The sequence below is a fragment of the Juglans regia genome, chromosome 11 (genome assembly GCF_001411555.2).
Source record: "Juglans regia cultivar Chandler chromosome 11, Walnut 2.0, whole genome shotgun sequence".
Classification (NCBI taxonomy): Eukaryota; Viridiplantae; Streptophyta; class Magnoliopsida; order Fagales; family Juglandaceae; genus Juglans; species Juglans regia.
The window spans coordinates 3,507,869-3,560,954 of NC_049911.1; the positions used below are offsets into that span (position 1 = coordinate 3,507,869).

The window sequence follows — 53,086 nt, forward strand, 5'->3', positions numbered from 1 at the left end:
TGAATTGTTACTCCAAGCTGAAAAATAGTGGCAACACTATCAATATATTCGCTAGCATTTCTAATGTGGAACTGTGTAGAAGTTATGCAGGAGGGAAAGTTGTAATGGGAGCTGACTTTCAACTGGAACATTCGAAGCCGAGTGGTAGGGAAAATGAACAGAGGGCCAAGAAAAACTCTGCCAACCCAATAAATTTCACCAGCCCATCACAAATTGGCCCTAACATGAAACCCATTTCGAGCCCTCCACCGCAGTTAACCCGAGAGATCTTCTATAAAGAGCAACAGACCACTTCAATAACTAACCCCCCTTACAGGTCGTTTCCCTCAACAAAGAAAGCCCACCAAAGCCTGCTAAAATCAAACAAAGCTGAGCCCATCCCATCCTCCATTCATAAGCCCAATACGCATCCCATCTCGAGCCCATCAATTTATCACCAAATTCTCAAAAATTTCAACTTCCTTATAGGTTCGACTTTCGGTGTTCAACCAATCCCAACTCAGAGGCTTACTAATGAGTTAGCAGTAATAAAACAAGGGCCTGTCCTAATTGAAACACCGAGCCCAAAAACACTCACAGACTCTTCCCCTATGACGCATCCCATAGATCCCCTTCTGCAGGCCAACTCCACCGACCAAATTCTTCAGACTCCTCCCACAGACCCACTGATTCAGACCAATTGTACTGATCCAATCCTCCAGACACAACCCATGGACCCACTCCCTCAAACCCATACCACCGATTCACTCCCTCAGAACATCTCACCACCTTTAACCTCGATCCCGATAGTAGCAAATATGGCCAAATCAAAGCCTCCCTCTGAAAATACCCTCAACCCAAATGCCCTGAAAAACCTAGTGGCAAATCAAGCTAGAGCTACTAAAAGAGGCCTGGAACACTCTAATGTGGAGATCCTCCCGAAGAAAAGAGCAATGGTGCTGCGTATTGTCATTTCTTGCCCTCATTCCCAATTGGAGATTTGAGACATTGAAGATGTAAACCAAACCTTGGCAGCAAAGTGGAGGGGACTTGAAAGGTCAGTCAAAGTGGAGAAGCTTACACAGAGCTCAACAATGGATGGTAGCGAAGCAGTGGCTAGTCACGAATTTCTCTACCCTATTCAGAAAGAAGTTTCTGTTACTAAAGTGGCTGAGGTGGCGGGCCCTAATCTGCCACCACCCAGAAATGAGATTATTATCTTGGAATTGTAAAGGTATAGTCTGAATTCTAGCAATTCGTAGTATGAGGGCACAAATCAGGAATCATCATCCTAATTTAATTTTCTTTTTAGAAACTCTGATATGTGATGATAATATTGTTAGTATTGTAAATAGATTAGGGTTCTTTATGTATTTGCATGTCCCTCCCCTGAAGAAATGGGAATGTTTGTTATGTATGTGACGTCCGAGTATGGATGTTGAACTTGTTCATGTTGGTAGTAATGTAATGGCTCTATTAGTGTACTCAGATCTTGTCCATGTGCCATGCCTACTGTTGTTGGTTTATTGTCCTGCACAACCACATGAGAAACAAGCTTTTTGGACACTGGTCAACTCAATTGCAGCAATCTTTCCAAGTCCAATCTTAGGTCTAGGGGACTTTAATACCGTGCTTAGTCAAACAGAGAAGATAGGAGGAAAACCCTTTGCATCTTCCTCTGGCCCCATTGGTCTTAGCCTTTTTATGAATCAGCATGGGTTAGGGGATCTAGGGTATGATAGTTCGAAGTTCATACGGACTAATAATAGATTTGGGTAAAGTCATATCCATGAGAGACTTGATGGAGGAATAGCTAACTCTAACTGGACTTTACTCTTTCCTGATACTAAGTTTCTACATTTGTCTATTATTTATCAGATCTTGCACCGCTCCTTCTGAATACTTCAGCTTCAAAAAAAACCCGTAACTCTTTCAATTTTAGGAGTTTTGGGCTTATGACCCTGGTTGTCACTCGGTCATTAAAAGCAATTGGGAGAGATCATTTATAGAATCACCTTCTTATATTCTTTCTCAAAAATTAAAAGTTGTAAGTAAAGTCCTTAGTACGTGTGGAGAAAATTCATGAAATCCGTATAATTATCAAAAAAGAAAAGAACAATTGCTAATAATAATAATTTAATAAAAGTAGCATTGCACTAATTAATTTCAGATCTTTTCCCCTACAATATTATTTCTCGAGAACATAGAAATAATGTAAACAAAAATAACCAAGAAAACACACCAAACCCCAAATTTCAAACGAAAAAAATATAAAAATCCCAGTAAATAAAACCACAAAATCTGTAGAGACCATGCATCTATAAATTAAAGCCCTAGAGCAACTTCAAAAGCTTCTCTGCAACCATATATGTAGCATAGGCATCATGAATGACATACTCGACCTGTTCCTTCGAAAAAACCGTACTAGTATTCCAGTAGGAGAGAGTTCCATTTGTTTGTTTCATATAACGCATCCCAACTGCAGCCGCTAACTCAGCCAAACCAAGCCATTCAAGGTCGGGGTTCTTAAGAACTCTAGCAGCCAAATGACCCAGTTCTACAGCTCTCGAGTAAAAATGATTACATTCAATTGGCCATTGCAGTATTTGACCCATTTTATCATCCATTAATCCCACCATACAAACATTATCCAAAAAGCTCTTGAGAAACTGAGGAACTGGCTTCATGCAGTGCCAGTGAACAAGCAGGATGCGAGTTCGGATGCAAAGAATTAACAACGGTGACTGCAGCTTGCTACAACTGTGGACCTTGAGATCAAATGCCAGAAGAGGGGTAGCAGAAGACTTTTCAAGGGAAGAACTTACCTCAGCGATAAATAAATCTAACACATCAGAATTGTCTACTACGCTTACCTTTACTTTAACTCCTTCTACTTCTATGTCATAGTTACCCATTTTGGATAGAAGTGAAATTGGAATATTATTCATGGTGGCCTGTTAATTTTCTGGCTTCCAACGCCTGATGATCAGCTATATGCGGTTCTGCAGGAAATGAAACAAACAAGACCTGCATCGAGCCTTTTATAATAGTATATATGATCATGAGTTTGGCTGGCAGCCGCTGCATGTACTTCAATTAATCATTATTAAGGACATCGATATTTGCGTGCGCTTGATTTTAAGATTCGATGTTTAAATATACATGAGCTAGTTGCTTCTGCATATGCGTGCGTGCATACGTGCACGTATCCAAAAAACCCATAACAAAAGAAGTGCATGAATTTGTACGTACGTAGAGAATTTGTCGCTTCAGAATTCGATAATTAGAATTATATGCCATCCAGATTCAACAGATGATCTTTTGTTCCCATTTAATATATAGAAACCATTGGAATCATGCTCACTACTTAAATTATGTATATCATTCATGATCATGAATTGGCAGTTGGCATGGTATATCCTGATCAAGGGATTGCCGATAATAACGTAGAAAATATATAGTTCTAGAACTAATTAAGTCAAAGATTACCAATTAGAAAACAGTACCAGACTAGCCCCGAATTCCAAACGACATGAAAAACATAGAAAAGTGCCCTTAAATAAATTAAAAACCACAGAAATTTGTAAAGACATCTATGAATTAAAGCCCTAGATCGAGTAACTTCAAGAGATTGTTTTTTTATACCAGGTAAGTAGCATACTGATGGGATCTAAATATAAGGCCGGCCGAGTACTGATGAATGATAATTAGGAGTAATTATACATCGATTTGGTAGTATTTATGATAAATAAAGCAAGATTGCGATAGTCTAGGCATAATTATATATAGGTTTGATAGGATTACCATCGGGAAGGACAGCAGGTTTACTGTCAAAGGGTAGAGAATGGGCTTTAATCCTTAATTTGTACGTCGGTCATGTGTTTCTACCCCAAGTGGAACAAAGTCTGCAACAAACTTTCTAATTTCTTTTCCTTGATCTTACAATTTGCATAGACTAGGGGCCATCACATAAGCAGCAGCATCATCATGATAATTAATGGCATACAACATCTGCTCCTTTGTAAAAGTCCTAGCAAACCAGGTGATCTAGATCACACTTGACCTGCACTTTTTGGTTCCTCCTATGTGACTATTAGGGCAGGTTTGGAAAATGGGATGAGACACAAAATTCTCATCTCATCCCATCTTATTATTACTAGGACTGTTCATCCGGGCCGGGTTTTTTCCCGGCCCGGTCCGGAACCCGGAAAACCGGATTTCGGTTCCGGGTTTCGGCCCGGATCAAATCCGGGCCGAAACCCAGTTTTGAAAACCCGGATCAACCCGGTCCGGGTACGGGTTTGAAACCCGGGTACTGGATTTAAACCCGGTACCCGGATCTTTATTTTTTTAATAAAAACCGATATCACTGGGAAGCTAGTATATGAGATGCATTGGTACGCGTTTACGGATGGGAAGGCATGGGAATCTGGGAACCCGAATCAAGTGTGAGGGAGCGTGGTGAAGAACATGATGAGATTATCGGGGTTCTTGTTGGAGCAGGGCTGGCCATTGTTCGTGAGTGAGTTTGGGATAGACATGAGAGGAACAGATGTGAACGACAACAGGTACTTCAATTGCTTCATGGCCATGGCTGCAGAACATGACCTGGATTGGGCACTCTGGACGCTTGCTGGGAGTTATTATTTGAGAGAGGGAGTCATTGGGTCGAGTGATGAATATTGATTTTTTTATTCTTACATGTATTTAGTTAAAAAGTTTAATTAATTATTTATAGGCTCATGAAATATTATAGGATTATGTTGTATTGAGAATATGATTTAAAATTTTAAGTGAAGACAAAATATCAAAATATTTGAAGTCTAATTAATAATAAAAAAAGCTTTTTGTGTAAACAAAAAAAAAAAAAAAAAATCCGGGTTCAACCCGGAATCCGGAATCCGGGTTTCAAAAAACCCGGATTTACCCGGGTTCCGGCCCGGGTCTGACCCGGATCAACCCGGTCCGGGTTCCAGCCCGGGTTTGAGACCCGGGTCCCGGGCCGGGTATACCCGGGTTCCCGGGTTGGAACCCGGATGAACACCCTTAATCATTACATATTTTTTAAATTTCATACAAAATATAATAAACAATTCAACTTTTTCAAATCTCAATATAATAATAATACTAAAACATAATATTTTAAACACTAAAATAAAACACAAAATTTTTATCTCACTCTCCAAACATGCCCTAGACATATTAATTTGGTTAAATCTTCATTCTCCTGATCATTATATATCAAAACATCGTACTAAAACCCATTAATTCCAAGATACTTGCTATTCGTGTAAAAAAGTTTTATTTCTCTCTCCATATGTTTTTTTCTCTCTACCCAAGATGTTTTGATCTGCTGCTTACCAACCTTCTACGATCGCCACGCACCCCACCATCAGACTCCCCAACTGCAAATCTGTCAGACGGAATGAGAAAATTGTTCAAACGAGTGGCGCGTGTGTCTCACGTGCGACTTATAGTGCGCGTGAAACCCACGCGCCGCTAGGCTAAGTTGAGTCTTCTGATGTCACGCACATTACCATCGAAGGCAGCGATTTCAGATCTCTTAGATCCGAGTACTACCTTCTTCCCTAAAGTGGTGCATGAGCCGCATGTGCCACCACCCCCAGTACTGACGGTCCTACACCGGCGTATCGGCTCATCTTCATATTGATATTTTCCTATGTTTCTGCTTTTCCTAACCAAAAATTAAGATAAAGTGATCGTGAAAGTCTCATTCAGTCGGACCAGACTAGCAAAATATAGCACACAACTCTCAACTGCTACTTTTAGTCGTAATTTTATAGTATGTTTATCAGACAATATTAAATGACTTATCCTTAATGAGAAATGGGTGGGAATATAGCTGCACGCATGTATGGATCGTAGATTCGTAGCATTAAATATTGGATGCATGAATTCACGTATACCCAAAACAAGAAAACAGAAACAAGAAACAAAAAGATTACATGATTAATTAATTTGCAAAGAATATGTCGCTTCAAAATTGGCATATATTGATAATGAATGCCATCGGCCAGATTAAACGCATGATCTTCGATCTCTGTTCCAAGTTGTTAATATATATATTGAAACCGTTAGAATATTGCAGCTCATTTAATGTCGTTCATGAACACTAGCTCATTAAACAGGCAGATCATGGGGATGTTGAGACTCGATCAGATCGGTGCCCATTAACATGGTAATTAAAGATGAAATCAAACTAATTAATTGAAGGTATTCTCAAATTAATTATGGGTTCTAATTAAAGCACACAAATATTGATCATTAATATTTTAATTTTGCATTTTTGTTTCTTATATTCCCATTGTAAATGATTAATGTTAATTTATCCTCTTAATTTGTTTGTAAATTTCGGGATTTCCAAAAATTGCATGCATTATTTTATTGCCTAGCTACTTAGATAGTTATAATTACATGATAAACAAGGAAAAAAAATTATAAAAATAATATTTTCTAAATATTTTAAACCCCAAATTTCAAACGAAAAATACATTAAAAAAAAAACTAGTCCACTGATAAAAGTCTCACGGCAATTCTCACGGCAATTCTGTAGAGACGGCCACCTGACAATCATGAGGGGTATAGTATAGTACTACTTATACTATATTTGAAATTTTTTATTTTTTATCATTTTTTAAGTATTTTTTTAACATCATTGATCATTAAGAAAAAATTTAAAAAATATATAATTTTACTAATAGTCACTTTCTTAACTATTAAGTAAAATTAAAAATTAAAAAAATTAAATATAAAAATAGTAGTAAATGAATAGTAGAATGATAGTAATCATATTATTTTCCATTTGAGAATATCCTCATGATCAAGTACTTTCACCTTTTTCCATAAAGATGAAAGTTAAGGTTTGGATACTGACTACTGAGTTGAGATAAGATGAGTTGAGATAAATTTTTAATATTATTATTGTTTGGAGATTTAAAAAAGTTAAATTATTTATTATATTTTATGTAAAAATTTAAAAAAAATTATAATAGTTTGATTAGATGAGTTGAGATCAACTCTAAATTCAAATGGATACTCAAGATTAGATGGTGATAGGGTTATTATATATTCTCTTACTACCCATTTATTATTTATTGTGTATTTGAAGTTTTTTTATTTTTTTAAGTATTTTTTTAACATCTGTAACCATTAAGAAAAAATTAAAAAAATATATAATTTTACTAATAGTCACTAATTCCTTAATCATTAAGTAAAATAAAAAATTAAATACAAAAAGAATAGTAAATAAATATATAATAAGAGAATAGTAACCCTATCATTCTCCTCTCAAATTAACGGGGTGTGTTATTATAAATTAAGTTGTGTCTAGATGAATAATAAAAAGTTCAAGAAAAGTTAAGAGTTACTACCCTGATCATCTTGGCCGTCTGCTTTATAACTTGCATAATTTATACGTAAATTCAATCACAGCTAGCTCTTGATTATAGCACACAAATCATCGTTAGTACGATCTTTACTTGCATTTTTCTTCTTTTCTTCCCTATCTAGCTTGCAAATTATTTTTTTAATGATCTTCTTCTATGCGTCGTTACATTCGAGTTTTCCAAAAACTGCCTGCAATTTTTACTCTCGTTAAGGGCATTAATATTAGTCTATGCATATGTATATGCAAAGTCATATTTACATAATATGATTGTAAAATTTTTCACATTGACTTATGCATATCTAAATATTTAACTACCTATAAACAGTGCTTATCCAAATTTAGATAACTAATATTCACCGTACAAATCATATTTTAATCATTATTTCTCTCTCCTCCCACTCTCTCTCACAATCTTTTCATTTTCTCACTCCTTCAACAACACAACAAATATTCATTTGTACATTCATTTTCTTATTATAATATATTTTTTTTATTATATTTTTAATATAATATATAAAAAAAATTATATTTTTTATTATTGCATTTGTATTATTAATGTCAAATGTATGTAATGGATGCTAATTGCAAAACACATATAAAGAAATTGATTTTAGCAAAAAATTAATAATAATAAAATAATAATATTTTATTTTTATTTTATCTCAAATATGCATAAGTCAATATGAGAATTTTGCTTAAATGGTAAAGAGGATATGCAAAAGAGGTGATTTTACATATACATATGCATAGACCAATGTTAATGCTCTAAAACACAACATTTGGGTTATTTATAATTAAGTACTCTTTTAAAATTATATTTTCTTAATATTTTTAAGTAGTTCTAGCCTCAAAGAAAATATAAAAGTATTTTTTATAATATATAAAAATTATGTCATATTATCTCAATATTCATCATTTGTTGAAAAGTCCATTTGTTATAATTTGCATCTACAACTATTTTATTTACCCGACGAAAGAGAAATGCTTCTTTCACAAAAAAAATTTATAAAAAATAAATTTATAATTTGATATAACTTGATTTGATATGTCAAATTGTAAAGGTTTTTCTAATACTATAAAATAAATCTGGTGTATCATAGTAAATCATATCAATTTATAAATTCACTTTTATAACATCTCTTTATTAATATATCAATTCTCCGCATGAAATATGAATAACTTAATTTTGAAAAGAGTACTAAGATTTTAAAGATATTTTTCCTTAAGATTAATTTAAAGGGTATAAGTGCTAGCCGCGTAGCTTTAACTGTTGGACGTGTCTACTAGTATAAATTTTATTTTTTATTTTTTTCTTCTTTTTTTTTATTTTTTTAACATATTTAAATATTTTTTTAAAAAAAATATATCAATATATTAATAATCACTTCTTTAATCAATAAGTAAAAAAAATTAAATACATAAACGGTCAAAATAAAAAGATAAAATAAGACGAATTAGTAGCATTATTCTAATTTAAATGATATAACAAAGAGTTAAAAGGAAGTCGATTGCATGACAGGAAGCGGATCATTTTGGAAGACAAAATTTCAGCAAAAATAAATAAACCGAAGTTAAATTAATATATCATTAAAATTAATTATATAAGAATTCAGTTCTAATTTGAAATAAAACAAGCATATAGCTTACTTAATTAAATTAGTGATTACCAATTCTCAGACACGGCACAATATTTTAGCAAAGAATCTTTCAAAAAAAAAAATAGCAAAGAAGTATCATTGGTTTGGCCAAAACCTTTCTCATTTGGTTTGGCTCTGTTTGCAGAATGATCTCTCTGTTTCTTTCTCTAGCATTTCTTCCTGACAACAATCGGTACGTTCTCTGATACTCATATGACTCTTATGGGATACTTCTATGTTCCCTTATTGTTTGGCTGCCGAGAAAACTGAAGAAACTATAACCAAATGAAATTAAAGTTTTCTGAAATTTTTATCTTACGATTTTTTTTTTTTTTTTTGCCTCACTTCGAAATGAGGAAAAGCCCATATTAGCAATGTCAATTCAATTTTTTGTGTTTCAGTAAGTTTGGCTTTTTGTTTCCTCGCAGAATAACAGAAAATTTGTTTCTACAATACCTAACTAATTTCTTTAGTTTTCTCTGCGGCCGAACGTAGGATTTGGGTTTTTGGTGAAGGGATTCCTTTGCAGTTTTTAATAAAACTTTCGTTTAATAATTTCTACGTTGTTCAGGGTATAACTCTGTTTTCCTTTTTAGATTATTGCTTTCGTGTGGAAGCGCAGGAAGCAGAAATGGGAATGAGAAACATCACTTTTTGAGATTGTTATGCCCTTTCCAATATTTGAGATTGGTTGGGATAATGCAAAAGTAGATAATATTTTAGTTTTCGTTGTTGTTCGAAATTTATGCAAATTAAAAACTGATGGTTCTTTGTGTGATTTTGGTGGTTGCATGATCATATGATCCATTGAATTATGAGCTTTCAGTGGATTATGGTATTCAGTTATCTCAAAAGGTTTTGTGGGTTTTCCTATCCTGTTGTGAAAGTTTGAGTTTTTTATATTAGAGTGTCTAATTTTGTGTAAACATTTTGGTTTATCGGTATTGGACGGTTGGAGGGCGAGTTAAAGAGACTATTCATGTAATGGATCATAGTTATTCCGAGGAAAGTGATTCAATTGTTGATTTGGAAAGTGGCGAGACCACAAGCGAAGAAGATGGAATTGAAGACTTGGATGTGGGTGGTAAGCATGCAAAGAAAATGTTGAGTAGGCTGAGGAGTGGATGTATTAGTTTTGATGGATCAGTGGGGGATATTGATGGATTAGATCCAACGAAGACTGTATTACAGCCTGATGAGAATTTGGAGATATTGGAAGGTGAGGTGGAAGGAAAGGCAGCGGGTATGGTGAAGATGAAAATGGCAAGTGAGAAAAGGAAAAAGGCGAGCTCTAAGAAGCCTCCCAAGCCACCCCGTCCTCCTACTGGTCCGTTATTGGATGCAGCAGATATGAAGTTGGTCAGAGAAATTTCTGAGCTTGCAAGATTGAGGCGTGCAAGGATTGAACGAAGGAAGGAAGTGAAGAAAATGAGAGCAGATAAAGCATCATCTTCAAATGGTAACCTTGTTGCATTGATCATCACCATGCTCTTCTTCTTTGTGATAATCTTCCAGGGTAATTTTGTCCTAATCCTGTTTACTACTATGGAGATTGCATTATGTTGTCACTGATTGATAATTTATTTTTTCTTTTTGGTTGTTTGTTATTCATCTCATCACCTTAAAAGGTCTTCACTGAAGATAAAGGCTTTTGAAAAAAAAATTAAAAATTTATTCTTCTACTCAAGAGTGATGACACTGAAAAGATAATAAGATAATAGTCCTCTCAAAATTATATAATGTGTATAAACAAATAAATTTTGGTAGTGCATAGTAGCTGAGGAATATGAGAATATGGTATATACTGGTGCCAATTTAATCCTTGTGTGTGTGTGCGTGCACATTTCATATATTTTTGTTTGTACATTTCCCAGCTTATAGTTGTCCTTCATTCAATAATTATTTTTTTTCTACTTTCAGGTATATTGGGCTTTCGAATGTGATGCCTCAAGATGTGGTCGTCTTCAGATTTCACCAAGTAGATTCCTGTACATCTGCTTCTTGTCCTTTTTCTCCCCTTATCATTGTTTCGGTTTGGCTTTGCAATTTATGTTATAATTATATTCCATGTTTGATAATATATCAGATTACTTACTTGATCTGATGTGATAAATAGCAATGCTACTTTGTTTCCAGTTTTCATATTTTGCTAAGACGTGCAAATATTTGTAATTATTTGTTAGTTAGCTGCAAAAGTAGCATGCTTATTATACAGGGGTTACCAAACTAGGAGAAATATAAGAACAATGCTCTCTCTCTCTCTGACTGTTTATCTATCTGTCTCTCTTTGAATTATCAAATTCTATATGCAAGTTAATTTTGTAATTTGAGTTATAAAATGCAGGAGTTTGCTTTAGAAGTGTTCAAGTATTAGTCTCCACATATCCAGAATCCGCAATGATAGTAGTTGGTGGTGAGATTCAAGTTGAATAGTTTAACACCCTTCTGCTAGGGGGGGGACCAATGGACCTGATTCTTGGATCCCCAAGTATGTTACTCTCTCTCCATTTCAATTTTTAACGTAGAAAAGCATCTCTGCAATTACTAACTCCATTTTGGGGCTTCTTGTTGACATCATAGTAGTGTTTATTGTTGAAGAATGAGAACTTTGCATAGCTGCAGAAAATCTAAACTTTGTTGTCTTTAGGTCTTGCTAAATCTTTTGTTCCATGAGGTATACTTTTGGTAGATGCTGGAGTCTCTTACAGGTGTGGATAATTAATAGATCTTTTGGGCAGGATCTGATGAAACTCAGGATCTTGATTTGTCCATGTGTGGCAAAGTTATCAATCTTTGGTTTCACGGAATATAGCCAGTTTGGTCACAGTTAATGTTATCATTCCCATGGGGCACAAAGCACATAGAGCTGGATTCACAAGGACTCTGGTGCAGGCTCGCGGCTTCATTTTATGGTGAATATGGCTGTTCAAAGTTCTATTGTCCTGTGGCCAGACATGGAGGAAAGAGGAACTTTTTCCCCCATTGTCCCCTCTGATAAGAGAATGTAATATCAGCAGAAACTATTATGATGACATTTCTTTTACATACAAAAAATATCATCAAAAACTATATCATGTATAGATGATATGAATTTTGTTGTGAACTTCAATTTATTTTTCTTCCATTGTCCACAATGATAAGAGAATGTAATAGCATCATTATATGATTTATGCATAAAGCATGTGGCATGTGGCTTTTCTATTGAACTCTCTCTCACTTTTTATACCACCTTGCAACTGCTAAGGATTTTGAAAAGATTGTGCCACTGATCTTAAATTGCAGTACTAAGAAGATGCACTCCGACCAGACAAGACAAGGAATCTTAAAAAGAAAAGTAAAAGGAGGAAAAAGATAAGTTTGCAAAAGTGAGAAAGTAAACATGTCAATAAAAGGAGGGACAGAGTCCTGACTGACCCAATTAATCGAAGAACTTTTCCAATTGCCACCATCCATGCAACCAAAGTGCCTCCCCCACTTGAAAAGTTAAAGGAAAGAACATCGATTCAACATAATAAGAAAAAAAAAGATTACCTGTATTCTATAGCTTGCAGTTAATGGTTGATGCCAAAATTACCATTTTTCTAAACAATTTGCACCATTCATCCTCGTTAAAATATGTAGTAACTGTTTATTGGACATATCTGGGAAAGCCAAAAATAATTCAATAATTGTCTGCAATAAAATGAGCTTAGTACATAAAGGTGGAATCCATATCCATAACAAGGACGACTCCTCTTATGGTAGAATAACTTGTATGATTGATGCTGCAGTTACCAGGCTGTTTAACCCCAGTTCATGCAGAAATACTTCGAATTAAGCTCCTAAATTGTGTCCATAAAATTGCTCAAAAGGATCACGAACACTAAGATGCTAAAACTCTGGAGAAAATAAAACAGTTTCATGTGGAGATGTCCAGCTATCACGTTCTCTAGCAGACAACCATCTTGATCTTAATCCTCAGTAGGATCAGCTATTAAGAAACTAACTAAGATTTCACAGGCTGAACACGAGGCCTCCAGAGTCCCAGCCTATACTTGTGGGCATATTTCAATATCAGCTTCCTCTGCAAGACAAAAAACGGGTGTCAGAATTTATGCAAGATTTTTTTTCTTTTTTTTTGGACGGGAGGGGGTGTTAGTAGAATTTAAGAAAGCCAACTAGGAGTTATCATGTCTAATATCACAGAATCATGGCCCCAGTTTTAACAAGTAGTAAGCATAGAATGGCAGCCTCATTTACAAGTTATTAACAGCATAAAAGAGATGCGCGCAAGACCTGATTCATACCATTTTCCCCCCTCCATACCTCATAAATAAATGTAATTCATTCATGTTAAGGCCAATGTATTTTCTGTGTGTGTATCTATTTATATATATGTCCGTGTGCGTGTGTATAAAGATATAGATGAACCCAACTATATTCATCCACAAAGTCGCAAAATGGCATCTGGCAATACAGCCACGGTCAAAGGTCTAACCACTCGTATTCACGTAATATTTTGTACAGCCTGCCATCCTCGAACTAGTTCACAATACCAATAGGTTTTGAATGAGACCCGGGTAAAACAGAATGTAGTGATTGCTACTAACTTAATTTTTTGATAAGTAATACCTCACACTACTATAATAGGCCAAAATTTTATCGGTAGCCAATAAGAGAACCAACCATTAGCACATAATATGATGAGACAATAGAGAACCATTAACACTAAAGTTATTACATCTTCAAAGTCGTCATATAGCAATCCTATTATGTCTTGGAAGTCAAGCAAGGTCTAACATTTCCATCGATCAATGCCAATCAAATCCTCAGGGTTGAGGCATAGAAAAATGTAACAACCTATCAAGATCAATATGACATGATAACTTGTTATATTTCATACCATGTGACAAATGTCAAGCTGAGATATCATTCGACAGCCATATTCATACCAAAACCAGATCACAGAGCTAACATGATTGTAAACTTGAATAAAAATAAACTGCTGCCATATAGGAACATATCGCCAGTGATAAAACAACATGCTACAGCATCACTATACCCATAACACATGCATGAAATCTAGACAAAAATATATTAATTCGGAAATACTAGTTGCTCAACTGCAAACCAAAATTGGTTGCATAAAAAATTAAAATAAAAATAAATCGAGGGGGAGAGAGAGAGAGAGAGAGAGAGAGAGAGAGAGAGAGGGAGAGAGAGAGAGAAACTCATGCTGACAACAGAGAATCTCTGTGATAGTCACAAGTACCTTAAAGATGAAACTCAAAAAAACAAATTCTAATATTAATCAACATAACCTGCATCTCTCTTTACACGTCAACAAAATAACGAAATTTATCTTACTACAAAGTCCCACAAGTAAGGAAAGAGTTTTGCAACTGTAAAACAGGCTTCCATCTATCTTTTGCCAACCTAATATTATGCAAACATCAAGAAATAACTCGTTCTGAGTTTACACTGATTAGACAAACTAATCATAGCTATGCTATTGCCAAAAAGATATGGCGAACCTCTCAGACAAGAATTGTGCATCAGACTGAACAATCTGTGACCTAATTAGAAGTTACCTTGCGATATATCAGCATACTGGGACCATAAAAACGGAAAGAGTTACAGTGTGGCTGCAAGCCCCAGCATGATAAGTGTGTATGGCAGGAAAAACATAACTTGATGATTTACGAGCAACCTGTTCTTTTATGTCAAACCTTATTTGCTAACTTAGAGGAAACATTACAAACGGGGTAACCAGAACTTCTGAATAAGAACTCAAAAGTGCTAATCGCAAATCATTAGGAATACATTCCTATGTACAAATATATCTCTAACCACAATTATGATGAAACCCACGTGCACATATCAGACATGAATGCATGCATGCACATTGTTCCAAAGAGACGAGAATAATCTGCAGTGAATACCTGTTGGCATGGTATGCCAAGTTTCTTGAGCTTAAGAGTTCGAGAGACAAGCAACTTCTGAAAGTCACCAATCTCAGACTCAAGCTTAGCCACATGGGATTCGACCCCTTTGCCTATTCCATTCAAAAACTCTGGTATGCCAACCTTTTCTGCAACAATACCAAGCAGAGCCCCAAACTCAATCATTGCTTCTAATTTCCTAATGCCCTAAATATTCTTTTTGGTTGCAAAAATAGCATAAGAAAAATATATAAATTTCTTGATGAAAATACTGATAATTGGGGGCTTGAGAAAAACAAGTTACAAGACTCCTCGAACTAAGCCTAATACGACTATTTGGCTTAGTTAAGGCAGGTTTTCAATTTTCAGAAACCCAGACAGCTCAATAAAAATACTATGTTCAGTTTATTTCTTATTTTCTCATTATCTCTGTATCTCAGGAATCAAACAATATCCGGGACCCCAATAAAAAAAAAAAAAAAACAACAACAACCTTTATTCTCACCCCATTTATTTTCGTTGATGCATATTTCTTACCATTAAAAAGGAAAGTAAACGGCGTCAATTCTTTGGAATTCTTTCCTCAGTTTTTTTCAGGAACCAAAGGGAAGCAGAAAATAAATCGTACAGCGAGAAATCAAAATTCCGCTCAGCTATTTAGCATAGTAGAGACGAGTTTCTTTTCCAGGAAGAGCCCAACAACACGACTCGCTATACCCAGAAATTATTTTCCCTTTTTCCCGAAGTTCTCTTAAATATTATCAGCAACACGCGCACACAGAGAGAAAATGGCGTGATGAATTCATGCTAAACCCCGAGAAGAAAATTACCTACATAAAGGGCGGATTTGGAAAAGAACCGAGAAAATCCAGGTGTTGGATGTGGCTGTGTTGAGATCGAAATCGGCCTCGTTTTGAGAATTATTTGCCTCCACGCCATCGTCTTCCACTGCTTCTATGAGTGTTTCACTAGAGAAACAAACTCAAAAACCACAGATGGGTTTTAGGAGCGGTTCATAAACGGCATGTCGTCTATTGAAATTGCAAAACTCGTAATCGGGCTATGGAGTTTTTACTTTTTAGCCCATTTATGATTCGAACGTAATAGTGAATACCAATTCAGGCATTTAGGCCATTAGATACCAACGTAATCTCTCAACATCCTCAAAATACCATCTTTCCAAACCTTTTTTAAAGAAAATTTAAAAATGAAAAAAAAAAAAAAAGGAAAAAGATAATAGCCACCCTGTAGTGGCCACCACGAACGGCCTAAATAGGGGTGCCATGGTTCATGGTTAGAAAATCATGGTGGTTCCTTGTAAAACACAATATAATTTTTATTGCTAAGGACATGTTTCACATTCTGCCTCTTGCACGGTTAGGTTGCGTTTAGATGTTGAGTTGAGTTGAGTTGAGATAATAAAATATTGTTAGAATATTATTTATTATTATTATTATTATTTTAGGATTTGAAAAAATTGAATTGTTTATTATATTTTGTATTGGAATTTTAAAAAGTTGTAATTATGAGTTGAGATGAGTTGAGAGGATTTTTGGTTCCAAACGAAGCCACTCTCGATACCTAAGTTATTATATGTTCAAGAGAAGAAAGATAGAGAGTGGAGAGAATATCTTCCTCGTTTGTTTTCAGGAAACATCTCATCTTATCTCATCATTACAACTTTCTCAAATTTCCACATAAAATAAAATAAACAATTCAACTTTTTCAAATCTTAAAATAATAATAATATTAAAAAATATATTTTAATAATATTTTATTTAATTTTTTAACTTTCATCTCAACTTATTTCATTTCATATCTAAAAACAAACGAGCCTTTAATCCATAATACATTTTTTCTAGCTTTTAGGCCTTATTTGTTTTCCAAAAACATCTCATCTCATCTCACCTCATCATTACAACTTTCCAAAATCCCCACACAAAATAAAATAAACAATCCAACTTTTTCAAATCCCAAAACAACAATAATATTAAAAAATATATTCTAATAATATTTTATTCAATTTTTTAACTTTAATCTCAACTCATCTCATCTCTGAAAACAAACGAGCCCTTATACTTTCCTCTCTACTCGAGCCTTCCACCCATGCCTTGGGGGGCAAGTTGTTGCATTTAATGCGGTGACCTTTGTTGGGATCTCTGTCGACAAGAGTATGAGAGATAGAGAGTAGAGAATATCTTAGAGCATTGATAATGGATTAGTCAAATGCCTTTTCATCTTTAAATTTAACAAACATCATTTATATTTGCTCCACATTGAATTAGCTAAATTGTTTTCATCCAAACTATAAGCTACAGTAAATCAATTCTTCTTTTCAAATATGAAAAGAATTATAGTAAGTCTAAAAGTATTTTTTAAGATTATTATATTATAGATATGAAATTTTTATTCATATGAGATTTTACTATCTATATACATATGAGATTATTATATTATAAATTGTTAGATTGTGAAAATAAAGATAAATATGATTTGTTGGATGTTATTAAAGATTATGAAAATAAAATAAAAATTAATAAAAAAATATAAATAATAAAAAATAATAATATTTTATTATTATAGAAAGTGTAATGACTAATTCAATGTAGACTTCAAGTTTTGAATGATTAGCTAAAGGTAAAAAAGTTACTTATTAGTCAAAATTTGAAGAATAAGATAGACAATCCAATGCTAATGCTCTGAGCATTGGCTCATCAAAATTATCTCTAAAATTTAATGATGAAAAGTACATGATTTTTATAAATTTAAAATTTTCCTAATCATAACTCCACATTAAATTAACTATTGAATTCATCAAAATAATAATATAATATTATTTTTTTAATAAAAATATTTTTATTTTTTTTTCATATTTTACAATTACACTAATCATATGTTGATTAATAATTTAATTTGATTATTACATTATTATTACAAGACGGTTGGAGATTAAACGTGAATAAAAAAGACCTTTAGAGATTAAAAGTGAATAAAAAATAGATTTGATGAATGAATAGTAAACATTTAAATTTGAAGAAACCTATGCATTTACTGTAGTTTAAAGTTTCACATTTATCTATTTGACTAATCTAATGCAGCTCTATTTTGATAAAATTCATCAAATTTTACATTTGACTGAGATTTTGATGAAGCCAATACTAATACTCTAAGTCCATGATACATTTTTCCCTTTTTTCCAATTTTTTATACTTTCCTCCGGTGTGGCCAGAGTCTTTGGGAGTCAAGGGCGGTCCAATCTAAATCACTCCCAATGGCCAAAAGCTACCAAGGAGTGGCTATGCTTTTTTTATTTTTGCTATTTATATATGCCAAAAACTTTCACGTTCAAACATACTTTCAATAGGTCACACCACTTTTTCAAACTCTATCATAACATCCTCTGAAAATGTGTGTACAGCTATTCATTAACATTTTTACATCTAAATATTTTACCTTACAGTTTTGTACCCAAACTTCATTTCTGGATTTCATAAAACACGGAAGACAATATACAATAGTATACACTATAAATTAATGTTTTAATGTATACACCAATGATAACTTGGGCTCAAAATTGAAACTTGAGGAGGCTCAATTTTTTTAAAAATAAATATTCCAAAATTCAAAATTAGAAAATTTTGAAGGAATTGCATATTCCAAAGTTAAGATAGGGACAAAAAGAGTCGCACACAAAATTACAGAATTTTTTTAAAAAAAGGACATTAAAGAAATTAACAAAAATGTTCTATTTACAATAATTTTGTGGGTCTTTAAATTACTTTGTGTTTGGATAGTGAGATAATATCAGATATTCTGTTAATAGTAATAATAAAATAATAAATTATAATAAAAATTAGATAAAAAATAATAATAAAATAATAAATAATTGTAGAGTTATTCACTATTTAAACTGGCCCGATTGTGTTTAGATTGTGAAAAAGTGAGAGCACTCAACTATTATTTAATATTTTATTATTATTATTTTTCATCTATTTTTTTATAATTTTTTATTACTATTTATTATTATTTAATATTATTTATTAATTTTTTATTATTATCCACAAATTATCTGAGATTATCTTACAATTTTAGAAGAGTACATTTGGATAGTGAGAAATATAGAGAAGTGTTGAGAAAAGTTATAAATAGTAATAAAAAAATAATAATAGAAAATTAAATAATAGTAAAAAATAATGAATTTTAATAAAAAAATAATAAAAAAATAATTAATAATAGTGAAATTGTTTAATTGATAGATGTTGTTGAATTGAATTTGAAAATTGAAAAGTGGATCGCGAGTATCGAAGTCGGCCAGCCGGCCTATGCCTTAAGGCCCATTGTTCAAATCTCCATAATCATGATCGCATTTTTTTTTTAATTAGTGAGGTGCTCGATAATTAAGATTATTTTATTTATAAGTAAGATTATTAAAAATAATATTTTATAAAATAACTTTATAGAAGAATGAAATAGTATACGATGTAACTTAATGCTATGTATCAAAAGTAAACTTTATTTTATAAAAATAAATATTTTAATTATAAATAAATTAGATAAAAATGAATTTAAAAATAACGTAACTTAATATATTATACATCATATTATAAATTTTTTTTTATAAAATAAATCTAACAAATTACATAAAATTATATTAATTTATAAATTTATTTTTATATAATCTATATAACAAATATCTCTCATAAAATTCTTTTACAAGCTAAAGAGTTGCGATTGCATTTAGTAAAAAGTATTGAATCCATTCTATGCAAAAATATATTTTTATGAATATTCAGATTTGAGTTTGAGTAGTAAAATATTTTTAAATAATTTATAAATAGTAATAAGATATTTTATAATTAATAATAAAAATATTAAATAATAACAAAACATAAATAATAAATAATAATAAAATATTCCAAAATATTTTGAGGACCTCTCCCATCAAATACTATACTCATAAATATCTCTTTCACTAAGAATTTAATAGTTTAATTTACAATGAGAATTAAAAAATATATCTTTCCTCGCTTCAAGTAAAAAATAAAAAAAAAAAACTCACAAAAAACGACAACAACCGACAAATCACAAAGGTAAAAGAAAGTCATTACTCTTCAAAATAACAAAGATATTACATTATAAAAAATAAAAACTGCAAATATATTTAAAGATATATTCTTCGAGCCCTATGCCAGATTTGAGATTCCCCACCGAAGAGTTGCATTATTTTTTGCCCCAAACTGACCAAAATACCCCTCCTCGCCCATAAAAATAAAACGAAAGACAAAAAATCTCATCCTGATTCACGTGCCTGCCTCGCTGTCACGTGCTCAGCTACCCCTCTCTCTCTCTCTCTCTCTTCTAAGAACTATAAGCTCATCGCAACTTCGATATCTCCGCCGCTACGTTGGAATCCAGCTTCGAAAGGGGGGAAATTCTAGACAGTGCAACCGCAGAAGACGAAGAAGAAGCAAAGCATGGAGACCAAGGCGACGGACTCGAACGCCGTTACCATCCCCCACATGACGTCGTCCACGATCCACGACAAGCTCAGATCCCGCCACGACCACCTCCTCGTCTCGACCAAGCCCCACCTCGGCGTGAGGTACGAGGAGAATAATCCCGGCCACCTCGAAACCGACGACCTGCCGACCGAGACGAAGCACTCCAAGTCCAGCCACCGGAATGCTGACGTGGCCCACGACATCACTCTTTCTCTCTCCCTTCCTCTCTCCCTTCCTTCCTTTCTCTGGTATTTTCTAGCATCTTGTAAAATCAGAGGGCTTTTATAACGATGGTCGAGGTAGGTAATAATAATAAGGTGCTTCGCTGCGTAATGTTTAATGGTTAACGGTGGGGGCCCATCAAAGGACGAAAGACCTTGGACCAGTGGATTGGGAGGCATTAGATTGTTAACGGCCGATGATCATCACTTCTAAGCGATGACATGTCTTTTATTAACGGTTGAGATTGAATTCAGACTTTTCTGGAATGTGGAGGAAAAAACAAAGGACAAAAAGGTAGTGCAGCATGTAAGACAAAATACGCATTATTTTGAAATTAAACTTGGGAGGGAAAACATTTTGGTATTTCTCTAATCGAAATTGAAAATATTTATGTGGTTTTGTGACATGATAACATAACATCATGGCAATATATGTCACATAAATTTATTGTTTACATGTCTTTGTTCATTTTAGACATAAATTCAAAAGAAAAAAAAAAGGTTAAATTTAGACATCAATGGTATGTGTTATATTGTACAATACTTCATATTGATGCGAAAGTCTGAAATATCAATTAGAGTTATTTTATTCTCAAACCGATACGTAGAGTACACTATTATCATCGCTTAAATGGTAGGATTTGGTTTGTAATACTCAATTTTTAAAAATTATCTTCTAATTTATATCACATAAACCGTCTATGGTATATAGACCTTAAAATAACAGTATGTTAGTATTCAATTAATTAACGTGTAAAAGTATTTATATTTTAAGTTTTTTTTTTATAATTACTTTGAATTTCACAATAATTGATATTTATTATCAACTTAGAGAAGTCTTAAGTCTATGAATTTACAGAGAAATCTTAGAAAAATAAGTTTATAAATTTATATGATACATGAGATCTATTTTATTATTAAATATGATTTATAATTTAATGATGTATCAATCTATATAAATTAATTTTTTTTAAGATCTATTTGTAGACCAAATATTTATAGTAGTCATTTTTCTAATCAGTTTCTCGAGTTAATGTTAGTAGGAGTTTTTGAACTTTAAATCATCGTTCAGTTCACAGTTACAAGTCAATATTTTATTTTCAAGCTTTTTTAAATTTAAAATTTAAATACCTACCACAAAAAGTAATTGAATACTAACATCATGTATGGAATGTGGTTTATAGGACCTTTCCCGCCATATTTTCTTTTTAAATATTTCAAAATTCAATTTAGCGCCTAGATTTTTCATTTGGATAATCGGATCATATGCTATCAGGCCATCAAACTCTGACAAGTCATCAACAAAGTTTAATGTAAGTCTATTAACATTTAATTTCTACAAGTTTGTATTCACATAGTTAAGAATTCACATTTAAATCTATGTGAATTACCTACAAACTGTAATATTGAAAACAATGTTTTGAATACCGTATCAGAAGTCGTATCGGTTAAGGCACTCAAACGAAATATTTCGATAGCGGTATGCCGGTACCGTTTCGTGTACCGTTTTGAAATAGTCGATATATGAATAAATTATATATAAATACATATATATATATATATATTATAAATAGTCTAGTCTAAATTGGAGATTAAAAAATAAGCTTGTAGTTTAAAAAAATAAAAAATTTTGAAAGCCAAAATATCGATCGAAATTGAGGCCGGTACGGTACGAAATTGAAAACAGTGACAGGGAATCCACAAACTGCAAAGAATTACCCACAGACACAATTCAAAAACAATATTAAAGAATTCAAAATATGCATATGCAGGAAAAAAATATAAATATTAAAAAAAAATAAACAACCAGTATGTTTTCATAAAGAGTAATATTAGATCTAAATTTATAGTATGCAAGTTTCACGTACTTATTTTGAAAAAATAAATAAATTTTTTTATATAAATCTCAAATTTATCTACTTTCTCAAATGCAGTGTGAAGAACTTACAAATTCTAAAACTGTTGAAATATTTTCCTTTCACAAAAAGCATAATTACCATAGAATACTCATATTATATTACCATTTGGTCTATTAATATTTGTGTTTCTATCAACGAACGACACTTCGGCTTCGTTTGGAATTAAAACTCATCTCAACTCATTATTATAATTTTTTTAAATCTCAACATAAAATATAATAAATAATTCAACTTTTTCAAATCTCGAAATAATAATAATAATAATAAATAATATTTTATTATCTCAACTCAACTCAACTCAACTCAACTCAATTCAACTCAATTCATCTTAATATACAAACGCACCCTTCATCTCAAACAGAGGCTATCTTCGCAAGATGTTGGTGTAAGATTAGAAGATGAATTTCCTGCTTAGTTATTAAGAAAAAATGAGTTCATTAAAAGAGCATGTGGGCTTTATTTAATGCAACTAGATATTTGTTGAGTGGTCGTGAGAATGACTGATAAGTATATATACTCATATATTTAAAAAATTAATACTTATTGAGAACTAGAAGGCCACTCATTTGAATATAAAAATATTATAGAAATAAAAGAAAAGATTAGTTAAACTTCTCACTTAAAAATATAATATAAATAATTAAATTTATTATTTATTATTAATTTAAATTTTATAAATAAGTAATAATTTCCCATAATATCAAACAAAACAGAAGTAATAATGTGAATTATAGACTTATAGTCTCATCCTTTCTAATTCGGACACCACAAAGGCTGGCCCCACTTGCTAGATCAACGGTCCTGATTGCCGAAACGAAGTAGTCGTTCTCTACTAGTCAATCAACACAAAATGGAAGCTAGCTATAAAATAATAACAACAATCATAATAAAAACAAAAACAATCCAATCCTAAATTATTAGTTGGTTTCTACTTTCTACCTCTGTCCTCCACTTGTGCGGCATAACTTTAGGCTTGATTTACCACGAGTGTTTTTCTTTTCTTTTTCAAGCTAATGATGATATTTTTAGCGAGAGAAATGATTTATATAAATTTTAAATAGATAAATTTTATATGAGTCTTTATAAAAAAGTAGATTTTACTTTAAAAAAATATAAAAAAATTATTTTTTATTAGTGAGACCCATTATTTTGTAAAAAATTTGTATGAAACTTATCTATTTGAAACTTGTATCTAGCATTACTCAGCAAGCAAATTATTCTCAAAATAAATTTGTCTAATATATTATTTTTGAGATATGATATTTACAGTCTGTAAGTTTCGTATATTCTTTTAAAAAAATGAATAGATATGAAACTCATATAAAGATTAATTTTTTAATATCGAACCTCTTTTTTAAAATTAAAAATATATCTAATATTACTTTTTTTATAAAATATATTTAACATATTATATGAATTGCGTAAATTTATGAAATGTATTTGTGAATCAGTAATTCGCTTTTATTTTTCTAGTGATTTTAATTTATAAAGAAAAAATCACTAAATGACACTATAAGTCTTACACAACCCCCAAATTAAAGGCGGTGATTAAAATCAACCAGCCAAGTTTTCTTTCAAAATATGAGAGAGAGCATCATGGAAGAGATCAAATGACGTAATGGAGGAGGATCTTCATAGTTCATCTTTGATTATATGGTGGGCTGCAAGCGAGGGAGAAGAAGATATGAAAAGAGAGGTGAGGGGAAGAAAGACTAAGAAATTAAATGAATCCTAAATGGGTTTTGATGTTTATAAATTGGTTTAGAAATTAAATTGGTTAGATTTTAAATAAAAAATATTAACATATTTTTATTTATATATTATTAAAAAAGTGAAAAGTTTATCGTCTCATCTTGTAAAAGGAAGTTTAAAGATTGTCATATATATTATATGATAAAATAATCTTATAATTCAACGTATTATATTAAGTCATATTAATTTATAAATTTTTTTTATAAATTAATAATTTATCCGTTAAACAAGGTTAGTGATCTATTAGCATTTTTATTTGTATTTTTCGAATATGATTCTTCAATTTAGAGACGAGGCCATTAATTAGTAAATTTTATTCATTTGATGATATATATAATTATGAATTGTGTAGAGTCGTGATTTTTTTTTAAAAATGAGTAAGGTCTATTATTAAAAGATTAATTTTTTCTTACGAATCTTATATTTATTCACTTTTTTTTAAAAGAAATATATAACGCTTACACAACACATAACTGTAAATATTATTATTATTTTTTAAATAACTTAACCACGTGGCATGCAACGTTGCCACGTCCACGCGATAATCACAGCGATAATAGTGGGAGTGGCAAAGTAGTGTTAAAATAGTCTAGTCGTTTGCATCATTAAACATCGTGGGACAGTGGACATTCAAAACCGAATGAAATAAATAATAATATAGATAAAATTGCCATATAATATTAGTATGTCATGTATGTCAATTTTTGGTTGGCTGACTTGACATATTTAGCATGACACGTAGGCATTAAATAAATATTTAAATAAAGTCTGATTTTAAATATTTTTATCACGTGTGCAATATTTGTGATACTAAATTTTCTATTCAATATAATGAATAAAAGAATAGTTATTTATCATTATCACATCGTATTCATTTTATTTAAACACACATACTTACACAATTTATATTTTTAAATAATTTTTGTTTTTTAAATTTTGCTAAGTTGAAGTACAAAATTTACAATGAAACCTAATTTTAAATTATTGTATTAAATATATAATTAAAAAGAAAAATTTAAATAAAGCCTCATTTTATTCAAAACTTTAAGCATTATAATGATTTATATTTCATTTCATTATAAATAAGAAGCCTCATTTTAGATTTTACCTTAAGCCATAATTTATATTAAGCTGCCCTTGATGTCACGTGTTAACAACTTAACGTGAGGGAATTATTGCCATAATTTTAGGTTTTAATAATATTACTATTTTAATATTTGAAAAAATTGAATTATTTATTAAATAATGATGAGATGAAATGAAATGAGTTGAGAATGTTTCTATATCCAAATAAGGCTATAGTGTTATCACGTCACATGGCAATTTTTTTTTCTTTAGTCTTTTAACAGAAGATTAATGGAAGTATCTAATAAATTGCGGATTTTGTAAAAATATTATTTTGTAAAAATTAAAAATATCCACTTTAATTTATAAAGATGTGAAAACTGCCTTTATCATATGTGGAGGAAAATTCGATTGTTTTAAATTTTACAATTAATCAAAAAATTAGAGAAAAGAGTAATAAAAATGGGAAGGTCAAAAGGATATAAAGATTTGAAAGCTCCAACAGCTACACACATGCCGCGCTATGCGCACACGTACAACACAAAACTGAACCAACAAGTTAACTTCCAAGAATACGACCTTCAACCCGACCCACCCGCCTTTTTTATATCCATCCCTGATCTCCCTCTCTGTTCCTCTCTGCGCCATTTCCCCGAACGTTTGCACAGCAGAGCGGAGCAAATAGCAATACCTCGCGCGGGCAGACCCTAGGGAGCCACCGAAAGGGAAAGACACAATGTCTCTGAGGCCCAGCAACACGCGCACGGAAGTGCGGAAGAAGTCGTACAAGACGGGGGTTGACGCGGACGAGGCTCGGAGGAGGAGGGAGGACAATCTGGTGGAGATCAGGAAGAACAAGCGCGAGGACAACCTCTTGAAGAAGCGTAGAGAGGGCATCCTTGGCCTCAGCTCCCAACCCTTGCAGCAACTTGCTGATTCCTCCCAAAACGCCGCCGCTCTGGAAAAGCGGGTATTTTCTCTTAATATTCATTTATTTTATCCTGAATCCGTTCTTCTGTGGGTTTATGATTGATGGTTTTTTTGGAATTTTTTCGTTTGTCTTGCAATGTTTATCCTTGATTAAAATTGTAGTAGAACTTTGTCCTATTGGGTATCTGATTGCTTTATAAAAATTGGGGGAATTTGGTTGATTTCAAATGTAGAAAAGGGAGGGATTAGTGATTTCATTTAATACCCGGAAAAAGTTACAACTTTATTTGACATGTGTTTATCGTTTAGATTGATTGGATTTTGTGGACACGGGAAACGTTTTAACTTGTTTTCTATGTTTATTTGCTTAGAAATGTAACATTAGAAATTTGAATTTTATGTTTATCGCTATTTGGAGATAAAAGCAAGCATGAATTTTAAGTCACCTGTGAAAGACGGAACTAATTCTTATGTTTAGTTTAATGCATTATTATTTTTTGGTATTATCTGAAGCCGTTTGTAGTAATGAAAAATTATAGGAAAGATGGAGTTACTCGATTTTGAGTTTGAGGTAGTTTATAATTTTGGACCCAACAAAAAAGCATCATAAATCCTATTTAGATGAACATCAATCCTACAGTATGCATTCATTTTTACATCTTTATGGATGGAGTGTGATGTCTGTTGAGGAGCTCTCTTAGGAAACTGAAGCTTACGTGATTTTCTCCAGCTAATGAATCTGATGTTTGATTTTATGTGTTGGGTGTTGTACCGTCCTTTACAGCTGGAAAGTATTCCTGCGATGGTGCAAGGGGTATGGTCTGAGGATCCCAACTCACAATTGGAATCAACTACTCAGTTTAGAAAGCTACTGTCGATAGGTATAGCTGCAGTTACTAATAATTTTTTCAGAGGAATATCACTGGATGTTGTTGATTGTTTGATTTGAATTTGAGTATTTTCATGTAGAGCGCAGCCCTCCCATTGACGAGGTAATCAAAGCAGGGGTGGTTCCTCGGTTTGTGGAGTTCCTGGGGAGGCATGATCTGCCCCAACTACAAGTAGGGATTCTTTGTAGCTTTAAGTCTCTGTGCAAGTAAAACTGTCAGTAAGAAATGTCAGTACAATATGGGACTGACTTTTCGTTTGTGTGTAGTTTGAAGCGGCATGGGCTTTGACCAATGTTGCATCTGGAACATCAGAGCATACACGGGTTGTCATTGAACATGGTGCTGTCCCTATGTTTGTGCAACTTCTTAGCTCTGCTAGTGATGACGTCAGGGAGCAGGTTAGCTCACTTCTTTTATTGTATAAATTTCAGAAAGTTTGCTTGAAATTTCTGTTCATGATTTTTTGTGTTTCAATTTTAGTGCTTTTTTCCCAAATAAAAATCATTTTCCTCCTCTCCCCTGCTGATATATATATATATATATATTATATTTGTCACTTTTACTGGATTGTACTGGATTCGAATTCGGATTTTTCATACTTTAGAATTATTCCAAGGTTTAATCTCACATTCCTTATTATTTTTTTTATTCTTAGATGTATTTTTAGTATGTTTACAATCATCGCTTTCTTTTTTCTTGGTCAGGCGGTATGGGCTTTAGGAAATGTTGCTGGTGATTCCCCAACTTGTAGGGATCTTGTTCTTGGTCATGGTGCACTCGTGCCATTACTATCTCAGTTGAATGAACACTCAAAATTGTCCATGCTGAGGAATGCTACATGGACTTTATCTAACTTCTGTCGTGGCAAGCCACCAACACCATTTGATCAGGTGAGAAGCCATCCATGGTTTCACTCTATTCCTTTGAACATGTTTATGCAGTATATTATATCTTTAATGCTGACTTGAGTTCTTTCATAGCTGCATATTTACGGATAATAATTGTGTGGAAAAAAAAATTCCTTGGTTTGTCAGGTGAAGGCTGCCTTACCAATTCTACAGAAACTTATTTACCTGAACGATGAAGAAGTTCTTACAGATGCTTGCTGGGCCCTATCTTATCTTTCAGATGGCCCGAATGATAAAATTCAGGCTGTTATTGAAGCAGGTGTCTGTCCACGACTTGTGGAGCTTCTGCTGTAAGTTTCCATGTTCTCTACAAAAATCTCAAATGTGGCACCGACTTCCATTTGTTCTAGTATGGTTTAGCTTTTTCTCCTTTTTGAAAAATTCAGGAAAATATTCCCCCACCTATGTTTTGTACATCCCTTTTATCTTCTGTTGCCTTTTCTTTTCAGTTGTATGGTCCTGGGTCAATTACTGATTTTTTTTTGGTTTTAGTCATCCCTCACCTACAGTTCTTATACCTGCCCTTCGGACTGTGGGAAACATTGTTACGGGTGATGATGCTCAGACTCAGGTATTGGCATAGTTTGTATACCCAATTTTTAATTCTTACTATGCCATTCATAGGTCAAGGCTATTATTGTTTATCTCAAAGCTGTTGGAGATCTATCTTATTGGGAACTCTGCTCTACTAAATGTTCGTTTTGGATTGCTTTTGACTTGACTTTAATTTTGTGCACCCATGTTTGCCTAGTGTTCATTAGATTGGAGTAATGAAGTATTTTTTACTTTAAGCACATTCTTTTTGCATGCAGTAATTTGATACTGTACTCTTGTGATTGGATAACCTAGACGATATCAATCAATGCTCTTTTTAAAAAAAAAAAAATTATTATAAGCATGCATTAGAAGACTATTAATTAATAAACTGAGCCATATTTTAAGTACTATTTGCCTCCACTCTGTCATGTGTGTATATGAATGGAATTGCTTCTTTTTCTTGTCCATACATAGCAACAAAGTGACCTTGATATGTATTTTTCAGTTTGTAATTGAAAACCAAGTGCTCCCTTGTCTCTATCAACTTCTTACACAAAATCACAAAAAAAGCATCAAGAAGGAAGCTTGTTGGACAATCTCAAATATCACTGCTGGGAATAGAGGTCAAATACAGGTATGGAATTCCCCTTATATATGATATAGCCTAAAAGTTTTTCATGTATTTAACAATGTTTATGGCACCCATTTGATCCACACTACTAGAACTTTCATCTATGGGTTGCTTGATGGTGTTAATCATTTATCATTAGAACAAAATCATTTATCATTAGAACAAAAATAATGATTACCTGGTGTTCTTGATTCGAAACTCGTGGTTCTTAAAACATACCCTCTTTAATGCTGGGTATTTGACATTTTTTTGGGAGGTGGGTTTTGAGATCCCCGCATACGCCATGGCCTTAGACCTGATAAGCATTCATCTTCTTGGAGTGGATTGCTCCTTATACAGACGTTATGTAATTAGTTGCATCATCAAAAGTGCTGGTCTTGATTGCTTACCACCCATCCTCGATTGCTTATTCTTGTTAGCTTTTCAAGTTCTGTTATGATTTCCGAAAATGTAGTGGAATATTGTTTTTCTTGATCATTTTCTTGTTGATTGCTGTTGTGTATTTCCATGGGCCAAGAATCACTCAACATAACTATATTTTTGTATGTAAACCCATTTGTAAGGGTAAAATAAATTGTTTGTATACCCACTTGTTCACATAGAAAGTTTTCAGTTCGAGCCTTTGTTTTTAGGAGGATAATCCCCCAATAAAACCATACTTTGGATCGGCTAGAAATGCTGACGGTTGTGGGTTTTCATGTTCTTTTCCTTGAATAGACAACAAGTTTTAGCACAATTTGTGATCGGTTCTTTACAAGTCTGTTAGAATGCTAGATGAGTGTTATCAATTATAATTGTTATCTTTTACATGATTAATTCCTTATAATTGTTATCTATTACAATATTTGTGTTTCAGGCTGTTATTGAGGCCAATATTATTCTCCCTCTTGTACATCTTCTCCAAGGTGCTGAGTTTGACATCAAGAAGGAGGCTGCATGGGCCATATCAAATGCTACTTCTGGAGGATCACATGATCAGATACAGTATGTTTTACTCTTAACACTGACTTTTCTTATTTACCTTCACATTCTAGCTTGCTTATATGCCTGTGCTATCTCACATGGATAGCGAGATCCGTGTCTTGCTGATGCCCCTATTGGGTGGTTACTTTTTTATTCTTTTCCATTAACCTTAATTTTTTGCTCCCATCGTCCTTTTTTCTAAGCAAAACAAACCAATACCATATCATATACTCCAGGTTGAGGCTAGGCTTATCTAAAACAATAATTTATGAATTAATGGTTAATGCTTGTTCTTGGAGACCATTCTTATGTTTGTAACAGTTGATAGACTGAACGTTCTGTCTCAAATTTCTTATAATTGCAAGTTGGAAGAACACCTTCCATTGGTTTTGACCCAAGAGACACGTATATCTCATAAATGATCCTTTTCATATTGTTTTATACATGCGATAGAGTTCATCTTGTAATTTTATGAAAATTTTTTCAATATTATGCATTAGACAAAACCATGCACTGACACGCATAATCTATCTTCTTGTAGATTCCTGGTGAGCCAAGGTTGCATTAAGCCTCTATGTGATCTTCTAATCTGTCCAGACCCAAGGATTGTGACAGTGTGCCTTGAAGGGCTTGAGAACATTCTGAAGGTGGGTGAGGCTGACAGAGAAATGGGAATGAATAATGGAATCAATATATATGCACAAGCGATTGATGACTGTGATGGATTGGATAAGATCGAGAATCTGCAGACCCATGACAACAATGAGATTTATGAGAAGGCTGTGAAGATCTTGGAGAGATATTGGGCCGAGGAAGACGAGGAAGAGCAGAGCCTCCAGGAGAATGGGAATGGAGAGCAACAGGGTTTTAATTTTGGAACAAACCAGCCTAACCTTCCCCCTGGTGGCTTCAAATTTGGGTAAATTGACAGTTTAGGATACTGTTTTCTAGCTTTGTAGGCCCCCTTACTTTCTCTGTTTCAGTGAATTTTCAAACTTATTTTTTGTATTCCCCCTCATTTGCCAAGGGTCAGGGTTTTTGGTCTGGCATATAGGCTTTATTTGTGTATGATTGGCACCAAGTGTTATGGCTTCGACTTGCTCGTTTCCATCTTGATTTGTATTTCTATACCTAATAGCTAAAAAGTTGTCATTGTGGTTACCTTAGCTTGAGTCCAGCTTTGTGCTTCTTAAATTTTCTTTCTGTATCTTGGATTTACAAGAAAATATTACACAGAGAGAGAGAGAGAACCTCTCAATGTAGGACTCCTTTTGAAAGTCATGCAGCACTAATAACTGGGATTTTAGAAGGTTGCCATTAATTCAAAGACTGATGATTGCCCTCCATTTCTATTGCTTCTTTGCATTTTGTTTGTTCTCTCAGACTCACACCAACATGGCATGTTGCTGATACAAGGTGGTGGTTGGTTGACAAATAAGAGGGGCAAGCTAATTTGGATTTTCTGATTCAATATCCAATTTATGATAATAAAACAAAGACCTTCTTCTTCTTCTTCAAAAAAAAAAAAAAATGTTGTCAGTTTTTCTTTTTCAATTTATTGGTTTCAAAAGAATACAAATTTCACTGAATTATGCTCAGGGAGCCCCAAAAATCAAGAATATATATATATATATAAAATATATATGTTGTGTATATAAATATTTTTTTTAAAAAAAATCCTTCATTCCATGGATTTTAAATTCTTATTGAGTGTGATATGTAGAATACTTGAAAATTTAATTAGCTAGGTACCTGAATTTATAATCGGTGGGCTCTGTGCTACATATATATCAACTTATTGCTAGACTTGTCTCTCTTAATAAACTCTAGCTCTTTCTCTTTGATTTTTATTCATGTTTAATGTGAGAGAGAGAGAGAGAGAGATTGATATAATGTTATGCCAAGACAACAAAGAAAAATGAGAGATTGATATAATGCAAAAAACTCACCATAAATAGTGTTACCAAATTAATTAATTAGCCTAAATGCATATAAATTAGAGATCTCCAACAATATCAATTGCCTTGCATGTCACATTAAAATCATGTCCTCTCATGCATCCTGCTAATTGTCCTAGCTAGCTAGCTAGATTACCATGTAGAACAATCATCAATGTTAGACGGAGCCATATGATCTCACATATATATACACAACTAATAAAGCACCATTTGCTCTGAATGTATGGGGATAAGATCGATGGAGTTGGAAATTTAGTTTTTCTGATTCAAAAGAAAACCAAAAAAGACATGATCATAAATTAATGATCATCACCTCAAATTGAAAAGATTCATGAATCCCATACCATACGTTCGTTCAAAACGTCCCAGCTCGATCTTTTTCTCCTCATACGTGAATGACTTTATTATGTTACACTTCTATGTGGAAATATTTATATATATATATATATAATATAGATATTTCTATGGTGACAATTAATTGTGGAAAGGGAATAAAACTTGCAATAATTAATTAATTATAATGATGTTTGCGACCACATTTTCTTTTATTTTAAAAGTAAATAAATAATGGTTGACCGGAAATACTACCTAGATAAAAATGAAATAGTGATGCACTTTTGTAATCTTTTTATATATATATAATATATATATATATAAATAGAGTACAAATTAATAATAATAATGAAATACAATTTGTCCTTCAAATTAATGGTCGTTGTTCCTCTTTTGAGTACTATGAAAATCATTACAAAATAAGAGGATCATGATATTACTTGGAAATTTCTGTATAGCATCTCTGATAGAAAATTCCAACTCACGTTGAGGAAAAAGACTTTGAAAGCCAACAAATTAATAAGCTCTTACCATCTGTCTTCGTACGTACCCCGCATCATGCACATTTGGGAGAGGTAATTTGAAAATCAACATGTAATGCATTCAAATTAGTTTTTTATTTTTATTTTGTTATTTATTCAAATTCTTGGCATTCCACGTGATGAATGTTTAAGTGACAATTAATGGCCACCAAAATAATGACAGAAGAAGACAAATAGACTTGCAAGCTACCAAAATAGTGTATGACTCTGTATTTTTCGACTGCAATGCTTTTTAAAATAATTGAGAACCCCTAAACTCAAACTTGTTTGCTTGAAAAGATCATATTCAAATCCATATAATACGTTCAAATCATAACTTTAACTCTTTTCTTACGTGAATGACTCTATTATGGTTGACTTAAATATATATATATATATAGAAGACTTAAAGATTTAATTAGGTATGTGAATTTATAATCGGTAGGCTCTACCATGCATATCAACTTATTGCTAGACTTTCTTGATAGTAATATCTGTGGTAGAAAATTGCCACTCACGGTGAGGAAAAAGACTTTGAAAACCAACAAATAGGGAGGAACCATCAGTCTTCGCACCCCACATCATGCACATTTAGGAGTGGCAATTTGAAAATCAACATGCAAAGCAAATAGGCTACCTCACGTCTTCCCATTTCTTTCTTTCATTTTGAAAATTGAATGCAATGTGTAATACATTCAATTTTGGTATACCGTGTATTAAAAGGATATTCAAACTCATACCATGCGTTCAAACCATCGCTCTTCTTTTCTTACATGTATGATGTGGTTCTAATTTTGGAAGAGATTGCAATCCTTGTTGTAAAAAAAAAAAAAAAAAAAAGGAGAGAGAGAGAGAAATAGTGTATGGTTCTGTTAATTAAAAAGATCATATTCAAATCTATACCATACGTTCAATCTATCGCTTTAACTCTTTTCTTACGTGGATGACTCTATTAGAATAGACTTAAATATATATCACGACTATTCTTGATTGAGTGTGATATATAGAAGATTTGAAGATTTAATTAGTTAGATACGTGAATTTATAATCGGTGGGCTCTACCATGTATATTAACTTATTGCTAGATTTCTTCCTCTTAATAAACTCTAGTTCAGGGGCAGTTCTATACAAATTGAAGCTTAAAGTGAAATTTAAGTGAGTTATTTGTATTTATAATACAATAAAATATAAATTATTATATGAAATATTTTTAAAATTTTCAATAAAATAAGATTTTATTTAAAATCTTTAAATACAGTTTTTGTGAATTTATATTTATAAAAATAACTTAAAATGAGGTCTCAATCTCAATTTTGTACCTTAATTTAGTAAAATTTTTTAAAAAAATTTAAAATATAAATAATTCATTATATTACTTATATATATATATATATAAATCATTGTATTAAATATTAAATTTAGTATTATGGCCTTGCACACTTGAAAATTATAAAAATTATTTAAAATTTCGGCTCAATGAGTCTATGATAGTTCCACTCCCCACCTTCTCCCCCAACCATTATCATCTGCAACTCGAAGGGAACCCCATACAAAACCTAGCAATGGCGAAGACCCAAGCCGAAGACCAAGGTCAAGACCAGTACGGCGTCTTCCTTTACTACAAGTACAACGAGATCCCCGAAATCAACGAGCTTCTTCGCCTTCAATGAGTCCAACTGCGACTCCCTCGATCTCCTCGGCCGTGTCCGCCTCTCTCCACATGGCGTCAACGTCACTGTATGCCCCCCACTTTCCTTCCTTCACTCTCCATTCGTTTCCCGAGAAAATAAAAACTGTTTCTTTTTTTCTCTAGAGGTTTAAGACGAATTTCTCATACGTAAATTAGTGGGAAGTTTTCCTTGTTGGAGAAACACATTTCTTCCGTCATCTCAACTATTTTATTCGAAGGGACTGAATTCAAGCTTGCGGCTTGTGATCGTGATGTTTGCCGTACATCTATCAAATCCTGCTTTACAGAGCTCCAGTGTCAATCGAACAACGGTCCTCCCCCCTACATTTTGCAGCAAAAAACAGGCAGATAGCAGACCAAGCTAGCAGCAGGGACATTGCTTCTTTATCTGATAATTGAGCATGACTTTGGTCATATAATTCCTACTCGGTCTCCTTATATTGATGAGATCAGAAACTTTCTTCTATGTTCTCTCTAACAGTCCCCCCCACCCATTGGTACTCTCAGTGAAAGATTTGGACTTGTTTTGTTTCTGCAATTAGTGGACTATCAAAGTTCAGTGATATCATTCTTATTATTATCTCATGACTGCGGAGTCTTGTAAAAGCAAGAAAATGGTTCCATTTCCGTAGGTTGAAATACTCCGTTTATGACTCCGCTGTTCGTTTGTATGCTTGTCGTTAAACTAGCCCGTGCCCACGTGTGGCGTGACATTGGGACCAATGAGTCCAGACATAGCCGGATCAAGTTTTTGTCCTAACTTATGAGTTTTAAGTGAGAAAAAGATAGACGGCTTTATACCATTTTAGCTAAGTTTGGAACATGGAAGAGCTCATTTGAGTTGAGTTCATGTACAAGCTTAGCCCAACATTCAAATACATCATTCTTAAATTACTAAACATCACTTAATCTTAGCTCATTTAAGCTAAGTTGATTTTATTGCTTACAAATTATTGTGGGATTCGGAACATATAATAAAATATGTAACATATTTATTTATACATCAGGAATATATTATATACAAAAATTTTATGCGTAGCAATTTTTACGTATTTATTATCCACTCTACTAATGTGATTGATGGTCTCATATTTTTTTAATATAAAATAATTATTTTGACCAATTATATTAATAAAATATACAAAAAAATAAAATTGTACGTTGCAGAAATCTATTATATATGTCAATAAAATATTTAAATAGATTTTTATTTCTTCTTCCATCCAAACAAAAAAGAAAAATAAAAGTCAGCTTGCCTACATGTAGTTTTGCACCAAATGTCGTTTCTTTTTCAGCCCTTGTGCTAGAGCCTTGCCCGTGTCAGGCCCAGGCCAACAGCCCGTTCGTGTGTCGTATGACAAACAATCACAGTTTTGGACTTGGAAAAGAAGCGCGCGCCGTTGTTCTGTTCTCCACCACCTAAAGTCGACAACTTTTTTCGAGCCCTTAACCCCTAAACTGAAAGTCTCGGTGATACCGAGTTTGACAGTTTGTACGGACAGAAACTAAGGAAGAGAAGAGAAGAGAAGAAGAAAAACAGAAAGGAGCCATAAGTGACAAAAATGCAGATTCTCGTAAGAAAACTACTGCAGAGAATCTCGTTCAAACAAGTATGTACTTCGAAAACATAAACGTTCGTTCTCGTATGTGTATCTTTTGTTTCTTTTTGAGATTTTATAGGGTATTCTATAATTTTTGGATTGAATTATGACGTGGGAATCTCTCAAATCATCCACAGTTTCTCGAATTATCCCATCTGTATTGAGCTGAAGCTTCTAATAGTCTCAGAGTCGGTTTACATTAAACTTCTGTTCTAAATTTAATGAATTTTCGTGAAGATTTCTTGAAATCGGTAGTCACCATTGTAAGCCGGGTTTTAGGTTTGCCTCACCCTGGGATTAGTCGGGACACTATTGTCGGACACCCGGTGCGGATAAAAAAACAATGTTTGCTTTGAGTTTTTTTAATATTCGGATCAAATATCACGTGGATACTACTCAAATAGGCCATTTATTCGAGTATCGTGTATTGTGAACTAGAGCTTAAAATTGTTGGTGACGAACTACCTTGTAGCTTTTGGTCTAAGGCTTGACAAGAGTTTGAGAGAAAGTTAAATCGACTCAAAGTTTTCTTTGGTTGGGTGAGAAAAACATATGGTTAAATTTTAATTCTGGTTTTTGCTGGCTTCAGTTTGTGGCCTTTGCTCGGTAGTGTAGTTTGTATGCCATTCTTGTACAAGAGATAAAGTTTTGAGCATCTACTAATCGGTGAGAGATATTCATGAATCTGATAGTGATAGTAACAACATTCTGTTATAATTCCCCTCCTGTTTTCGTAAATTGTAGCTCCCCTCATTTTATTTTCAAGTTTCTTTTTTGACATGAAGAATTGAGGTTTCCCCCTTTCACAGTGCATCCTCACTAGTGGAGAACTCACATAATTGATGTAAATTTCTCTGTTAGGAAAAATATAAAATAAATAGTGCTTACGTTAATCTTAGATCTGGTATAACTTTGTTCTATGAGTTGAATTTGCAGGCTACAGGTTGCCGTGCCTATTGTACAAAGAAGGTTGTTGATATTGGACAGCCAACTCCTACATCTCATCCACAGGTTCTCCTGCTTAACATCTATTTTTGCTTATTTGTGTGCACAAACCGACTGACAAACTGCCCATGCTTGGCATGTCAGGGAGGCCACCTTTTGTGTGGGATAGTAATATTTCTTTATACACTATTATTTTGGAGTCTAACTTTCCTTAATAAATTTGATGATTATGCTTTGCTTTTTCAGTTGCTAAAAGAAGGAGAGATCACTCCCGGAATAACCAGTGAGGAATACATCTCAAGGAGAAAAAGGTTGTTGGATCTTCTCCCAGAGAAGAGTGTGGCCATCATTGCGGCTGCCCCTGTAAAGATGATGACAGATGTTGTGCCTTACACATTTCGACAAGACGCTGATTATTCCTATATTACTGGCTGCCAACAGCCTGGTGGAGTGGCAGTTTTAAGTCATGAATATGGTTTATGCATGTTCATGCCAGAAGCAGACCCTCATGTATGCTCAGTCTTGTATGATTAGAACTATCTTCACACCCTACTGAAGATCTGTAACATTTCACATACTGCAGTGATGTTGTCAGATTTGGTTGTCTAGATATGTAATCTGGGGCATGTAATTAGAGTGATATCCAAAAGCATATATCTATTCCTTCAGTCTTTATGGTAAATTTTATGTATATCCAATTCAGCATATATCATAGATGATGTTACTACTAGTTTACACGCTGCAAGGCTGAGAGAGCTGTCATTTAGCAAGGATGGTTACATTAACCTGCATGTATATTTATATTTTTGAATTGTGGTTATTGTATGATCTGCATAGATAAATCAGTAATTCAAGTAGTGACTCAATTGTTTTCTTTATTATTTATATAGGATGTTATTTGGCAAGGGGAAATTGCAGGAGTCGAAGCAGCATTGAAGACATTTAAGGCTGAGAATGCATATCCAATGAGAAAATTACCTGAGGTGAGTCAAGTCTTAAGGCGAGGTTGAAAAATTAGAGAATTGCATTGAGGACAAAGAGATTCCATAGTTTCTGGTAGCAGTCATTAATTATGCAGTTTTTTGCACGGTAAGTTGAGCATCATGGACATAGAGAATTTGAGATATCATCAAATTCACGTTATCGGTTATCTCCCTTGTTTTCCTTTTCAAAGTGACATGCATCTTCCTGTCCAAGTACCTCTACTATCTATGGATCTGTGGAAATGTATCATACTGGTTGATTTACATTGTGCTAGAAGCAATCAACATAATTTATAAAGACAAGTGTGACACTTGATCAACTAACATTAGTGCTACATGTGATATTGTTGTCCCTTTTTTTTCTTCGGCTTTTGATGAGCTCTTTCAGTCATATAAACTCTGATAACTGGTATCACAAGGAAAATACTGTCGTTAGTTTATTATTAAGTTATTGAATTCTAGGTGTTGCCAAGTGTTTAGTCAGAAGTTGGCATGACCTATCAACAAAGTCTTCACTCTATCGTTAAACTTCAGGAAAGTTTCAATTACTGTCATCTCCTTGGCTGGAATCCAATAGCTGCTCATATACTTTTCCTATTTACACAATATTAAGGCCTGGTTAGGATAGTGAGTTGAGATGAGATGAAAGTTAAAAGTTGAATAAAATATTATTGGAATATTTTTTTTTAATATTTTTTTTGTTTGAGATTTGAAAAAGTTGAATTGTTTATTGTATTTTGTTTGGAAGTTTGGGAAAGTTGTAATGATGTGATGAAATGAGATGAGATGAGATGAGTTGAGATGGTTTCACTATCCAAACCAGGCCTAACTCTTTAGTTTCTATTGACTGCAGATTCTTCCAGATATAATTAGGAGATCGTCCAAGTTGTTCCACAATGAGCAGACAGCCACACCAACATATATGAAATTGGAGCCCTTTCAAAAGGCAGCTAACAATGGCAAAGTGGAAGACCTCTCTAGTTTCACCCATGAGTTACGTTGGATAAAATCACCTGCAGAACTAATGTTAATGAGAGAATCAGCGTCAATTGCTTGCCAGGTACTTCCTAATCTTAGACTCGGTAAATCAGCAGTTGCTGGCACATTTTGTTTTGTTTTATTTTTGTTTTTCAATTGAAGGGACCTATTATAAAAAACTGCCTATGAGATTACATCACCAGATAGCAACATGACATTATATTTACTAGTTCGCTTTTTCACGCCACAGTTACTATTAATCATTGGAAATAAATCAATTTTCTCATGACATACAGAGAGCTATATCTCTCTACCCTACAAGTTGGTTTTCTCCATAGAAAAGGTTGACCCAACGATTTGATTTGCAACTATTTCTGAGAGGTTATGGCTCTATTTTAGTTAACCCAGTATATGGCTTTAGATAGGGTTGGGTGGCAAAAAACAATTCCCATTCTAAACACACAATCAATCAGTTCAAAGGCTAGTTAATTATTAGAGGGATAGGGGTCCATTATATTTCTTATTGCCCTTTTCATTTACACGAAAGCAAAAGGAGGGGGGGAATGGACTATTCCCTGCATAAACTAAAATGTGACTTGAATTTTGGTCTTGGGTAGGCTCTTCTGCAGACAATGTTCCATTCAAAGACATATCCTTATGAGGCTGCACTATCGGCTAAAGTTGAATATGAAAGCAGAATGAGAGGTGCTCAGAGAATGGCGTAAGCTTCTTTCCTTTCTGGATGATTGTATATTTGTATCCAAAAGAACGATTTGATTTTTGACCCATTTTTTATATGCCACTTTTATGCTTAAAATTGGTGACCAAACTGTCAAACAAGAGTGGATTATATTCTGTGTTTCCAATATCTTTATGAAAGGTTCTTGTCAATGATTTTGCTAAGTTTTACAATCTCTTACCAGGTTCAACCCTGTAGTTGGTGGTGGGCCTAATGCTAGTGTTATACATTACTCTCGAAATGATCAGAGGGTAAGTCCATTAATGAAAACTGGTGCCTGGACAGTTACACTTTCTACACTTTCCTGAAGAGCAAAGCAGTTAGATGAAAGATGATGGAAACATTTAAATGTTGACTAATCTGGCTATTTTTGGGAGAATTTCAGTGTATCTCCCTGTGGAATACCCTTGTTATTGTTTTGGACTAAATTGAATGGTTAGCTTTTCCATACAAACTAATGGAAATATACAAGTGATTTGCATTTTGACTTAAGAGTCAAATCATAAAAATCCACGTGATGGTGGAGGAATTAAGGGATTTGATTTGGGCTATATGAACTAAGGGAGAGGACGATGGTGAAGAATTTGGCATAGATGTTAGTGACAGTAATTGCTCCTTATGTTTGTTACAGTGATTTCTTCGGTGCTTTCAAGTCATCCTTCTCTTGTAAATTTCCTCCCTCATCAACTCATTCAAAAAATAATTAAAGATGTTTTTGTTTCTAATTTTCGCTTTTCATGTGGGAAGATTCCACTACCCCTAGCAGTGTGGTAGGTATAGAGGTTAGTTGGGGGTGCTTTATGTGGATTTGTTCTGGCAGTGGCTTTGGTTTTGTGATGGTGATGCAATGAGGCGGTGATTGGAATAATGGATTTGCCAATGATTATGTGGTGAGTAGATGATTACGGGTTTATCTATGGTTATATGGTGATGATTGTGACTGTGGTTGTGAATGTGATTTTTAGCTGTGATGGCAGATGGTCTGGTATGGTTGTCATGGGTTCTTTGACCATGAACGTGAATCTCCATGATGTGGTGAAGCTATATGGTGGCAAACTAGATGAGAAAATAGCCTCAAGGCTTACTTATGAGCAAGATTAAGTAGGAATAAAAGAAAAGTTAGTGTGCAGCTAATATGTAAGATAGATGTTGAAGTTTTTTCATTTTACTGGTTAAAATGCTGGCTAAGGTCCCTTTGAGAGCTGTTTTTTTTGCTTGGACTGCTTCTCTAGGAAAGATTCTCACCATGGATAATCTAAGGAAAAAAATGTTGTCATGATTGATTGGTGTTGCATGTGTAAGTGGAGTGAGCGGTGCTTTATGGAGTGACTTTTTTAGTAGGGTTGGTTTGGCATTGGTCATGCCTACAAGAATTGTGAACCTTTTTAACTCCTGCAGATGGTTAGCTGGCAGTGCACGATTGCAGCAGTGTGTAAGATGATTCCCACTTGTTTTATATGGTATATTGGAGGGAAATGAATGCTAAAATTTTGAGGACCATGAACAGATGTTGGAGGAACTAAAAAATTTCTTTCTCAATACTCATATCCTTTGGACAGCTTCTAAAGACTTTGATGGACTTAACTTTCATGATTTTCTTGTAGCTTTTTCTCTTTGTAGATATTCTCTCTTGTATACTTTCTTGTGTACTAAGATTGCGCCTTTTGCTCTTTGTGACAAAATTTTATTATTTATCAAAAACCATTATTGGTTAATTGAAAAAATGCAAGTCATGTGCACAATTTCTGTAATTTGAATGGAAAAGCTGACGGTTTCAATGTAGTCCATACAAAAGGAATATGACGGGAAGCTAAATTGTAATGGTCAATAGTCTTATTGTACAAGGACAATCATGATTGTAATAGTGATACTTTATTTTGCAGATTAAAGAAGGCGAGCTTGTTTTGATGGATGTTGGATGTGAATTGCATGGTTATGCCAGTGATCTTACTCGTACCTGGCCACCCTGTGGTAGCTTTTCTTCTGCTCAAGTATGTGCCATTGGAATTTTTTCATCTTCTGCTATAGATGCTCCATGGAATGTTGTTCCACTATCTGATAAACAATAAGGCTTGAGAGTATATATTTTCCTCATCTTATGCATAAAATTCCAACTAGTATGTAATTTTGTTATGGTGCTTGTTTCATCTAGATTTTGTATGATTTCTGAGACAAAATGATTATTACTGAAATTTTTTTGAAATCTAGGTTTACATGAATTTCCATAAACACCAAATTGCATGTGGGGCATTTTGTCGTGTTTGGGCATTATGTAATCAATTGACTTCAATCAATTGTTGTTGGCAACATTTTGATGTGTATAAAAGCCAGTAATATACTCATTTACACTGTAAAGCAGAAAAAGGCTGGTATCATGCAATTGTAATCTTGGGTTAAAAATCATTTTGCCCTCACCTCTAGATGGTACCTAATCTTGGGTTTATATCCGACTGTTGTCGTGTAACCCAAGAGGCTTTTCCAATCTCTTAGCCATAACCTGAACATTACTGATTCGCTGAAAATTTGCGGCTCCAGTAACATGGATTCAGACCTCATTCCTTGAGTTCCCTTCGTGTGTCCTTTATGATAGTTAATTTAAATCAATGAGTCATATTTGCTTTTCTATTTTAGGGATTATTTTCAACATAAGGCTCCATTGTGGCTTGAAAATATTTTGGGAGTAATAATGCTTTAAAATCAAAATGTTTCAGGATGAACATGTTTTGTAGAATATGTGAATCTGCCAATCTGGTTTAGGACAAACTATGGGATTAGAAAGAATTTTTGTGAAAAGCTCCAAAAGATACATGTGACTGACTGTCTTTGATTATGTCGCCTTCATCCCAAAGAAGGGGAAATCAAGAAATGATTTTGGAAACCCCAAGGGTTTGGCCCAAGTGGTGAAGGCCTTGGTCTTGGGGTATCACTCCCTTCAAGGTCCAAGGTTCAACACTTCATGGGTGCAATCAATCATTTGAAGCCTCACCCTTTGGTGAAAAACCAGCAATTTAACCAATTCAGTATAGGAAAACTTCTGAGGGTGCGGTGCACGGGACCAAGGTTTACTCTGCAGGGGTGGGTCCGAAGGGCCCTGCCTTGGAGAGGTTCCCTGACATAAAAATAAAAAGAAAAAAAAAAGAAATGATTTTGGATGTAGTGCAATACATAAATACAGGGCTTGCTAAGCTTATAGGATTGCTAAGTTTCATAATAAGCATGCTTGGCAGGAAAAAATAACATACTGGGGATCGCCAGTATTTCAAGTTTGAGAATATGTGGCTTAAAGTAAACGGGTTTGTAGAGTTGGTGAGTACTTGGTGGGCATCATACCAGTTTAGTGGCACTCCGAGTTTCATTCTTGTAGGTAAGCTGAAGGCTTTAAAACAAGATCTGAATAAGTGGAACTTGGAAGTTTTTGGGCACACTGACAATCAAAAGTCCACTTTGTTGGAGGAATTGCAGGAGTTAAGAGGGTAAGGAATTATTGGAAGGGGCCTCAGAGGAGGAGTTATTGAGGAAAGCCACGGTTGTGGCAGAGTTGGAAAGGGTTTTGTTGTCAGAGGAGACATCATGGCGCCAAAAATCCAGAGCCCTTTGGTTGAAAGAGGGTGATAGGTGTACGAAATTCATTCACAAAGTGGCTAATTCTCATCGACATAACAATGCGATTGAGTCGCTTCATTCAGGTGCTATCCTCTCCCGCTGAACTAGAAAGTCATTGCACATTATTATGAGACTCTTCTTACCGAATCGGTAACTTGGAGGGCGAAGCTTGATGACTTATCATTTGAGGCTATTGATCCACAACATGTGAGTGTCTTGGAGAGACGTTTTGATGAAGATAAGATTTTCAAGGTCTTCTCTGGTATGGCTAAGGACAAAGCGCTGGGTCTGGATGGTTTCTCAATGGGTTTCTTCCAAACTTGTTGGGATGTGGTGAAAGGTGATGTCTTGCGGGTGTTTAGTGAATTTCACGTTTTTCAGAAGTTTGAAAAATCACTTAACGTGACTTTTATTGCGCTCATTCCCAAGGAACATAGGGTTTCGAGTAAAGTGGGTTTTCGTCCAATAAGTTTGGTTAGTAATGTCTATAAGATTATTTCAAAAGTTCTTGCTAATCGGCTTAGTCCAGTTTTGGAAAAATATTATTTCCAAGCCTCAAAATGCTTTTATTCGTGGGAGACATATACTCAATTCGGTGCTCATTGCAAATGAGAGCCTAGATGCTAGATTGCGGGAGGGAAGTCCAGGTATTCTTTGCAAGCTAGACATGGAGAAGGCTTATGATCATGTAAACTGGAAATTCCTTTTGTACTTGCTTAAGAGGTGTGGTTTTGGAGATAGGTGGATTTCTTAGATGCGTCATTGTATTTCAATGGCCCGTTTCTCAGTGCTAGTTAACGGCACTCCTGCTGGTTTGTTTGATAGCTTGAGGGGTTCGCGACATGGTGATCCGTTATCTCCTCTTCTTTTTGTCATAGTGATGGAGGCGTTGAGTAGGATGGTGCAGGCTACTGTTGGTGGGGGTTTTTTATCTGGTTTTTAGGTGGGAAATGGCTCTGGTAGCCCTTGTATCATTTCACATCTCCTTTTCGCAGATGACACTCTGATTTTCTGTGAAGCGGATAGCAGTCAGGTCCAAACTTTACGTGCATTATTACTTTGTTTTGTAGCAGTGTCAGGGCTTAAGGTGAACCTTGGCAAGTCTGAGATGGTGCCGGTAGGTGTGGTTCCTAATATACGTAGTCTAGCAAGTTTTTTGGATTGCAGTGTGTCCTCTTTCCCAATGAAATATTTGGGCCTTCCATTAGGTACAACTTTCAAGAGTAGAGCAATATGGGATGGGGTGGCAGAGAAGATAGAGAAAAGGTTGGCTAGACGGAAAATGGTGTATTTATCGAAAGGGGGTCATCCCACTCTTATCAAGAGCACCCTTACTAACATTTCCACTTATTTTTTATCTCTCTTTCTTATGCCTGCAGAGGTGGTGAATAGGTTTGAGAAACTTTTTAATGCTTTTTTATGGGGAGGCATAGGGGAGGAGGAGAAATTTCATTTGGTTAATTGGAAGATAGTATGTGCTCCAGCTTTGAATGGGGGTTGGGTGTTTGTAATTTGAGAACTTTTAATAAAGCGTTATTGGGGAAATGGCTTTAGAGATATCATTTGGAAATGGAATCTTTGTGGAAGGAAACTATAGATGCTAGATATGGTGTTGCTTGGGGTGGTTGGTGTTCCAAAGAAGTGAGAGGGGGTATGGAGTGGGGCTATGGAAGTTTATAAGGAAGGGGTGGACAAGTTTTGTAAATCATATTTGCTTTGTCGCAGGTGAGGGCAACCGAATCGGTTTTTGGAGGGAGCTTTGTGGTGTGGAGATCATGCATTGGAAAGGGTTTTTCCAGCTTTATATCGTATTGTAGTTAATAAGGAGGCTTCAGTGGCGGATGTGTGGTTATCTGCTCATGGTTCGCATCAGTGGAATATTCTGTTTAATAGGGATATTCATGATTGAGAATTATCTATGGTTTCAGACTTTTTCAGCCTGCTACACTCCTTGGGGACTACTATGGCACATCATGATAGCTTGAAATGGAGGTTTCAGGATCACAAGAAATGCACTGTAAATGCATATTATAAACTCTTGATTACACAGGATCACACCCCATTCCCTTGGAAGAACATTTGGAGGTCTCGTGTGCCCTCTAGAGTTGCTTTCTTTGTTTGGAATGCCGCCCTTGGGAAGATCTTAACCACGAACAACTTGAGGAAGAGAGGATGTGTAGTATTGGATTGGTGTTACATATGTAAAAAGAATGGAGAATCGGTAAATCATCTTTTACTACATTGTGAAGTAGCGAGGGGGTTGTGGGATGAGATCTTTCAAAGGGTTGGTGTTGCTTGGGTAATGCCTATGAGGGTGGTGGATTTGATGGGTTGTTGGAGAAAATTGTAGGGCAGTCATCAAGTGGCAGCAGTCTGGAGGATGATTCCGTTGTGTATCGTGTGGTGTATTTGGACGGAAAGGAATGCGCGCTATTTTGAAGACTAGGAACGGACAATGGTGGAGCTGAAGAATTTTTTTCTACATTCTTTATTGCTTTGGTTTTCCGCTATTGTATTAAACGGGGATGATTTTCATGAATTCTTATCCTTAGTTCATCGCTCTTAGAATGTATTTAGGTGTTCTATTGTATACTTCCTGTGTACTTGGTACATGTCTATTTCATTCACATCAATAAAGTTTATCTCTTACTTATCAAATAAATAAATAAATAACAAACTAATTGTTTTTTTTTTTTTTTGATAGATAGATAATAACATACTAATTGTGACTCCAGCTAAAATGTGTTTGAACTATAATATAAGAATAAGACATACTTTGTGTGCGTACACAAATACACTCCGTATGACAAATGAAAATAAAGGTATTTTCCTGAAGGATTTGATGGGATGGAGACCTGTAGCCTGCCTGTCTAGGATGTTATATACACGCACACAGAAAAATGTGTGTATGTGCATATGAATTGCATTAGTGATACCTTATTGTGAACATTCATTAATAATTTAGTGATCGAGCTTTTCCCATTTTTTTAATAAAAGAGGATGATACCCCAATTTTATTTATCTACCCTCACTTTTTGGCAGAGGTAAACCGTATACAAGAAAACCAAAAACAAAACCGTTGCAAAACATTACCCTATATGAACTAAAGACAAAGCAGTAAGACCATCAAATAAAGTGTAACTAGTTAAGAGAAGTTATATCAATGTTGGAATTGGAGCAAACCATTCTTATCGATGTAATGGAAGCTGAGAAACAGACTAAAAAAAACCATCAATACCCATTGCACCAAGATTGGCAAAACCATCAGAAAGAGAGTTGCCTTCGTGGAAGGTATGAGCAATCTCAACATGTAGAGCTTGATTCAAGAGAAGAATGTCTTCCCATAGTTCAAAATATGACCAAGTTTTTGCGTTGTTGAATCCATTTAACAACGATTAATGAATCTTTTTCAACAACAAGATCATATATTTGCAACTGATAACATATCAATAAACCAATTCTCAAAGCCGATGTCTCAGCGAAAATATTAGTACCGTGGCCCAACTTATGAGAGAATCCAAAAATGAAACTGCCATTGTGAGATCATAAGACTCCCCCACAACTAGCAGTATCGGGATTCCCTTTTGATGCTCCATCAATGTTAAGTTTAAAGCGACCAAAAGGAGGATTCCATTTGACATGAAACGGTTTGGGCATTTTAACTGGATGCTGCTGAATCTGTATGGAGGAAACTGTAGCTGCATCTGTTGTTGGCATAACAGTAATAGGATTTAGGAAAGGGTTCAATTCCCATAGCCAACGGTGGACTTTGAAACAAACATATCTAATAGACCTAGCAGCACCTTCAAATCTAGAGGAGTTCCTGGCTAACCAAAGCTCCCATATGATCAAAGCAGGAATTAACTGAGCTAAAAATTGTAAATGATTAGCTCCTTTAAAATAAATCCACCAAGAAGAGAATTTACCTTTGCTATAGGAGGAAATAGAAAATACCCTGAGCAGATTAGAGAAGTAAGACCATACACCTTTAGCAAGTTGGCCATCATGGATGAGCAGCAGTTTCAGTCCCCCCACCCTCACAGCAGTCACATTTTGATACCAAAGGAATGGCAACACTCTGAATATTGGAATCTAAAGCCACCCCATTGTGCGGCTTGTGCCAACTTCCAAAGAAAGATGCTGATTTTCAGAGGCAAGTATGAATTCCAAATAGAACTAGACCAAGAAAAGGGAGGATAATGTTGTGTCAATAGCTCCCATGCAGATTTAGAGGTAAACTCCCCCATTCGTAGTATGTTTCCAACCTGAGAAAGAACATAGGTCTTTAATTTGTAACTCGGGAGAAGTTAGAAGAAAGTTTCTGCTCTATAAAGACCCATTGCCATCCCAGTTTTCAGACCAGAAATTGAGTGAACCTTCCCTAATCCTCCATTGACTTTCCTTACGGATGATTAGATGGAACTTGCATATAGATTTCCAAATGGGGGAGAGCTAAAGCTTTTGGTAAAACTGTCTATAATGAGGGTTTATTATGCAAGTATTTTTTATGTATGAACATCGACCAAGGAGAATCAAAGCTCACTACCCTCCAAGCCATCTTACCCTGCAGGGCTCGCAAAGTGTCATATAAGCTCCGTATCCCCAGCCCTCCTTCTGAAATTGGTGTACAAATTTTATGCCAGGCTATACATTTTCTCCTACCATGGCCTTCAAAATCCGCCCATAAGAAATTCAAGAAAGTTTTGTGAAGTGGATCAATGATCTTTTTGGAGGAGACAATACAGATAAAGCATGGATAGGGATGGAGGTTAAAACAGATTGTATAGGGTGAGTTAACCACCTGCTGACAGTAAATGACCGTTCCAACCAGCTTCCTTTTTCTTTACTTTAGCAATGCTAGGTTCAAAACAAGAAGAGTTGATTTTACCGTAAGTTAGAGGAGCTCCCAAATATGTGGTTGGAAAAGAACCCTCAGCAAAGGAAGTTACAGCTGCTACAATTTGCCTCCTTGCCCTTAACATGGATTAGTTCTCTAAAAAAGTTCTCTTTTGTGGATTGATCTTCTGACCTAATCTGCTTCATAGGCTGTAATAAAAGCCATTAAGAACGATAGACTCCTCTTTGATCCATTTGTAAACAAAAGTAAGTCATCTGCAGAAAGAATACGAGAGATTTTAGGGCAGCCACAAGGGACTGAAAATGGCGTGACAGCAGCTGATTGATCAAGCTTTCCCATGCGTAGAAATAGCAAAGTGAATTTCAAGGCAGCAAGCTACCTGCTTTGAAACCCTTGATTATATTTAAGTAATCAGTGCTATCAGCTTTACTTTTTGGAGTCTTTGTATATCACACCAAGGTTTTTTTTTTTTTAATATCTTAATTTCCTGTTCTAACAACCCCTTGTACCTGCAATGTGTTTATTTCAGGATGAGCTTTATGATCTTATAATGCAAACAAGTAAGGAATGTATGAAGCTTTGCAAACCTGGTGCTACCATACGGCAAATACACAATTATTCTGTATGATCTTGAATCTGAATTGTATTTTCCTGACCAGTATTCCTTGCACCATCTGTCTTTTGAAAAGAATAACATTTCATCTACAACTACAATAACTTTTTTTTACGTATCTACGATAACTTATTTGACTAACTTTATCACATTATTTGTCATGAAGGCGCCTTATTGTGTGTTATATTTTGATATTTATAAAAATTTTACCTATAAACTATTATCCAGTTGATGCAAAATATTATCAGGATGATGATTATAGTCATCACTATATTTCATTGGCAAGGGAATTTCCTGTTGGAACTTCTTTTTGTGGCAGTATGGATTTTCCATTTCAGTTGCTTGAATTAGCTCTATAGTCTTGTCTTTTATCTACTGACTGCTTGAAGTCATGTTAAATTGTAATGATGTAATCCTTGAAGAACTGCATGCTTGCATAGGTCGAAATGCTGCGCAAAGGACTCAAGGAGATTGGAATTTTGAAAGATGAAGGAAGCAGATCCTACCATCAGCTGAACCCAACTTCTATAGGTTCCTCTATGTATCTCTTCACAGAATCTCTCTCTCTCTCTCTCTCTCTCTCTCTCTCCCCCCCCCCTTTTTCTTTTAACATTTTGGCAACTCTTTTTCACGAAAAGGTGTAGACATAGACTTAGCAGTATGATTTCTCAGTTGATGCTCAATCCATTGTATTCCAAATCTGCTAGTTTCTCAAATTTAAAAATTGGTTACTTAAGAAGATAATTTGTACTAAATTGCATATGTAATTAATTTGTTGTCCAGGTCATTATCTGGGAATGGATGTCCATGATTGTTCTAAGATCAACTACTGCCGACCTTTGAAGCCAGGTGTTGTAAGTTGCCTCCCTGTTGAACAGTTGACTTTCTCTGTGCTGAAACGGTGAATCGGTGATACCTTAATGTTAGCACATCTTTTTTGTGGGGGTGTAAATTTAGATATTAAAATTTTCTGCTTGGTAAACAAAGATTTTGCTAGCATTGTTGCCAAGAAGGATTATTGTCTCTTTTTTCCCCCAGCTACTTACTGGGACTTTACACCCTTGCACAATTTGTTTTTCTTCATTTCAGCAGTCAAACCAATATCAAGTTATAGGTTTCAGCAACCCTCCCTTTCCTGGGGTGCATTTCCCTTTGGAAAAATGAGAAATCCAATGAAATTATGTATGCCTCTTGTGATATTTGATAACACGTGATACAAAAGCCATTAAATCAGATATATTATGGCACAAAAGTGAATATTTTCCTCCATGTATATGATAAGTAGCTGAATGCAAGTGTGCTGGAATTTTTTCTGTGGCTACTTGTATTTCTGTTGCATAACTACTTTGATTTGTTTATTACAATGTGTTTTTTGGCTTTGGGTAGGTGATAACAATTGAACCCGGAATCTACATCCCATCTTTTTTCGATGGTCCAGAGAGGTACTTCTTGAACTTCATTATATAGTTATGTTTTACTTGGTCTTCGTACCTATTGACACCTCTTATGAGCTTGATTTTTAGGACAGTTTATGCCTGTTGCCTTGCTTGCTCAATCAGTGCAAATTCAAGGGGTTTTACCCACCCGTTTCAGTTCCCACAGAATTTTCTTTATGAAAGAAACTAACTGCTTGAACATTTTATGTTTCTTTTCCTCTTTTCCCCTCTAGTGACGTGCAGTGGCATGCCCCTATCGTAAATCGAGTGGGGAGGTCCTGATACAGGAGTAACCGCTTTAATTTCTCAACCTTTTTACTTATTAACGCATTAGCAATTGAATTTTAATTCCCTCATTATTTGGAATCTTGGGAATTAGATAGCTTGCCACTTGCTTTTTACATTTCTCAATATCATTCGTGATTTATGTCATCATTGCCAATTAGTTGCTTTTACTGTCATTGCAGTTAGCTCCCCATCTTTTTCGCTACGTGGTATACTTAATATCCAATTCTGTTCCTGAATATTAGATCTGTGACTTCATTAGATACCTCTGCCCGGAAAGTGATAGCACTAAACCATTTGTTTCTAGCTTCTTGGCATCAAATGTTCTGATAAACTATGCTGACTGAGAATGTCTAATGCAGCTATCGAGGCATTGGGATAAGGATTGAGGATGAGGTCCTTATTACAGAGACTGGCTATGAGGTATAAGTCAGATTTTTTTTTTCTTTTTTTGATGAATAAGAAAAAATTTATTAAGACTAGTAACAAGGCAAAAGCCAAGACTAGAAAAATTTTATTAAGTTAGATTTAAATTCGTGTTAACTTTTGTTATTTACTTCCTCCTTGATGATATTTGTTATTTTCAGTCCTTCTGAGCCTTATAATTTTTTTTCAAAAGTAAAATATAAAGATTCTTTATTCATCGCAGTTGCATCGTCGACTGTTTTATACTAAACTACTGCCTTGATGGTTGTTATAGCATATATTATGTAATACCTTGATAATTGGATAAAATTAATTAGAATAACAGAAAAGTGGCAGTTGTTGTAACGACTAATCATTAATGAGAACATCATTTTCCTGGCATTTTACTATATTAGTTGTAGCTTGATCGAGTTGATAAGCAATGTATGGATCTCACTATAATGTTGGTGGGACATTTTTGGCTTGGCCTTTTCTCTTTCATTAGTCTTTTGATGTGCCTCCTATGTATCTTTGTCTACATTAAAGAAGATCACATTGATCATTGGCTGATGATCAGCTTTAGTGTAAATATTGGACAAATACCCTGTATTTTGGCCCATTTTCAAGAAATTTCCTAGATTCCTAATTTTATCAATCAACTTCCTGTGCTTCCTCTGATTTTCAATTCAGATCCGTTCTCCCTTTTCCCCACCAAATCAAGACTTGTTTTTAAACACATTGAATCATTGCTGAACAATTGTGTTTGTATCAGGTCCTTACCGCATCAATGCCGAAAGAAGTTAAACACATCGAATCATTGCTGAACAACTTCTGTCATGGATTGGGGATAGAGAACCATAACAACCTCAGAGCTGCATCCAGTCGATAATCATGTTGTTAATTCAAGAGCCAAGAATGTCATTGACCGGCAGAGGAAATCGATGTTAACGTTTTTTCCGACGAATTGGTTTCATTTGGAAAGCTAGGTGGGGTGACAGATTATCCTCATCGAGATTTTCCTTGACAAATTATGCATCAATTGGGTTTAACATGTAGTCTTATTCTTGTGTAACAAATTTTCAAGCTATTTTACCCATTAACGCTTTGATTCATCATAGATGAAAAAAAAAGGGGTATGGTACAATGTCAGTCCTTTATTTTCTCCATCCAGAGAGCCTGTATATTTTCTTACATTTATCCATTCTAGGTACAAGTAGTAAGAATTTTTGTGGCAAGAGAGAAAACATCCCTACAATCTTGTTTTCATGTTGTTCATATTTTTTAGCTCTTTCACATCCATTCGTGTTTCTTGGATTCTTATAAAGCATGCTCCACAACAATCTAATATTGGATTGCGTCTTAAAATCACTTTAAGTGGTTTGGATAGAGAGATGCCTCCATCTCATTTTATCTTATATCATCTCAATATTCAAACACTATAAAAACAAACAATTTTCAATTTCAAATCTTCAATTTTATTTATCTAATCATTACCTAATCATTATAACTTTTCTAAACTTTCAAACAAACATTATTTTTTCCGAACCGGACTGGACCAAACATCCATAGGGACGGGACTTGACCGATAGCTACTGGTCTGGCTTAATTATTTTATTATTTTTTTCATCTTTTTTCTTTCAAGTAAATTAATAAAAATAATTATTTAAATTACTAAATTAAAATTAAGTGAATTACTAATGTGGATTATATAACTAACTCATTAAAAAAAATATTTTACTAGAATTATATTTATGATGTTGATAGTTATTACCTACTAACTTAGACTTTACTCTTTAGTATGCATAATTATTAAAAATATCATACATTTTATATATGGTTAATGAATATCAAATAATTTCATTGTAGATAGATTATT

At 34.1% G+C, this 53,086-nt stretch overlaps 5 protein-coding genes across 11 annotated transcripts; 3 read left to right on the top strand and 2 right to left on the bottom strand.

Moving 5' to 3' along the window:
* The first annotated feature begins 9,113 nt into the window (after positions 1-9,113).
* On the top strand, positions 9,114-12,221 carry LOC108987917. 6 transcript variants are annotated; one of them, XR_004802760.1, is made up of 5 exons: positions 9,114-9,217; positions 9,621-10,540; positions 10,945-11,012; positions 11,369-11,512; positions 11,763-12,221. XR_004802760.1 is itself a non-coding variant. In XM_035695488.1 (2 exons), exons 1-2 carry the CDS (start codon positions 10,009-10,011, stop codon positions 10,965-10,967), a joined length of 498 nt encoding a protein of 165 aa, XP_035551381.1. In that variant the 5' UTR covers positions 9,114-10,008; the 3' UTR covers positions 10,968-11,360. The 6 variants fall into 6 exon arrangements, 2 of the variants coding, with proteins under 2 accessions (XP_035551381.1, XP_035551380.1); XR_004802759.1 differs by having other exon boundaries at positions 9,118-9,217; positions 9,596-10,540; XR_004802758.1 differs by having other exon boundaries at positions 9,115-10,540.
* A 405-nt stretch (positions 12,222-12,626) lies between these two features.
* LOC109014229 lies at positions 12,627-15,985 on the bottom strand. The gene is made up of 3 exons (XM_018996602.2): positions 15,776-15,985; positions 14,946-15,094; positions 12,627-13,087 (listed from the first exon to the last, which is right to left on the bottom strand). Exons 1-3 carry the CDS (start codon positions 15,882-15,884, stop codon positions 13,010-13,012), a joined length of 336 nt encoding a protein of 111 aa, XP_018852147.1. The 5' UTR covers positions 15,885-15,985; the 3' UTR covers positions 12,627-13,009.
* Positions 15,986-20,032: 4,047 nt separating this feature from the next.
* LOC108987843 lies at positions 20,033-20,727 on the bottom strand. The gene has a single exon (XM_018960868.2). It carries the CDS (start codon positions 20,647-20,649, stop codon positions 20,380-20,382), a length of 270 nt encoding a protein of 89 aa, XP_018816413.1. The 5' UTR covers positions 20,650-20,727; the 3' UTR covers positions 20,033-20,379.
* Positions 20,728-25,914: 5,187 nt separating this feature from the next.
* On the top strand, positions 25,915-31,428 carry LOC108987897 (importin subunit alpha-4). Its single transcript, XM_018960954.2, has 10 exons — positions 25,915-26,373; positions 27,118-27,214; positions 27,303-27,394; positions 27,490-27,621; positions 27,928-28,113; positions 28,258-28,421; positions 28,624-28,702; positions 29,174-29,302; positions 30,156-30,283; positions 30,804-31,428. Exons 1-10 carry the CDS (start codon positions 26,140-26,142, stop codon positions 31,183-31,185), a joined length of 1,623 nt encoding a protein of 540 aa, XP_018816499.1. The 5' UTR covers positions 25,915-26,139; the 3' UTR covers positions 31,186-31,428.
* Positions 31,429-36,155: 4,727 nt separating this feature from the next.
* LOC108987846 (intermediate cleaving peptidase 55, mitochondrial-like) lies at positions 36,156-52,474 on the top strand. 2 transcript variants are annotated; one of them, XM_035682946.1, is made up of 14 exons: positions 36,179-36,374; positions 37,302-37,376; positions 37,557-37,820; positions 38,201-38,293; positions 39,147-39,353; positions 39,889-39,992; positions 40,195-40,261; positions 41,894-42,001; positions 49,001-49,093; positions 49,525-49,615; positions 49,868-49,938; positions 50,471-50,526; positions 51,168-51,228; positions 51,983-52,474. In XM_035682946.1, exons 1-14 carry the CDS (start codon positions 36,327-36,329, stop codon positions 52,097-52,099), a joined length of 1,455 nt encoding a protein of 484 aa, XP_035538839.1. In that variant the 5' UTR covers positions 36,179-36,326; the 3' UTR covers positions 52,100-52,474. The 2 variants fall into 2 exon arrangements, with proteins under 2 accessions (XP_035538840.1, XP_035538839.1); XM_035682947.1 differs by lacking the exons at positions 50,471-50,526; positions 51,168-51,228; positions 51,983-52,474 and having other exon boundaries at positions 36,156-36,374; positions 49,525-49,625; positions 49,868-49,936.
* Positions 52,475-53,086: the final 612 nt, after the last annotated feature.

Coding starts and splice junctions, on each gene's coding strand:
- LOC109014229 (XM_018996602.2), bottom strand. CDS start 15,884: ATGGCGTGGAGGCAAATAATTCTCAAAACGAGGCCGATTTCGATCTCA. Junction 15,095..15,775: donor CAAATCCGCCCTTTATGTAG/GTAATTTTCTTC, acceptor GTATTGTTGCAG/AAAAGGTTGGCATACCAGAG. Junction 13,088..14,945: donor TTGGCATACCATGCCAACAG/GTATTCACTGCA, acceptor TTTGTCTTGCAG/AGGAAGCTGATATTGAAATA.
- LOC108987846 (XM_035682946.1), top strand. CDS start 36,327: ATGCAGATTCTCGTAAGAAAACTACTGCAGAGAATCTCGTTCAAACAA. Junction 38,294..39,146: donor CAATGAGAAAATTACCTGAG/GTGAGTCAAGTC, acceptor TATTGACTGCAG/ATTCTTCCAGATATAATTAG. Junction 50,527..51,167: donor TTTTTCGATGGTCCAGAGAG/GTACTTCTTGAA, acceptor TGTCTAATGCAG/CTATCGAGGCATTGGGATAA.
- LOC108987897 (XM_018960954.2), top strand. CDS start 26,140: ATGTCTCTGAGGCCCAGCAACACGCGCACGGAAGTGCGGAAGAAGTCG. Junction 27,395..27,489: donor ATGATCTGCCCCAACTACAA/GTAGGGATTCTT, acceptor GTTTGTGTGTAG/TTTGAAGCGGCATGGGCTTT. Junction 29,303..30,155: donor GGAATAGAGGTCAAATACAG/GTATGGAATTCC, acceptor TTTGTGTTTCAG/GCTGTTATTGAGGCCAATAT.
- LOC108987843 (XM_018960868.2), bottom strand. CDS start 20,649: ATGTCGTGGGCCACGTCAGCATTCCGGTGGCTGGACTTGGAGTGCTTC.
- LOC108987917 (XM_035695487.1), top strand. CDS start 10,009: ATGGATCATAGTTATTCCGAGGAAAGTGATTCAATTGTTGATTTGGAA. Junction 10,541..10,944: donor CTTTGTGATAATCTTCCAGG/GTAATTTTGTCC, acceptor TTCTACTTTCAG/GTATATTGGGCTTTCGAATG.